Below are 71756 nucleotides of genomic sequence, written 5' to 3'. Positions count from 1 at the left end.
GGTTCTTTTGAAAAGAGGAAAAGGCCTGAGCTTTCAAGTATTTACAGCTTTCCCTAGAGATTTTTCATATGAATGCTAGCCTAGGATTCTAGGTGAGAAAACCTTTCAGGAAGGTCCTAACGACAGGGAGACAAAGACCTTAACTTTTTTTACCACAGGATAGAGGTTCCCAGAGCTAGAAGGGGCCTCAGAAGCTAGCTTCATCTTCATTTGACGAGGGGGAAACTGAGGCACAGGGAAGGGCAGGGCTTTTTGGCTTGCGCTCGATCTCTCCCGAGCCTCGATTGTTTTGAACTGTAAAAGGTCGGCTCCCACCTCCCAGGGTTGGTGTGAGGATCATAGGAAATCGCTGTGCAAAGGGAACACAGAGAAAGTAACTTGTTTAGCTGCTATCTGAGCTGAGGCGGTGGAGTGGAGAAAATGAATCCGCTTGATGCACAAATGGGACATAAAGAGGCAAAATTCTGATACGGGGCATCTGGATGTTTGTGCTCGGGAAGGCGGCGGCTGAGATTGGAGGGGAGGCAGCAGTGAGGGGCCCTGGGACTTGGTAACATGCTCTGATCTTCCCAAGCCCTGTGATACGCCAGGGGTGAATTGCAGAGATAATTGTTTCTTTCGGTAACGCTCGGGAACATGTTCTTGTTGCGTTCATTACCAAATTGGCTACAGATGGGCTCGAGAGTTACATTTCAGGATGTCTAAAGAGTCTGCTCTGCATCTTTGTACCTCGCTCTGGGAACAAGTGAGAGAGCCTGATGTGGAGATGGGGGGGCGGGACTGGCTAACCTCTGAGTCGGCTTGGCCTGGCTTTAAGCCTCGGGGGCGCACTGAACCGGGTACCCCAGGAGACTCCCCACAAGTCACACCCTCTGCGCCCCCCCCGAAACTTTCTGAAATGATAAATTGCACAATAGTGGAAGATTTGAGGGGGTACAAGTTTCCCATGTCAATCATATCATGGAAGAAGGAGAGAGAGGGGGGAGAGGAGAGGAAGGGAAGAAGGGAAGGAAGGAAGGATGAAAGGAAGGAAGGAAGGAAGGAAGGAAGGAAGGAAGGAAGGAAGGAAGGAAGGAAGGAAGGAAGGAAGGAAGGAAGGAAGGAAGGAAGGAGGGAGGGAGGTAAGGAAGGAAGGAAGGGAGGAAGGAAGGAAGGAAGGAAGAAAGGAAGGAAGGAAGGAAGGAAGGAAGGAAGGAAGAAGGAAGGAAGGAAGGAAGGAAGAGAAGGGAAAGAAGAGAAAAAGGGAAAGAAGAGAAGAAGGGAACAAAGGAAAGAAGGAAGAGAAGAAGGGAAGGAAGGAAAAAATTAAAAAGAAATAAACAAAAAAGAAGGGAAGGAAGGAAGGGAGGAAAAGAAGAAAGAAAGGAAAGAAGAGAAATAAATACATAAGAACAAAACAGGTTGGGGAAGTATTTATGGTAAATAGAATAGATAAAATACTTGACATTTAAAATATGAAGGGAACTGTTGAAAATGTATAGAAGATAATAACCAGGCCACAAAGAACAAATAGTATGGAAATTTTTCAGCAGAAGGAACACAAGTTCTTTGTAAGCACTGTTTAAAATAATGCGCATCCTCACTTATTAACATATTAACACAAATTAAGAGAACTTTAAGGTTCCAACTAAAGCTCATCAAATTGGCAAAAAAGAATGAAACAATGTGAGAAGGTTATGGAGAAATAGGAGTATTCATTGCTGGTGCAGTTGCCAACTTGTAGAAGTTTTTTGGAGAGGTTAGGTGGTATTCATTAAGAATTATAAAAAGAAACATAGCCTTGGACTTCATCATTCCATTATTAGGATGCCCTCGATATGCTATTAAAAACAAACCAAAAAGGGAGCCCTTTATTATATGATATGATGAAATTTGAAGCATTATTCATTTGGTCCTGTGATTTCATCAAGAAAGAAATGTCCTCCAGATTGGCACCTATCATTTCATAAAGTGTTGAAAATCAAATCCAAAAACCACACACGCTTTACAAATGTGAGATAGATTATGCAAGTTATTACTATAGAAAGTTCCAGTTCTGGAAGGAGCCTCAGAGGCCATCTTGTCTAATCTCTTCATTTTGCACATGTAGAACAAAAATTTCTTGAAGAAAAAGAGAAAAGAAAGAAGGAAGGAAGGAAAGAAGGAAAGGAAGGAAGGAAGGGAGGAAAGGAAGGAAGGAAGGAAGGAAGGAAGGAAGGAAGGAAGGAAGGAAGGAAGGAAGGAAGGAAGGAAGGAAGGAAGGAAGGAAGGAAGGAAGGAAGGAAAGAAGAAAATAAGGAGAAGGAAACAGGAAGGGAAGGAAAAGAGGATGGAAGGTAGAGAGGATCTCCCTTTTTCTTTTCCTACTCATAATATCCCTCTTACCATGGGCCAATACCCAGTTTGATCATAGGGATTCACATTCCTGGTTTTTCATTTGTTCCTTTCTTACCTCAACCTCCCTCATAAGAAAAAGCTGCTCTTCCATCTCCACATCAGCCCACCACTCTCCCCACTTCTGCTGGGCTGCTGATTGGCAAATGTTTCCAATGAGGTCAAGGCCACGAGTTAACCCTTCTTAGATTTGCTCTGTTCCTCAGCCAGTCCTCATGGGACCTTCACCCTGGTTAGCTATCTCTCTAACACATGACATCAGAGGGGAAACTAGGTGGATATAGGTGGACAATGGCTTACTGCAGGCCTAGCTAACTTAGTGCTAAAAAGCCCTTTTCTTAAAATCCAGGACTCACTGTGTATTAGATGACATTTTGCAGGCAGTAGGTGCTTTATAATTGGTTATTAAATGAATGGTTGTATAGCAGTAGCTTTGTATTTTTCCACACTCAGGGAGCCATCTTTGGGAATTTTCCTTCTCATTCAGCTGACCTGACCATACCTTCAGGAGCCCTTCCTCCAGAGCACTGGAGAGTCCACTATGCTTGTCTATTTAACCAGCCTGCCTCAACTTTGCCCGCTGGGTAGCTGAGAGCCAAAGTAGACGTGGCTTTTGCTTAGAAATGTTCTTGTGCCCACTGGTTCCTGACAGCCAGTGGTTCACATATTGATTTTGAGCAGGAAGCTTCCTAGTTCCCAGAACCCGTCAGGAAAATGCCCCCCAAAACTCAGGAGTCTGGGCTGTATACAAGGCCACATGACTTCAGCCACTATCCCTCAGCTGAGTGTTTTTCTTAGTGCTTAGTCTTGGCCAGGCTCTGCACAAGACTTTGAAGTTCCTGATCACAGTATAGCCTACTGACCTAATTTTTCCCATTCAGGGAAAGGACAGCAGCCAAGAAGTGTCTAGGGTGAGTTATTTTGCTTTGGGGACTTGTCTGTGTATCTTTTCTACCCCACCTTCAACTCACTTGAAGCCCTCAGTGAAGAGATTCCTTCTCATTTTGCAGATGAGCCCACTGAGACTCGGGATGCACCCTCCGACCCGGCAGTGATAGTGGGGGGTGTTGACCTTTCCCCGCTCCATACAAGCCATTTCTTTGGCCCATGAGCCAGACTCAAAGGTGCTCGTTTTGATCTCATGCCCGCCTGTGTTGGCAAGAGACCAAGGGTACTTCTCGTTCACAACTGACTTTCAGCCAATTGAATCAGCAAGACAGCTCCTAAGAATGGAAGGATGAGCTTCCTTGGCAGGGGAAGCACATGGCAGGACGGGATAAGCCTTTGAGAGAGGACGGCCTTGGACTGTTGGCCAGGGAACCCCTTCTTGCCCAGTACATACCGCTGACTCTTAAATAATTGCATTTGGGTTAAGTGTGGCAGACAAACAATTTTAGCCTGCCCTCCAGCAGGCTCTGGGCCACTTCTTTCTGCCCCATCAGTTAGAATCTGCTCAAGAAATGTCCCCTCATTGTGATAGTAATGGAAATAACACTATGTTGGTGTTTGGGAATGAGCCCCTGAGTTCAAATCCTGATTCTACTTCTTTCTACATGACCTTGGGCAAGTCCCTTTCCTCTCTGAACCTCAGTTTCCTCCTCTGTCGAGTGAGAGGATGGGACTAAATGAACCAGAGGGTCCTTTCCCGCTCTAGAACTAGGACCTTATGGGACAGCATCCCTGGACCTCAATTTCTTCAACTAGGAAATGTGGCAATTGGACTAAATAGCTTCTTGAATCTCTTCCAGCTCTAGATGTAAGATCCTTTGATCCTAATTAGAAAGGCAGATTTACTTAAGGCTAAGAGTGTAGGGAGGGGAAAGGACATCATATAATTTAATCCCTTTGGATTAATCTCAGTTTGGAACCATCTGCGCCATGGTTCCTTGTGAAACCACGGAGCAGAAAATTTACTCTTTGGAACCTTGTTTCCCATGAGTATTTTGTCTCTGACCCCTTCCACCCCCACCACGGCCAGCAGTATAAAAAGCCCATCTTTGCCCAACTTTCATCCAGTATCGAACACAGATCTGAGGCCTACTGACCACTTCCATATGTAAGCAGCCAGAGTAAAGGAAGTTAATAGTCAAAGAATGGCAGAAAGGAGCTTGTAGTGGCGGTGAACGTGCCGCTATTGCCCATTGCCAGGTTTTATGTTGGTACATATTCAGGACCTACCCTTGATTAGGGACATTGAGGACTCTCAAGGGTCCTCTTTCCAGCTGAGACTTTTCTGATGGCAGGGAGATTAGAAATGGCCAATCAAGGCAATCAGAGTAGCATCAGTCTGACATGTGAACTGCCCCCATCTCCCCTTTAGCCACAATTCTATCAACTCCCCAACTCCCCATACAGGGCCTGATTATCCTCCCCAACATCAAGGATACGAATAGGACTCTGAACTTGGAATAAAGAATATTTAGGTTCAAATTCCCCCAGAAGCATTTACTAGCTTTGTGTGTGTGATGGCTTAGTGCCTCAGTTTCCTGCTCTGTAAGATAAGGAAGTGGAAATAAATTTGATGGCCTCTGAGATCCCTTCCAGCCCTAGATCAAGGATTCAAGTAAAAAAATCTTCATTTCCCTTAATAGTTTATTATGGGCCTGGTACATTTGAACTCCTCCAAATCTTCCTTGGATTGCTTATATACTCAGTCTGTCTGGCCTCATGGGACATTGGGTTTTGCTGGGCTAAGTAGTACAGCAAGGCAACACCAGGGAACGATTCTCCTCCATGTAACTAGAGCTTGCCCCCTTTGATGTATTTTTTTTTACCTATTTGGGATTGATTAATCAATCAAAAAGCACTTATAATTACCTATTATGTGCCAGGCACTAAGTATACAAAAAAAAACATAAATTAGTACCTGCTCTCAAGGAGCTTACATTTGGAGAGGGGGAATGGAGAGTAGAAAACATGTATATACTCAGAACATTTATAAAAACTAGTGCAAGATAATTTGAGTGGGGGGAAGTATTGACTGTTGAAGGGAACAGGAAAGCCCCATGGAGAAAGTAGAATTGGAGCTGAGTTTGGCAGGAAATCAGGGATTGAGGCAGGATGAGAAAGGAGTATATTCTAGGCAGGTGGGGGGGGGCAGCCAGTCTTGGAAGCTTTTCTCAAATGGGCTATATACTCATTTCCTTTGATTTTTAAAACAGAATAAAGATGGATCTCCAATCTAGTGATTGGAGAGGCAAGCAAACCTGGAGTCCAGACACATGGTGGTCACTCCCACCAAATTAGTTGTTCATGTTGTAGGATCTGCTGACCACATTTGACTTCCTGTGCCAATCTGTGGGGAGAGTAGGAGGCCACAAAGGTGGTCATTTAAAAGTCACCTCTGCTCCCCTCAAATCAATTTAGAGTCACAGGAGCCAGACTCCAAACCATCTCTGACATTTAGTAGCTGTGAGATGTTGGGCAAATCAGTTTCCTCCTTTGAGTCTTGTTTTCCAATCTGTGGAAGGAGCGTGTTGGACTACATGGCCTCTAAGCTCTCTTTTAGCTCTAAATCTGTGGGTAATCTTCCCTCTTTTTTTAATTTTTAATTTTTTATTAAAGATTTTTATTTTCAAAACATATACATAAATGATTTTCAACTTTCACCCTTGCAAAAGCTTGTGTTCCAAATTTTTCTTCTTCCTTCCCCTAGATGGCAAGTAATCCAATATATGTTAAGCATGTGCAATTCTTCTATATGTATTTCCACAATTATCATGCTGCACAAGAAAAACCCAGTCAAAAATGACAAAATGAAAAATAAAATAAAAAGCAAGCAAACAACAACAAAAAAAGTAAAAATGCTATGTAGTGAGCCACATTCAGTGGATTCTGCTCTCTCTGGATGCAGATGGCTCTCTCCATCACAAATCCATTAGAATTGGCCTGAATCACAGTGTTGAAAAGAGCCAAGTCTGTCAGAGTTGATCATCCTGTAATCACTGCTGTGTACAATGATCTCTTGGTTCTGCTCACTTCACTCAGCATCAGTTCCTGTAAATCTCTCCAGGCCTTTCTGAAATCATCCTGCTGGTCATATCTTACCAAACAATAATATTCCATAGCATTCATATACCATAACTTATTTAGCCATTCTCCAACTGATGGGCAGTCACTCAGTTTCCAGTTTCTGCCACAACAAAAAGAGTTGCCACAAACATTTTTGCACACATGGGTCCCTTTCCCTCCTTTAAGATCTCTTTTGGATACAGGCCCAGTAGAAACACTGCTGGATCAAAGGATATGCACAGTTTGATAATTTTGGGGGCATAATTCCAGATTGCTCTCCAGAATGGTTGGATCAGTTCGTAACTCCACCAGCAATGTCTTAGTGACCCAGGATAATCTTTCCTCTTGTCAGAAATTCCCATCATTGCAGTTTGTCCTTCAGGTTAAGGCATATCATAAAACAACCCCTACCCTCCACCCCCCACCTCTACCATAGCACAGGGGACCATTAATATCTATTATCCAAGTTTGCATGGATGAGTTTCTAAGTTAGTTATAGCACTGAAGTGTGTTTGGGGCAGAAAGGGGTACAAATCATCAGATATTGCCAGCTAAGCTCCTAGTTAGGGTCCGGGTGAGAAGATGAGAGCCAAATGCTGTCTACTTTAACTGTTTTACCTGGTGTGGCTTCTATTGTGGAACTGGACTCCTAACTCTGCTGATTTCTTGTTATTTTTCTATTAATCTTGCCCTGATGGCAAATATTGAAACCCCAAACAGAAGGCCTGCTTATGAATTCCAGGCCCCAGCCTTCCTAATGGGAGAAAAACTCTACTACTCCCTGGCCCTATATTTGTTTCTCTTTCCCTTAACATAGCTCAGTCTTGAAGGCCTCACCCAGAAGTAAGAGCCCAGCGCCAAATATTGAAGACATTAGTCCTTGCCAATGGTCCCAATGGAGGGACCATCTCTACTAGCTGGGAGAAATGGGCCTGTAGTGCTCTGTAGGGGACGTACCCAGTCAGGGTGCCTGTTACTCAGAAGGACTCCACATATTTGCCCAGTCCTATATCTGATGTGTGTTTGAGAGACTTTCCAGTCATTAAAAAGAGTAGCTCAGAAAATGCTTAACACATACTTAAGGACCCACTGAGTCTTCACAACAGTCCTGTGCACCAAGGGGTAAAAGTATTATTCCTATTTTACAGGTGAAGAAAGAGGTTTGGGCCTTCCTAAGGTCACAGAGCTGATTTAAAAACCTAAATTTAGGAACAGGAAGAATAAGCAATTAGTTAGTGCCTAATATGTGCCACGTGTTTTACAATTATTCTTTTATTTGATACCCATAGTAATCCTGGGAGGGAAGTGCTATTATTCCCATTTTACTGTTGAGGAAACTGAGGCAAATAGAGGCAAATAGTGACTTGTCCAGGATCATACAGTTAGTAAATATTTGAGGTACTATTTCAACTCAGGTCTCTGGGACTCCAGGCCCAGTTCTTTATCCACTGTAGTACTTAGCGGTTTCTTTGGCCAGAAGGGACCTCAGACTTAGTCCAAACCCTTCATTTTGAGGGGAAAACAGACAGGGAAAGGGAAATGACTTTTCTAAGGTCACATAGATAATAAGCATCAGATGGAGGATTTGAATTCAGGTCCTCAGACCCCCAGAATCGGTGTTCTTCTCATCGTCCCAAACTTTTGGGTCATAGATTGAGTAAGAATCACCACCGGCCAGTCTTGGTTGGGTTTCTCCTTCACTCCTTTTCTCCATGGGACCGAGTGCTCACTTATTTCTTTGCACGATGATGGTGAGAGAATTTGCTGTGAACTGATAGCTCAGCACAGCTGAGATATGGTCCTACCTGTTCTGGAACAGGGAGCATAGAACCATATATAGTGAATTTCCTTAACACACAGCCTGGTTCCCTACATTAATGAAGATGGATGGGGCAACAGCAGCACAGATAAACCAAAGCAGCAAATGAGCTACAAATCAGAGAATTTTATTTTTTTCTCTTATTATTTTAATCATGCATTTTCAAGTAAATGTATTCCTGCTTCTCACTCTAATTAGAATTTCTGCTTCCAATTTGTTTTTTTTTTTTTCATAAAAGCTTTTTATTTTTCCCAATACAGGCAAAGATTTTTGTTTTCAACATTCACCCTGGCCAAACCTTGTGTTCCAAATTTTTCTCTCTCCCTCCCTCCCCACCGGCCCCCTCCCCTAGAAGGCAAGTGATCCAATATAAGTTAAACAAGTCATTTTAGAACCAAAGAAGAGCTTAGAGAGGGAAATCTCATTTTGCAGATGAGGAAATTGAAACTCAGGTCATATAGATTAGAACCAGAGTGGACCCAAAGCTCTCTCCACTAAGAAGCATCTTGGTAAACCGAACAGAACCTGGGACTTGGAATCACCCATTGGAACCCGGTTCTGACGAAACAATATCCAGTGCTAATCTGTGACCCTACAAACATTTTGATTTTTTTTTCAAGGAGTGAGAGAGAGGAGGAGGTAAAAAGCTGAATAAGCAACTATTTGCTTTTTCTCCCCTCAAGGTCTTTTCCATTTATACTTAGAAAACTTTATTGTCATTGTTAGTTTTTTTTTAAAGATAAAGTCATAATCGCAGAATATTTTGTTCTGTTTCTGCTGGTTTTGCTTGCGTTACTGTAGGTATCTTGACACATTTCTTAATTTTCCCATTTTGTCACTTTTTACTGCAGAAAAGTATCCTATCACATTATCTTGCCACAATTAACTTTTTTCCCTATGGTCTCAGAACAATGCCTGGAACATAGTAGGCATTTGATAAATGTTTTTCAACTTAATTTTGTGGCTTATTATAGATTATGTAATGCTCTGCTTTTTTTTTTCCCAGCAAATCCTGGCTACCTCTAGGTTTCTTATTTTTGACAACCTGATGGCTAGAAACTAGATTTAAGATGCTTTCATTTTGAATTGATCTGATTATTTGAAATTGAACAATTTTCAAGTTGTTATTGGCAATTTGGGTCTCCATCTTAGAAAATTGTTGGTTCATGTCTTTTGATCATTTCATCCATTGGGATAAATTGGTAGCCATTTCTTATAGATTCTAGATGTCAGGTTATGATTAAATATAAAATATGTCAGACATATTTACAGTATTTAAATTTATTTACAATAAATAGTCCCCCCCCCAAACCTTTCTTTTCCTTTTATTTTGGAAACTTTTCTTTTTTGTCCTACAGAATAATCTTATTTTTGTATAATCAAATCCATGGATTATGTTTCTGAAATTTGTTGAGCATATATAAAACATTCCTCCCACCTCATTACAATTGATATATATATATATATACTTATATATTCCTTTTTTCAATTTTTGACTTGTTTTTTAAGATTTAAATTAGGTTAAATTAAATCAGGTTGATTTGTGCCCTGCATTTTGGGGATATATATCTATATCTATATATCTCACTAGCAGATATGATAAACTCTGGAATATATATATATATATATATATATATATATATATATATATATATATATATATATATATATATATTATGTCTGAATGAATTTTTAGCCATTGTGATATCCAAATTTCTCAACTAGTTGTATTGAAGCTATAATTATTTGCACCAATATTTTGTAATCTCATTTTATCAAAAAATGATTTCACATATACGTAGATATAGATAAGATAGACAGACAGATAGATAGATAAATATACAGATAGATCGATAGCTATCAGCACCAGGTCCTAGATTTCCTATTCTGTTCCAGTGACCTAACTTTCTGCTTTATTTATTTAGTACCTAAGAATACTGGCTAGTTATCTATTACTATGATTTTTGGTCAAGTCTCCTGGATTTTTTTTTACCATATAAATGCTTGCACCTTTTCATTGCCATTACTTACCCCTATATTGTGTTGCTTGCTTCCTAGAGCCTTTCTAAAACTTTCTCCTCTGGCGATGGCGACCAGCCCCTGTGTAGTCTCAGACCTGAGACTGTTTTTAATGGAAATGGCCCCTGTTTCTTCCCTTATATTATATGTAATACATCAGCTCTTAGTTTCAAATAGAAATTTTGGATCATATTAAGGAAGAACTCTTCTTTTCTTGTACTTGTTTTGTGGGTTTTTTTTTTTTAACAAATCAAGGCTAGAGGCTATCAAAGGTTTTTCTGCAATTACTACTAGGGTCGTGTATTGTTTAAAAATCTGTCATCAACATGATTTATCATTTTGCAGACTTACTTTCCACATTAGGAGACCAAAGTCAGAGAAAACAAGTGATTTGACCTGTATTAGACAGCTTAGTGGGCACCAGAACTGGGACTGGAACTCAGATCTCCATTCTCCTGGCCTAGTGCTCCTTACAGAAGGCTAGATGTTGTTGAGTTGTTTCAGTCCTCTCATGACCACTCCATTTGGGGTTTTCTTTCTTTGTATCTTTGTGAAACAATTGGGTTCAGTGGCTTGCCTAGGATTATACAGCTAACAAGTTGTTAAGTGTCTGAGGCTAGATTCAGGTCCTGACTCAGGTCCTCCGGACTTCAGGGCTGGTGCTCTATACCCTGCACCCTTCTAGCTGCCCCCCATTTAGTGTTTTCTTGGATTGCTTTGCCATTTCCTTCTCCAGCTCATTTTACAGATGAGGAAACTGAGGCAAACAGGATTATGGTCACACAAAGTAAGTGTCTGAGGCTGGATTTGAATTCAGGAGGACTCATCATCTTGACTCCAGGCCGAACACTCTACCCATTGTTCCACCCAGCTGCTCCCAAATCAGATTTGGGTTTTTTTTTTAATTTTATAATAACTTTATATTGACAGAACCCATGCCAGGGTAATTTTTTTACAACATTATCCCTTGCACTCGTTTCTGTTCTGATTTTCCCCCTCCTTTCCTCCACCCCCTCCCCCAGATGGCAAGCAGTCCTATATATGTTGGATATGTTGTAGTATATCCTAGATACAATATATGTTTGCAGAACCGAACAGTTCTCTTGTTGCACAGGGAGAATTGGATTCAGAAAGTAGAAATAACCCGGGAAGAAAAACAAAAATGCAAATAGTTTACATTCATTTCCCAGTGTTCTTTCTTTGGGTGTAGCTGCTTCTGTCCATCATTTATCAATTGAAACTGAGTTAGGTCTCTTTGTTAAAGAAATCCACTTCCATCAGAATACATCCTCATACAATATCATTGTCGAAGTGTATAATGATCTCCTGGTTCTGCTCATTTCACTTAGCATCAGTTCCTGTAAGTCTCTCCAAGCCTCTCTGTGTTCATCCTGCTGGTCATTTCTTACAGAACAATAATATTCCATAACATTCATATACCACCATTTACCCAGCCATTCTCCAATGGATGGACAGCCATTCAATTTCCAGTTTCTAGACACTACAAACAGGGCTGCTACAAACATTTTGGCACATACAGGTCCCTTTCCCTTCTTTAGTATCTCTTTGGGATATAAGCCCAATAGAAACACTGCTGGATCAAAGGGTATGCACAGTTTGATAACTTTTTGGGCATAATTCCAGATTGCTCTCCAGAATGGTTGGGTTCATTCACAACTCCACCAACAATGCATCAGTGTCCCCGTTTTCCCGCATCCCCTCCAACATTCATCATTATTTTTTCCTGTCATCTTAGCCAATCTGACAGGTGTGTAGTGGTATCTCAGAGTTGTCTTAATTTGCATTTCTCTGATCAATAATGATTTGGAACACTCTTTCATATGAGTGGTAATAGTTTCAATTTCATCCTCTGAAAATTGTCTGTTCATATCCTTTGACCATTTATCAATTGGAGAATGGCTTGGTTTCTTATAAATTAGAGTCAGTTCTCTATATATTTTGGAAATGAGGCCTTTATCAGAACCTTTAACTGTGAAGATGTTTTCCCAGTTTGTTGCTTCCCTTCTAATCTTGTTTGCATTAGTTTTGTTTGTACAAAGGCTTTTTAATTTGATATAATCAAAATTTTCTATTTTGTGATCAGTAATGGTCTCTAGTTCATCTTTGGTCACAAATTTCTTTCTCCTCCACAAGCAGATTTGGTTTTTGAATGATGCTTGGTCAAGGGCAATATTAAACTTAGTTTACATTTCTAGAGGCAGCTAGTTGGATGATAAAAGCCTAAAACCATGTTAGGTAGCAGGAAAAGCTAGCCTCAGATTCAAATTTTGTTTTGGATAATTTAAAATTGACTGCTTCATCCTGAATTTCCAAAATAATAATAATTATTATTATTATTCAAATTTTTGTAGCACTTTCAGATTTCTAAATACTTTACGCAAATTGAACCTTATTGGCAGCTCTGATTAACAGCTACTACAGAGTTAATCCTCTCCCCACCCATCCCAAGGAGCATGCTTCATCCTGAATTTCTAAAATAATAATAATTATTATTATTTATTATATATAAAAAATATATAAATTATATATAAAATATATTATTATTATTGTTATTATTATTCAAATTTTGTAGCACATTCAGATTTCTAAATGTTTTATTCAAATTGAACCTTATTGGCAGCTCTGATTAACAGCTACTACAGGGTTAATCCTCTCCCCACCCATGCCAAGGAGCATCTCCCCTACCCTTTGCTCTTCCTCTTTGAGTATTCTTAGAGTATTCTCCTCCCCCGAGTCCCTTCCTTGTAACCCACTTTTCTGGGTTCCCCAAATCGCCCCAAAATGCAATCCCTTGGGAGGCAGAGACCTTTGAGACTTTACTTTTGTATCACCTCTCTTTGGCCCACCCCATTTAAAAAAGGAATTGCATGAAAGTGCCCAGAGCAGCAGCAGGACAAGGGGATAGAGGTGAGCGGCAGGTGGACACCCTTCAGCCCCTGGCTGGGCCAGGTGGATCTGGGCCCTGCACTTTGGGGTCACTCATACATCTGGCCTGGCGGAGCGTGTTCCCTCACCTTTGCGTTGCTTGGGGAGAAGGGCAGCTTTATTAGCCTCGTGACTGATCAGTCGGCCTCCAAGCCAAGCTTGGACAGCCCATCTTATTGCAATTGTAACTTTTGGATGGCAGAGGTCGGGGGTTGGGGTTTGTTCACATCCTCTGCTGATTGGCCAGTTTCCTTTCCTTACAGAAGCAGGGCTTGTTTGGGGTTCTGCTTTCCCATGCAGTCCTTTTCTGCCCTGCCCTGTCCCTCCCCCTCTCCCCAGCACAGTGCTGGGTATAATTAGGCCTCAGCCAAGATTTGAATGGAAACCCTTAAATGGATCTGCAGAGTTGCACACCCCGGATCCGTTCACCAGCACCCCACTTTGGGGAAGTCCGTTTTAGTAGCAGTCAACACAGTGCCTTGTTGAAATGTAGTCAAATGCCAGGTGCCATTATCAGATGTGCCCTGGGAGCCTCCATATATATAATCTTGTAACCGCAGCTCTGTATAGACTAGCAATTACAACAATAATAAAAACCACCATTTACATGTCAATCAATCGATATTTATTAAGGGCCTACTATGAGCCTGACTCTGCTAATCACTGGGGGTAGGAAAAAAGGGCAAAAGGCAGCAGCTGCCCTCGAGAAGCTCATCTTTTAATGGGGGAGAATACTGCAATCAACTGGTTAGATGGCAGCTACTATGTATCAAGCACTGAGCTTCTGGGGATACAAAATGAGGCAAAAGGAGGCACAGTAGAGCTTTAAATGGCCAGTTTCCTGGACCTGAAATCAGGGAGACCTGGGTTTAAACCCTGCTCATTTTAGCTGCGACCCACGAGGTAAGTCTCTTTAAACTCACTCACTCAGCCTTAGTTTCCTCAGCAGTAAAATGGGGAGCTCAGTGTAAAATGCTTTGAAATCCTAAAACAATATACAGATGTTAGCGGATATTTTTGCTGTTGCTGTTCTCTTCTGGATTTTATTTTTTTTTTAGGTCTGTAAGCAGTTGTTTAAGGCCTATTGTGTCACAAGGTGGTTTGAGGAATGAAAGAGAATCTTTTGCTGTCCTCATGGAGTTTAGTCAACTTGGAAAAGAGGGCAGTTGAATATGGCAGAACACTCAGAGAACAAATTCAAGGCAGTGTGTGTGTGTACATATGTATGTGTGTGTGTGTACGTGTGTACGTATGTGTGTGAAAGATTGAAAATTTACAATACTTACAAGAACACTGGGGGAATGGGAGGCTTCTGAGTTGATGGACTTTAGCAATTCCCACTGGCCTTAAGGAAAGTTCCTTTCAGTTTCCTCCATTGGTAGCAAATCAAACTATTTTGAATTTACTGTCTTGCTATAATAATGAGCCTCGGTGTCTTGCAGGATCACAGCTCTAAGGCTGGAAGGCTGTCTAATCCAAACTTTTCATTTTCCAGAGAAGGAAACTGAGGCGCACAGAGGCGCACATAAACTTAGGGATTCAAAACACCTATGTCCCACACAGCCATATTCATATTGAAAGAAAGAGACTAGATCCCTCTTTGAATAGGGGCAGCTAGGTGGTAGAGTGGTTAGACCTAAGTTCCAATCTCTATTTCCGACATTCACTAATTAGATGAACCTGGGCAAATCATTAAATCTTTGTCTACCTTAGTTTCTCAATTATAAAATGGTAATGACAGCACTTATTCCCTAGAATTGTTGTGAGGCTCCAATGTTTGAAGTGCTTAGCACGGCACTTGGTGTGTGGAATAGAGAGAAAAGGTGTAGAACACACAGAAATATATGAATTCTTTTTCTGTATTTTATTTTCCTTATCTCTGTGTTTCCCCTATGACCTGTTATAATATGTGCAGGCCCATATGTACTTCAGCCTTGGCTAGCTATATCTGAAGCCTGAAGGCCTGATTTTCTGTTTCCTAGAAATCAAGTGATTTCAGATAGCAACCACCAATTAGATGCCTCCCCCTCCCCTTCTCAGTGCTCTCTTATTTGTGATGTAATCTCTTGTATAAAAGCTGTGTGTCTTGACTATTTCTTTAGCCCTCCTACCTTGAGCTTTCTCCTTCCCTTATCTCGTGATGGAACAGCTCATCCTCTGGAGGTATAATAAATGACCTTTCTGCTTTCGATTTTGAATGGTCTCTGAGTAGTCATTTTGGGTAAGTATCTTCTACATCCCACACATTGGCAAACAGTAGGCATGTAATAAATGCTTGTTTTCATCTTTTCTTCCTTAGATAATAAATTCTAGGAGGACAGGAGTTGTGTTTTGGTATCCTCTGGAGTACAGCACATTTAGTGCTTAGTCAATGACTGAAATAGAGATTCAAATATAAGAAAAGACAAGTCCAAAGGAGAGCAAGAGAGGACCCCTTCCTTGGACATAAACCATCCTTTGGCTGGGAGTAGAAGATGTGGCCACATTTTGAGTGCCAGCTAGATGGGGGCTTGAAGGGCTACTTTACCTTGTCTTCCCATCCCTCTGCGGGACTACTTGATTCTATTATCTTGAAGTTGGGGTGCTATAAATGGCCAGAGGAGCATCCAGGCTTCTGTCCACACCCTAGGCCAGACCATCCAGAGTTCTATCTATGTCCTGGATTTCCTTTTTTTTCTTGAAAATTTTTATTTTCAAAATATATGCAAGGATAATTTTCTATCACTGACCCTTGCAAAACCTTTTGTTCCAATTTCCCTCCCCTTTTCCACCCCTCCCAGATGGCAAGCATTAAAATTATTAAAATTTTATTACATTATTAAATTATCATTATTTTATTAAAATATGGTAAAATATGTGTAAATCCAATATAATATATCCTGGATTTCTTTAAGTCCCAGCTAATAGTCTGTCTTTTACAGGAAGCCTTTTCCAACCTCCCCTAAAGTCATTCACTTCCTAGTTTTCCTATACATGGCTTCCTTTGAATATATCTGCATGTGGTGTCCACCATTAGATTGTGCTTATCTATATCTCGTTTGTACATAGTTGTTTACAGGTTTTTTGTTGGGTTTTTTGGTATCTTACTATGTGCCTGACACATAGTAAGTCCTTAATAAATGCTTGGTACCTCGTTTACTTGACTTGACGAGGGTTAAGGGACAGCCAAAGTCCTTTTTACACTGGATAACTAAAGTCATCAAGGTTTAGTGGCAAGGAGTGCACAGGGGTGGAATGAGGTATAATTTTGGACACGGCCGGGGCCAGAATTGATCAATTGATAAGCATTTATCGAGCTTCTACTTTGTGCCAGGTACTGGGACAAAAGATGGTCCCCAAACTCGAAATCTGATGGGAGTAACAACATGTAAATGAATGTATACAAGGCAAGCAATAGGCAGGAGAGAGAGGGGATACTTAACAGAGCGCTGGCACCAGAATTAAGAGGATTTGGGAAAGGCTTCCTGGAGAAGATGGGATTTTAGTTGGGCCTTAAAGGAAGCCAGAGAAGCCAGGAGGCAGAGATGAGCTGGGGGAGCATTCTGGGCATGGGGAATAGCCACAGAAAATGTTCAAAGTAAAAAGATGGAGCATCTTATTTGTGGACTGGCCAGGACCCAATGGGTCGAAGAGTACCTTTTTGAAGTAAGGGATAAGATTTCTAGAAAGACAGGATGGGGAGTTAGTTTCTGAAGCTCTTTGAATATCAATTAGACCATTTTGTATTTGATCCTGGACATGATAGGGAGCCGCTGGAATTTATTGAGATGACATGGATGAAACTGTACTTTGGGAAAATTACTTGGAAATTGTTTTGCATGAATCTACATATTTGAAACAGGAATTTTCTTTTTTTTTTCTCACTGGGGCCTCAAGGGGTTGGAAGGAGAACATTTGATTTTTTTTTAAATTTACATTAATGTTTCTTTTTAAAGACTATTGCATTGGGGATCAGAGATTGTGGGTTCAAATTTGGCTCTACTGTTGATTTAACAAATCACTTTGTGACTCCAAGCTAGGTTCTCCTTCTTTGATGTTGGGGGAGGTTGATGGAACTAGGGAGGTTTTAGCCTTGAAGAGAAAAGCCTGGCTGGGGTAGAAATATTAAGGGAGAAAACCCTTGTTATACTATGGTTATGAGTAGATGACCTTGAAGATCCTTCCTCACATGGAAATTCTGAGACTTTATTTCAGCTCTAAATCTTCTGTACTGCCCATAGTCATATCTGCCTCCCTCTCCCTTCCCCTCCTCCTAGCAATAACTGGCTTGGTCATGTAGAAGAATACCCAGGAAAAGCCTTTCCCATAGACATACACTTGGATCTCCTGGAGGAGGAAAGGAGGCTGACATTTCACAGAAGAAATGCATCTCTTTGCACTTGGAAGGCTAATCAGTCCTTAATCCCCTTTGAAAAAGTAAACTTCCTGGAGTGGAATAATTGATCCATAAATAAACACTTATGAAGTGCTTACTATGTATAGGACAGGTCAGCTAGTTGGTGCAAGGACATCTAGGTGAGGTTGCAGTGGATAGAGTGTTAGACCCAGAGTTGGGAAGATCTGAATTCATATATCTGGACATGGACATCTACTAGTTGTGTGACCCTGGGCAAGTCACTTAATTCTGTTTGCCTCAGTTTCTTTATATGCAAAGTGAACTGAAGAAGAAAATGGCAAACTACTCCAGTATATTTACCAAAAAAAAAAAAAAGAAAGAAAAAAAAAACAAATGGGGTGCTGGAGAGGTGGACATGACCAAAATATCCCAATGACAACAATTTAGGAACAGCAACAGCAGCAATAGTAATGTGCCTGACATTGTGTTAAGCACTGAGGGATACAAGAAGAGGTACAAGACAGTTCCCATCCTTAGTAAGCTTACACAATATCTTAGTAGAGCTTGGCATCTATTAAGAACAAGAGTTTTTGAACATGGAACATAGGGTGGGTGTCAGAAGGGGGAAGGATACCTTACCTCTGCTCCCTGACACTGGAGTGCCTTTAACCCAGTTAGAATGGATGCACTAAACATTTATTTATTTATTTATTTATTTGTCTGTCTTCTTGTTCGTTCATTTGTTTATTCATTTGTTTATTTATTTATTTTTGTTTATCTTTCTTTCTTTATTTTTGCTGAGGCAGTTGGGATTAAGTGATTTGCCCAGGGTCACACAGCTAGGAAGTGTTACATTTGAACTCAGACCCTCCTGACTTCAAGGCTGGTGCTCAAGGAATAAGCATTTTTTTTCACTACAACAATCATTTTTATTTATTAAAGAAACAAAAAATCATTTTTATAAAGTAGCTTTGATTTCATTCAAATATACATTCACAAGTGAAATGGATTAGATATTCAATGTTATAGATATGTGTGTCTGATAATACCAACTTAACCAAGAAATCATTCATTATGATGAAATTAGATTGATATCAAAAATGTTTGTTAGAAAGATGCTGAGGAACATATGATCTCCTCCTTTAGGGATTCACCTGGAGACTGTCTGTTTTTAGTCTCCTCAGGATTTGGAATCTGCTCTTTATCTGTATAGAAGCTGTCAAGGGTTAAAGTCTTTTTCAGTTTCTTGCTTATTCTGTCTAATAATCAAAGACAAACTATCAAAGAAACAGAAGAAAAAAAACCCTTGAATGGAGGCTGCTTTCTTTGGGGGAGGGGCAGGGTAGCCGTGAGGCACGGGTCCTACTGTGCTGAGGCGCCTGTGCTCTGAGATCCGAGAGCATGCTGAGACACTGTGGGGGAGGGGTGGCCAGGTCCCGAGAGACTCCAGCTGTTTGGGGTTGTATTCTTCACCGCCGGTGTTTTTAGCTTCTCTGCTGGGCTGCTGACTTGCTGCCGGAGCAAAGTATCTAATCCTGTAGCAAAGCTCTCCCCGCAGAGACGGCTGCGATCACGCCCCACCCCCTCTCCGCTCTGTTTGGCTCTGAGCCGCCTTCCGTGCTCTCGCTGTCATTGCTGCCCGCAGCCTGCTTCCGATCTAATAACTGTCCCTGCCCTCGCGCAAAAACAGACCTTTCTTGACGAGTCTCAAGGATGGTTTCTCTTGGTAACTAATTGTATGGTTTTTTTTTTTCAGTCGAGCATTAATTCAGAGGCATGAAATGAAATGGATAGTGAGAGAAAAATGCGGAGGTTACACAGTTGTGTGCCTCCTCTCCGCCATCTTGGCCGGAAGTCCCATCAGAAAGATGCAACATAAGGAAGTTAACATAATCATAATAAAAGCAAAAAATATATAAAATAAAGTTTTATCTGAATGGATGAAAAAAGAAGTTTGCACAAAATACGGCACTGCTTTGCCTGAAAACAATAACAACAACAACAATCTTACAAAATATAGACTTAGGGAAATCAATTTAATATCACAAAAATAATTGTTTTAAAAACAGTAAGCATACCATTCAATGTAAACACACAGGAAAAATTTCCCGTGAATATAAGCACTTTGATCATAAATTCAAGAAAACTAGATGTTAATTGACTAATTAGGAGAATATATATATAATATATATATATATATTATATATATATATAATTGCCATTATTCTTCTAATTCTGTTATTTATTTATTTATTTAATTACAAAACATATGCATGGGTGATTTTTCAACTTTGACCCTTGCAAAACCTTCTGTTCCAATTCTTCCCCTCCTTTCCCTCACCCCCTCCCCTAGATGGCAGATAGTCTAATATATGTTAAATATGTTGAAATATAGGTTAAATCTAATATATGTATACACATTTATACAGTTATCTTGCTGTGCAAGAAAAATCAGATCAAGAAGGAAGAAAAAAACTGAGAAAGGAAATAAAATGTTGTTGCAAGCAAACAACAGAGAGGGAGAATGCTATGTTGTGGTCCATGCTCTGTTCCCCGGGATTCTCTCTCTGGGTGTAGATGGAATAAGCATTTATTAAAAGCCTACTATATGCCAGGCTCTGTGCTAATCACTTTACAAATGTTAACTCATTTTTTTCTCCTTAATACCATAACTCCCATTTCTTTAGATCTTGCAAAGGGTTTTCTTCACAACCTCCCTGTGAAATAGGTAATGTAAATCTTACCCCCAGTTTATAGATGAGAAAACTGAGGCTTATTTAGATAATTAAATCATTTGTCCATCTTGAAGATGCTCAAAATTCATGTCTCCACAGCCCAGTTTCAAGGTTGACCCCATTTTCAGATCACATGACTGGCTCCTTGATCCATCAATGTCTTGAGCCATCTCTGGGCATGAGACTACGTAGGATGAGTCAAGGGAGGGGGCTGAGGGCAGTTTCTGGGCTTCCCGGGGAGCTGCCTCATTTCTCCCACCCAGCTATAATAAAAAGTAAATTGATATTACAAAAAAGTTATCAACAAAAGCTAGAAAGGAAGGGCCCAGAAATTTCTCCATTTTACAAATGGAGAAACTGAGAGTCTAGATTCTGGATTTCCTTTTGATATTAATCCAAGGGGAAGGTAGGAGTGAGAGAGACATGCTGCCTTGTCTCCTCAAGACAAGACTCCCAAAGAGCCATCTCTTCTCAAAGCATTGTCTCTGAAGCTCAGGAGTGCTAACAACAGGTGGTGGGAGACTGGTCCATGGGCGTGACCGAAACCTGGGAATGCTAGCTTTGCCCAGAATTCACTTGAGGTTGCCCCCATTTTCTTCCCCCAGAAACAATGATACAGGAAGTGGCTAGAGGTCAGAGGCCTGATTCCTCCAGAATGCATGGGCTGAATTCTAAGTCAGATCTGGGGTACAGTGGCAAAAATGGAGGAAAAATTTTCAATTTGGAAAAATAGAAAGAAAGTTTTCCTCCAGCATTTTCTTACCACCTTTCTCTTGCTTAATACAATTCTTCATGGCTGTATGAAAGACCCAGTACATAATCAGGATGACTTGAGTTCAAATCCTATCTGAGAAACTTTCTAATAATAGTAGCTATCCCAAAGTGCATCAGTCTCCCTTGGGGAAATTTCCCCTCACTGGTGGTCTTCAAGCACTTACTAAATATGTGACCCTGAGCAAGTCACTTAACCTTTGCATGCCTTAATTTCTTTATCTGTAAAATGAGGGCCATAATAGCCCCTGCTTACCAGGGTTGCAATGAGGCTATAATGAGAGGATATTTATATGGCATTTTCAAAATCTTAATATGTTATCTACAAGCTATTTTATGATGATAATGATTACACTTCTTTGTGCCTCAGTTTCCTCATCTACAAAATGAGAGAGGAGTTGGTCCCTTTTAGCTTTAAATCTATTATCCCATAATCCTTAAACCCTCACTTCAACAGCTCTCCCCTACCCAAGTGTTGCAAAAATTACACTCCTCTCCTCAGTCAAACTCCAATTCTCTATGTTAGGAAGATTGCACTGATTCACACTAATATGTGAATGGTTCACACCGAGGTATTTGCAGAGGAAGGGGGGACATTTGAAGATGGAAAGTCACGGTCTAGAATGGCCTTATCTCTCCAAAGATGCTCCTACTTACATAGCTCTATTTTGCTATGTAAATTATTTTTAATTTTTTTAAAATTAAATTAAAATTTAAAAAATATTTTTCTCTATTAACTCCTTAACCCACAGATTTTCTAAAAAGTCAAGGGCTGGTATGACAGAGTGGGTTCTTGGATGGTCCTTGAGGTAACATAAAAATTTCTCAGAGAGGGGAGAACTGGAGGCTTATTTTAAAATCAAAGAGAGTCTCTCTCGCCCACCTACTTGGCTCCATCCTTCATTCCACCGCCCATGGGACTAGTAGGAGACATCAAAAAAAAAAAAAAGTTCACTTTGTGGCTATCTCTTTGTGGCTTGCCAGGGCACGGCTTCGGGTCCCAAGTCCTTCTCTTTGTCCCTTAGCTCTGGGATAGAAGTGATTCTTAAGCAGAGGGACCCAGGGTTTCTCCAATCTCAGGTGAGATCCTTTCCCCCAGCAGTCTCCAGGGGCAGGCTGACCCAGCTTCCTCTGCTTCCTTCCTCAACTTAACCGGAGTTCCTCTGCAGTTGGAGAGTTATTGGTTACTTTTTAACATATTGCTTGTGCCAGTTCTATGAGAGAAACTAATTCTCTAACAGAATTTCAAGTGATAGTACCCAGAATTTCTCAGAGAACATTTTGAACATTTGAACAAACAAATTAGTTTTCTTTCTCACTGTCTGTACCTGTCCTTTTTCTCTTTGTCTGGGTCAGTGGTTTGCAAATGCTATGTACCAAAGCTTCCCCCGGTTTGTGTGGGGGGTGATAAGACTTCTCCTCCTGACCCACCTTTTACAGAATCTAAGCCAATATTTTAACAAGTTTGTATTTTAGTAAAAAAAAAAAAATTAAGAACTTACGATGGTCTTTAAAGAACAAACATCTTAAACAGACGATAAAATGCCCAAATGATTGCTATGCCACATTCACTGTCATGGGATCTGAAGAGACTCCAGAGGCCATCTAGTCCAATTATTTCATTTGACAGACGGGGAAACTGAGGCCCAGGGAAGGAAAGAGATTTGTCCAAAGTCAAATAGCTAGTGTCTCGAGCGTGATTCGAAAGTGTTCTATCCATTTCACCACGCTCATCTTACTGACCCTCAGTTTTCTCATTTGTTACATGAGAAAAAGATAGTGACAGAGGCTGAGAAATAGACTTGCAACAATTTAGTGAGGGAGGCTGAGAAATAGATTTTCAACAATTTAGTGATGGAGGCTGAGAAATAGAGTAGTTGAGTAGAATAGGTTAGGTTCATAAGACACAATAGTCAATGACTATAGTAATCTAGTGTCTGATAAACCCAAAGACTCCAGCTTCTGTGATAAGAACTCACTATTTGACAAAAATTGCTGAGAAAATTGGAAAATAGGATGGCAGAAACTAGTCACTGACCCACACCTAACACCTTATATCAAGATAAGGTCGAAATGGGTTCATGATTTAGTCATAAAGGGTGATACTATAAGCAGATTAAGAGAACAAAGTAAAGTCTACCTCCCAGATGAATTTATACCAAAGAAAAACATTATGAAATGAAAACTGGGTAATTTCGATTATATTTAATTAAAAAGGTTTAGTACAAACAAAACCAATACAGCTGAGGTCTGCAAGGAAGCAGAATACCGGAGAGGGGGAGGGGGAATTTTTATATCCAAGGGTTGTGATAAAGGCCTCATTTCTAAAATAGAGGGAATTGACTGATTTATAAGATTACAAGCCATTGTCCAGTTGATAAATGGTCAAAGGATATGACCATTTTCAGGTGAAGAAATATTTCCAGTCATATGAAAAAATGCTCTAAATCACTGTTGATCAGAGAAATGCAAATTAAGACAGCTCTGAGGTACCACTGCAAACCTCTAAGATTGGCTAAGATGACAGGAAAAGATAATGAGCAATGTTGGAGGGGATGAGGGAAAACTTGGGATACTAATGCATTGTTGATAGAATTATGAAATGACCCAACTATCTCAGAATAGTCCAGCAATTTGGAACTCTGCCCAAAGGGCTATAAAATTGTGCATACCCTTTGATACAGGAGTGTCTCTACTGGGCCTGTATCCCAAAGAGATCATAAAAGAGAGAAAAGGACTCACATATGCAAAAGTTTTTGTAGCAGCCCTTTTTGTAGTCGCAAAGAAAAGGAAACTGAGTGGATGTTCATCAGTTGGAGAATGGCTGAATAAGTTATGGTATATGAGTGTTATGGAATATTATTGTTCTATGAGACATGATGAACAGGCTGATTTCAAAAAAGTCTGGAAAGATTTACATGCTGATGCTAAATGAAGTGAGTAGAATCAAGAGAACATTGTACACGGCAACAAGATGATGTGATGATCAACTGTGATGGACTTGGCTCTTTTCAGTAATGAAGTGATTCAGGCCAGTTCCAATAGACTTGGGATGGAGAGAGCCTTCTGCATCCAGAGGGAACTGGGGGGACTGAATGTGGATCACAGCATAGTAATTTGCACCTTTTTGTTATTGTTTGCTTGGTGTTTTTAATTCTTGTGTTTTTTCCCTTTTGATCTGATTTTTCTTGTGCAACAAGATGAAAATGGAAATATGTTTAGAAGAATTGTAATGTTTAACCTATTTTGGACTGCTTGCTGTTTTGAGGAGGGGGGGAGAAGGGAGGAAAGAGGAAGACAAATTTGAAACACAAGGTTTTGCAGAGATGGATATTGATAACTATCTTTGTATGTATTTGGAAAAATAAAATACTGTTGGAAAAAATTAATAACAGAGGAAATAAGGACCTGTACTGTTACAGGGAATTGCTTGGGGATAGGGAGGAGGGAAGCTTCCTACATGGTTGTCTAGTTCTAAATTTTAGATGCATTTCTCTAATTTTGTTAGGTTTTTCTTTTTTGGTCAGTCAACAAACATCTATTAAGCTTGGTCTTATTATTCTTAGCTACTGTGGGTACTGGGAAAGGCAATATAATATAGAAATGCATTAGTATTATAGTATAATATAGTGAAATAGAGTAACATGGAATGCAGGACTTGGAGGAAGACCAGGGCTCAAATCCTACCTCTGAAATCTATTTCCTGAGAGGGACAAATCACTTAACTTCTCAACGCCTCTGGGACAGGCCCCACCCCACCCCTTCTCCAGTGAAGGAGTTGGGCAATGAAGCCTCAGTTTGGTCCACATGATTCCAAATAGTCCCAAGAGTCTCTGTAGACCCTGCATGTCTCCTCCTGCATTCATTTAGCATGGAAAATGGGCGTTGGCAGAAGGCTAATCTCAAAGGCAAACACATGTTCTCCTTTTTAGATCAAGTAGAAATATTAAATGGTCCATCAGAGTCATTCGGTCAACCAATAATCATTTATTAAGTCCTTACGGCACCGTACTAAATAATGAGATTACAAAAACAATTAAGTCCCTGTTCTCAAGGAACTTACAATCTAATGAGAAAAGATACCAGGAAGCATGAGGGGGTGGGGAGGAGAGTGGAAAAATAGAAAAAATAGCAAAAAACACCAAGCAGAAATGGAAGATTGGAAGAGTATGATTCTGCTCTCCAATCAGAGCAACAGGAAAGAAACGCTAATGACTCTGTCTTCCTATCAGAGAAACAAGGAAAATTAATAAAATGAAAGCTGATTGGGTCTTGTGGGAAGCAGTTTTCCTACGCTCAGGCTTCAAGAGCGCGCAGTCATGAGAAGGAAGTACTCCGCAAAAGGACCTGGCGGATGGTTCCGGCCTGCTCCTGTAATGCAGTTTTGGGTGTCGGTTCCCAGCTCTAATCGAAGGGCAGAGGTTACTGATAAGCTGTGAGTATAGTGGATGACTCTATCTTGAACAATGTTGATATTTCTAAATTTTGAAGTACCAAGTGAAATCAAAGAGGGTATCGTTGAAGGGTGAGTCGGGGGGTTGGGGCATCCGCAAATGGAGGTTCTGGAGCTTACTGGCTCCAAGGTTCAATGAGAGATTTCGGGCAGAAGGGAAGAGTTACCGCTGAGGTGTGAGCGCCTAGCCTCAGTGGATCTTGCGGGAGGATGCAATTTCCCAAAGATCCAGTTCCAAGGACTCATTGCTAGTAGAGTAAGATGTGCAGAAAAGCGCGAAAGCTGAAACCTTGGTGGGAAATGAGAACTGGGAAATCCACCCTCTCATTAATCCAACTACGGTGACGCACACTTCAGAGAAGGTCTGTTTCAGAAATGATAAGTTCTCACTTTTCTCTTTTCTCCGACCGAAACTAGCCTAGTCAGAGAAATCCTAATACTTATGCCTGCCTAATGGTATCTCTTTCTTCTTTTGTCCCAATGGCGATGTTTTAAGAATGAATGTGCAATGTTGTTCTGATCCTAAAAGAAACGATCTAGGAAAGAGATATGTTCTTCAAATCTAGAAATAATCCCCAATTGCCTGTAGTTTTAATTCAACCAAACCCAGAGCAGTTTTATTCTTTAATTATGATATAACCCAGAATCATAAAAACACATCTTTCTATATTCCACCATATCTCTTATTGTGCTGTAAATATTTTTTCAATTAAAATATAGGTCAAGGGAAAATAATCCTTAAGCTGGATCTTTTCTCTCTCAACACAAAAAAAATATTTATGAAGACTACAATTTGTGCTTGCAATCAATTTAGTATGATTCATAAAGAAACACTTTTAAAATAACTTCATAATAAAGACAGAAACCTGTTTTCTCACAGTTATGATTCATCATCATTATTTTTGAACACTGGGTAAATCCCATCTTAGTCAAACCTTTAGGAAAAATGCTAAGATCCTTAAGAACTTTCTCTAAAATCCTCTTCTGAGTTTTATAAGGACCTCTGCTCACAATAGGAAGTCATATGAATTTGTTCTAGGTCCTTTTCTTATCTTGCAAAGTGAAAAGTTTTACTGTGCAACTTGAAAAGATTTTGATTTAGTAGCATAGTGTTAGGGAGGGGGCCATTTTAGAGCAGGCTCTGGCAATCTTCCAAAAAAGACTTCCAACTCCTGAATGTAGATATTGATGTTGCTATGGGCTTTATCATCAGCAGAGAGGAAGTGAATCATTTACCATCTTTCCCACTGGTGTCACAGGTTGCCAAACTTTTGAGTGTAGGGTTAAAGATTGTGATTATTTTTGGATTTAGCAAGATGCCTTTCCAGGTTGTACATATGGCTGTGCATCTGCCATAGCCTTCATTTAAAAAAAAATTATCTGCCATCATTGAAGATTTCCCTGTCAGGAATGGGCTTTGGCACTAATTAGTATGAAACCAGAGTGTAAGATTTCACTTTTGGTCAAGAAACTGAAGATGAAAAAAGAAAACAAAACAAAAATTGAAGGTGGCCCTGGGGGGTGTTTCCATCGAGGCTACCTGTTGGCAGCAAGGGATTCCAAAGAAGAAAGCCATTTTTAGAATAGAAATCAGTGGTCCATTGTGGTATTAGTTGATCTTATGTTACATTAAGAGAGACATGAAGTAACACAGGGCTTAGGAAGTTAGCTTCTAAATGTACTCTGTCTCATCAGACTGTGTCTGCAGTATTATATTTTGTTCCAGGTGCAGTGATATATTTTGTTCCAGATGCAGTTCCAGGCTCTACCTTTTAGGAAGATCAGAGAAAAGTTGGATAGTGTACAGTGAAATGGTGAAGGGTACAAACCACTAGAGGACTGGTTGGAACAAGTAAGCCTGGAAAAAGGGACAATGGGCGACGAGGTGGACAGACGTGATAACTGTCTTCAGCTATTTGAAGCACCATTGTTTAGAGGAGGGATTGAGTAGATCCTGATTGGTCCCAGTGGGCAGAACTTGGAATCATGGGTGCAAGTTGCAAAGAGGCAAATGTAGGCTTGATAGCATGAAAACCGGCCCGATAGTGAATGACGTCCACATGGAAGATGGACTGCCTCAGAAGTTTAGTTGATAATTATTTATTGATCGAGAGCTTCAAACTGAGATTAGGTAGCTACTTGTATAGAGAAGGTTCTGGTTTAAGGATGGGAAAGGATTGATCTCTTTTGTTTTTACGGTCCCTTCATTTCTCAATGTATCTTTCCTTCCCCTATCTAACTAGCATTATGAGATGGCAACATTTAGAGCCATCTCCATGTCAAATATTCTTATGGACTATTAGTGTCCTTTTTGTACTAGAGCATTGTGAAGCTCACATTGGTGTGATAGACTATAGTTGAACACACTGTACCTTAGAATTGTAACATAGTGATCTTATTTTGGTCTTCTTGGAGCACAAAGAACAATGGCTAACTCAACAATCTAATCAACTTGTATAAAAGAGGTTTAAAAGAAAGAAAAAGACAACTCAGCCAAATGAACCAATGCATCCATTGAGACTATAACATAGGCCCTCCGCTTATTCAAAGAGGGTAAGAAAATGTACCTCCACTAGTCCCTCTCTTCTTCCCTTAGTGAATATGGTATCAGAGGTTTTTAACCTGGGCTTCAATGGCCCATAAAGGGATCATAGATTTTAGGAGTTGCCATGAACTTGGAGGAGAAGGAAATCAAATCTTCATCTTTTCTAACCTTTGATTTCCTTTGTAATCCTATGTGTGTTTATTATATTCATTTAAAAATATGATTCTGAGAAGGAATCTTTTGGCTTCCCCAACTTGTCAGTGGCATTCAGAACACAAAAAGTGTTGAGAATCCTTATATGAAATCTTTTTGAATGCTTCTACAGCTTCTTCAATAATAAACAGTGACTTGTTTAGAGCTTGAGTGAAAAATCGGAAGTATATCTTTAAGAGCCTCTACTTCTTTTGATTTAGCCTCACACTGTTGTTGTTGCTGCTGTTGAGTCATTTTTCAGTTGTGTACAACTCTTTGTGACCCCATTTGGGGTTTTTTGGGCAGATACTGGAGTAGTGTGCTGTTTTTTTCTTTAGTCCATTTTCACAGATAAGGAAACTGAGGCAAACAGGGTGAAGTGGCTTGCCTAGAGTCACACTTGATAGTAAATGTCTAAGGCCAGATTTAAACTCAGGAAGGTGAGCCTTCCTGACTATCCACTGTGCCACCTAACTGCCCTTCCTTATCTTCCTTACCCCCCAAATCCATTCGTATTTGAGTTCCCTCAGATTTCCCTGACTAGTGCCCTAATCCTTTTTACCTGATGTTTTCTGCTCCATTACTGTACAAGGTATGAGCCACTGAATTATCTCTTCCTTCCCACCATATGCATTTTCATGGAGGTTCTATGGTGGGGGTTCCGTAAGCCAAAGGAATAGCATATATAAATATTCTACTTATATACATTTATCCTATATTAGGTAGGAATAGGATATATAAATAAGATAGGATTTCCGGGTCTCATATGAGTTGGTGGTAGGGAGTAGGGAGCAGGGGTATCTTTAAAGCCCCTTAAATTTCACCCCACAGATCTCTGACCATCATTTCTTGATCTGCCTCGTCTCTCCCTTTACAAATGAAATCAATGTATTATAGGAAGAATGTCTTAGGTAAAAATCAATGAGCTTTCTATTGAGACAATTTCTGTAGAATAAAAATCTCTTGAACAAAGAGAAAGAGAAAGAGAGGGTGGAAGGAAGAGAAATAAAGAAATAAGAACAAAAACAGGTCAGGGAAGTATTTATTGTAAATAGGACAGATCAAATACTTGACAGCTAAAATATGAAAGGAATTGTTGAAAAAATATAAAAGATAATAACCAATGCATAAAGAACAAATAGTCCAAGAGTATGGAAATTTTTCAGCAGAAGGAACACAAATTTGTTTGTAATCACTATTTAAAATAGTCCTCATCCTCACTTATTAACATATTAACACAAATTAAGAGAACTTTAAAGTTCCAACTAAAGCTCATCAAATTGGCAAAAAAAGAATGAAACAAAATGTGAGAAGGTTATGGAGAAATAGGAGTATTCATTGCTGGTGCAGTTGCCAACTTGTAGAAGTTTTTTGGAGAGGTTAGGTGGTATTCATTAAGAATTATAAAAATAAACATAGCCTTGGACTTCATCATTCCATTATTAGGATTGCCCTCGATATGTTATTAAAAACAAACCAAAAAGGGAGCCCTTTATTAAATGATATAATGAAATTTAAAGCATTATTTATTTGATCCTATGATTTCATCAAGAAAGAAATGTCCTCCAGATTAGAGCCCTTTATTAAATGATATAATGAAATTTGAAGCATTATTTATCTGATCCTGTGATTTCATCAAGAAAGAAATGTCCTCCAGATTAGCACCTATCATTTTCATAAGTGTTAAAAATCAAATCCAAAAACCACACACACTTTACAATGTGAGCTAGATCATGCAAGTTGTTATTATACAAAGTTCCACCTCTGCAAGGAACCTCAGAGGTCACCTTGTCTAATCTCTACATTCACATATAGAACAAAAATTTCTTGAGGAAAAGGAAAATAAAAAGAAGAAGGAATGAAAGAAGGAAGGAGGGAAAGGAAGGAAGGAAAAGAAGGAAGGGAAGGGAAAGGAAGGAAGAAAGAAAAATAAAGAAACAAGAAGAAAGGTTGGGGGAAGTATTTGTGGTAAATATGACAGAAAAAAATGCTTGACATCTCAAATATTAAAGGAACTGAAGTCCTGAGTAATGTCATGATTTACCCAAGAGCACACAGCTGGAAAATAAGTATCTCAAGTAGGATTTTTAACCAGGTCTTCCTGACTCCACACCTAGTGCACTATTCACTACAGCATGCTGCCCTTCATAAGTCTGGGTAATATCCTTATGATCTTCCAGTTTCCTCCTTTATAAAAAAAGGAGGTGCACAAAATGAGTTTCAAGGTACTGGCTATAAAGTTGTATTATAGCTAATAGGAGATCTATTTGTAAGAGGATTTCCAATTGTTAATAAGGTCTTTATTTATCATATTTCCTCTAAGCTGATTTTTTCCCTCTCAAATGAACATTGGAAAACTGTGGAACAAAACAGTTAACTGATCTTACCCATAATTCTGTCCCTAATGAGAGGACTGGGGCTTAGTCCTCAAAGGCAAACTGACCTCTAAATACTGTGTTTTCACATCCTTAAGAACTATTGCTCAGTTCTCTTAAGGTACACATCAGTAAACCCTTTTTAAAAAAAATACTTATTTTTAACATTAAAAAAAACTGAGTTCTGAATTCTCTCCTTCCCTCCTCTCCATTCCCCACCCATTGTGAGAAAAGAAATGTGATATCAATTAAACATGTGAGATCATGCAAAATGTATTTCCATATTAGCCATGTTACAAAAAAGTCAGAAAAATGGAGAAAGTGAAAAAAAATATGCTTCAATCTGCATTCAGACTCCATCAATTCTTTCTCTAGAGGTGGATAACATTTTTCATCTTAAGTCCTTCAGAATTGTCTTAGATCGTGGTATTGATCAGAATAGTTCTCATTCACAGCTGATCATCATTACCATATTGCTGTTCTGGTTCTGCACATCTCACTCTGTATCAATTCATATAAGTCTTGCTAGGTTTTTCAGAAAGTATCCCGCTTGTCATTTGTTATAGCACAAGAGTATTCCATCACAATCCTATACCACAACTTGCTCAGCCACTCCCCAAAGATGGGCATTTCTCTCAGTTTCCAATTTTTCGCCACCACAGAAAAAGCTGCTCTAAATGTTATATATAATGTGTGTAGGTCTTTTTCCTTTTAAAAATCTCTTTGGAATATAGACCTTTGCTAAATCAAAGGTTTTGCACAATTTGATAGCCCTTTGGACATAGTTCCAAATTGTTCTCCAGAACAACTTCGCCAATAGGGCATCAGTGACCCAATTTTTCCACATCTCTTCTACAACATTTATCATTTTCCTTTGTTATAGTACTAACTAATCTAATAGGTGTGAGGTAGTACCTCAGAGTTGTTTTAATTTGCATTTCTTTAATCAATAGTGATTTAGAGTATGTTTTCATATGGCTATTAATAGTTTTGATTTCTTCACCCGAAAATTGTCTGTTCATATCCTCTGACTATCAATTGGAGAATAATTCATATTTTTATACATTTGACTCAGTTTTCTATATATTTGAAAAGTGAAGCCTTTATCAAAAAAATTGCCATAAAATTTTCCTCCTCAAATTTCCTTTCTTTCTAATCTTGGCTACATGGCTTTTGTTTGTACAAAACCTTTTTAACTTAATGTAATCAAAATTATCTATTTTATATCCACTAATGCTCTCTTTTTTTTTGTTTGGGCATAAATTCTTCCCTTGTCCATAGATCTGACAGGTGAAATTTTCACACTCCCCTACTTCCTGGTTGTGTGACTCTGGGCAAGTCACTTCACCCTTTTTGCCTCAGTTTCCTCATCTGTAAAATGAGCTGGAGAAGAAAATAGCAAATTACTCTAGCATCTCTGCCAAAAAAAAGAACAAATTGGGTCTCAAAGAGTCACACACAACTGGACAACAATACCAGAATGTTTTGATGATTATTTCTTTAGAAGAGTTTTAAGACCTAGTGCTGTTATGCTGCCTTCCTTCACATTTTTCCATTGATTCCCTCCCCAGATGAATGTTTAAATTATTGTTATTATGGTCTTTGGTAGCTTGATTGGTGTGGCACTGAATAAGTACATTAAGGTAAAATTGTCATTTTTATTACTTAATCAAAATAATATTTACTTCTCAAATTGTTTAGCTTTGTCTTTATTTGTGTGAAAAGTGTTTTGTAATTATGTTCGCATAGTTCCTGGCTTTGTCTTGGTTGGTAGATTCCCAAAGATTTTATATATTGTCTACAATATGATGATTTATGTGAGTTTATTTATAGTCTGAAACTTTGCTCAAATTAATTATTTCGACTATTTTGAATCAATTTTCCAGGCTTCTCTAGACATGTAATTGGAATGAGAGTTTTGTTTCCTCATTGCTTATTTTTATTCCTTCGATTCTTTGTCTTGTCTTGTTGCTAGAATTAGTATTTCTGAGACAGTATTGACTAACAGTGGTGATACTGTGCGTCATTGCTTCATTCTTGATCTTATTGGGAATGCCTCTAGCTTATATCTTTTACAGATAATGATTGCTTCTATGGAAATAATCATATGATTTCTGTTGGTTCTGTTATTGATGTGGTTAATCATGCTGGTAGCCTTGTAAATACTGAACTAGTCCTACATTCCTGGTGTAAATCGCACCTGGTTACAGTGAATGATGTTTGTGATATATTGTTGGATTCTTGTTGGTATTTTATTTAATAGTTTTGCATCAAGAGTCACGAGGTAAATTGATGTCAAGTTTTTTTTTTTTTTTTTTTGCTCTTTCTGGTTTAGGTATCAGCACCATATTTGTGTCATAAAAAGATTTCATAGACCTCCTTCTTTACCTATTTTTAAAAATATTTTATGTAGTATTGAAATTCATTGTTATTTAAGTGTTTGGTAGAAGTCACTTGTGAATTCATCTGATCCTAGTGATGGTTTGTTCAATCTCTTTTTCTAAGAAAGGATTACTGAAGTATTCTATTTCCTCTCATATTCACCTGAGCAATTTATATTTTTATAAATATTCGTGCATTACATTTAGATTGTCCTATCTGTTGGCATATAATTGGCAAGAGAGCGCCTAATAATTGCTTTAATTTCATCTGATTGATGGTGTACTTACCCTTTTCCATTTTTCATTTTCAGTTAACAATTTCTGTGTGATAGTGTACTTGGAGTGGAGGGAGGAAGGTGAAAGAATTAGGGACCATGATGAAGGGACTTTCAGCTTAGGTAAAGCCCCTTGAAAGGTCATGGGACCTTGAAAAACTAAAGAATATGTATGCTAATTACTTTTGAATATTGAACAGATTAAAGAGAGAAAAGAGAATCAGGGCTTCAGGAATGAGAGGCATCAGAGACAAAAGACAATGACTTGAAAATATTTACAAAGCCCTAGCTACAGTGGGAATGCAAATTAATTAAAAAAAAAAACTTCATCATGAAGATTAATTAAAATGATAAACATGCTGTAAAAAAACCAATATCAGCAAAGCATTCCAAAAGCCAAAGGAAAATTACTTTGGGACTAGCCTAGTGTTTGGAATTTCAGTGACTGGCACATTCTTGAACACTAGATTTTGTTTGAATTTTTTATTATTAAGAATTTGGAAGTTTTTTTTTTCATATGGTTCTCAGTAATTGACATTTCTTTTTTTTTTTTTTTGAAAACTGCATCTTCATACTCTGACTAATTATTGGGGGAATGGCTCTTGTTCTTATTTATAGCAATTCCACACATATATAATTCCATATGTAATATTATAAATAATATGTTCCATATATTACATATCAGGCATTTTATCAGAAGAATTTGTCATGAAGATATATAAATATATATTCTACATATAATTTCCCATGGTAAACATTTAATATGCATATGATATGTTGAACATTTATTAAAGAAATTTATCCCAAAGATTTCCCCCCCATTGCCCTGTCTGTCTTTTTAATTCTAGCTGCACTGATTTTGTGCAGAAGCTTTTCAACTGAATGTTAGACTTAAAGATGACCCACATAAAGATGAATTAGAGTCTATGGCTATGAGAACTGCCCTTTATTTCCTAGTTTTAGAATGTCTAAGAAGTGACCACCAGGCTCTCTGTAGATATAAAGATCTGGAGAATTCATCAGCTTCCTAAATTCCAAATAGCTACTTATCAATTTGTAAATTAATGGCTGCCTATATTTGCCCCATCATTAGCACTGATCATCTAGAGCTCAGTTCAAGAACAGACTATTGCTGAGCATCTCTCTCCCTCCATCTCCAGCCCTCCTCCCATAAGTTAGAATTCACTTTATAAACCACCCAACAAAAACTAAACCCCCCCAGGATGTGATGAATTCTTACTCATCTGCTGCACTAAAGATATAATTGTTTTAAGTAAATCGGTATATACGCAAAAGAAATCATCTACATAAAGATGATAATTGCATCCATGGGAGGCGATGAGATAGCCAAGTGAGAAAATAAAGAAGGAGAAGAGCAAAGGGCCTAGGGCAGAGCGTCAGGGCCCTTTCGTGATTACCGGCAGTGACTGAGAAGAATTAGTCAGACAGGTGGAGGAAGAATGAAGAGAGAGTATCCAAGAAGAGGTGATTAACAGGGGCAAAGGCTACAGAGTAATCTGAAAGGATGAGGACTGAGAAAAAGCCATTAGAATTGACAAGTTGAGATTGTTGGTAACTTTAGAAAAAGCACTTTCAGTTGAATGATGAAGTGGGAAGCTAAACCGGAAGAGAGTTTAGAAACAAAGTTGGGGAGAAGAAGTAGAGACTGAGGTAATAACTTTTTTCAGGGAATTTAGCCAAGAAAGAGAACTAGTAGGGATGGTTGGATTTGTATTTTATTTTATTTTTGTACGGAGATGGGAAGGTGTATGTTTGTATAGTGCAGGAAGGAGCCAATAGGGAGATATAGAAGGCGAGATAGAGATAGAAAGGCAGAGACAGAGATAAACAGACAGGGAGGTGGTGGAGAGGGAGAAATACTGAAAAAGATGAGGAATAGGATCAAGGATATTTGCAGAGTGGCTTCTCTTGGTTGAGAAGGACCTGCTCTTCTCAGAGACCAGAATGAAGGAGATAGTGAGGAATGATGTTAGAATCTGGATATGAGTTGAGAAGGGAAGAAGGAATAACCTTAGTTTTCTCAGCACAGGATGGACCCTAAATTGAGGGTGGAGAAAGAGGTGACATGGGTGACTTAAGGAGAGAAGAAATGAAGATTTGGAACCTTGTGGTGAACAGAATAGTGAAATCGGCCTCCTAATTGTTCCACTAACAAGACCCTTCATCCCTGGACTTTGGTCACTTTCACTGGCTACTCCTGGAGTTCTCTCCCTCCTCTTCTATATCTCCCAGCTTCCTTCAAGTTCCAGCTAAAATCCCAGGAAACCTTCCCCAATTCTCCCTTAATTCTAGAGCCTTCCTTCTATTGATTATCTCCATTTTACCATGTTTGAGCTTGTGCATCACTTGTTGGGCTGCACTTTGTCTTTCCCATTAGACTGTGAGAAGAGTCCGAGAACAGGGACTTATGGCCTTTCTCTGTATCCCCAGCTGTCAGCAAAGTGCCCAGCACATAGAGAGCACTTAAAAATACTTTTTGCCTGCCTGACTTCTCCCATCTTGGTTCAGCAGTGTGTGGACAGGGGCTGAGGAGGGAGGTTGTGGTCCCGTTACTGATATTTAGCAAGGCTGGCTCATCCCTGGGCTCAGGAATTGAAAAGTGAAAATTGTGCAGAATTCAGCTGGTTCACCAAAGGGTCAGGGGAGGGGAGGGACATCAATGTATCCAAGATATGGGTACAGTATATAAAGGTCAGGGAGAGAACAAAGATACAGGAAGAGTCTTAAGTGACAAAGGATTGTGATCAGAGAGGAGTTTGAGACTCAGTGGTTGGGAAAGTGGATCGCTTAGAGTGTGGTTGGTGAGAGCAGAGGAGTGTGACTGCCCCTGAGCTTAGCCAAGGGAAGTAGAAGAACAGGACCCAAAGCTGGAGATTTCTTCAAGACTAACTTGAGGAGGTAATGATTCCCTTTCGGGCTTTTGGAATAATGCTTTGCCTGATACTGGTTTTTTTTTTTTGTTTTTTTTTTTTTTTTTTACAGCATGTTTATTATTTTAATTAATCTTCATGATGAAGTTTTAAAAAAATTAAATGATTCTAAGATACATAAATGTCTCTAGACAGATGTGTCAGATTATAGACTCCTTGAAGCAGGACGCTTGTCTCTTTATATCCCTGGCACCTGCTCCAGCACAAATCCTTGCACACACATAGTATTAAGTAGACTTAGTATTTCTCTGTCACTGCTTCTAGGCTCTACATGTGTTCATTTTTTTTTGTGGGGGGAGAATCAGAAACGTCTTCCCTTTGGCTTTCTTGGCCACAAAACTAACAACAGACCATCTTTCCTTCTTTGTAGAAGTGAGGGATGGTGGGTATGTATGTATTCTTGAAAGCTCTTGGTAGGGGAGAGATATATTTGGAAATGAAAGTGATATAGTGATAAAAATGTTAAATAATAAAATCAATTAAATGAATTTATTTTAAAAAATACTAAAACCAAGATTTAAAAATACCTGAGTTAGCTTAGAACTGGTTTCTTCAAATATATCTTTTGTGATTACCTATTCCCCCCCCATCCCACCTCCACTCCAGGCTACTAGAGAACTCCACTGGGTTGCCTCTCAACTCAGAATTAAATAATCTTGGAATTAGTATAATTATTTATTGTAAATGAATACCATCCCATTGATTATATTTGTACCCCTTTCTCTTTTCCTTGTGGGATATGTCTCTGGCCCAGAAATTGTTGAGTCACTTGGAGTCATTGTCCAGTTGGAGATCCTGCTTCTCAACCCTCCTAACCGGTTGCTAAAACACACCCAGACTTTTGGGGGCCCATTTAAGTGCAATTCCTGTGGGACTGGGAGAGGGGAAGAGCAGGCAATGGGAGGGAGCAAGTTTAGGAGATCACAAGACTGTGAGAGTGGAGATTGGGGAGGTGGGAGAGGAGGGAGCCGGTCGGTGGGGAGTGTGTGGAGCCCGAAATCTCAGACTGCCCCCAGTTGCACACCAGCCTCTACACATGTCAGTTTCAGTCAGGGATATAGCTTCCCCTTCGCCGCCTTGTCTATAGACTTCCCTCAAAATCGAGTCCAGATTTGGCTGGACCCTTCTTTGCTGAAGGTGGAGGAGAGTTTCAGCTACTGCCCACGCACCCCCTCCCATGGCTCGGTGGTCACTTTTAAGACTGGGCAGCCGGATCCCAGGAGGTCAGAGGTGGTGGTGGAAGCTGACAGTTCATTTGGTCAGATTCTGTTTGATTGAAGAGGAAATGGGCTGTCTATGGCCGAGGGCTAGCTAGGGCAGGGGCCGTTGAAGGACCCGTTTAGATTCGTGAATGCAGAACGTTTGTTGGGGGCTTCAGCTTGGTATATCTGTATTTTCTGGCCTTTTTCTCTAACCAGTCGTGATCTCCTAGAAGAAGCCTGTTATCTGTGATTCAGGAGGAATTCTAAGCTCTGGACTGTTGACTCGCCAATTCCCTATCGGTTCCCCCCCCCCCCACTTAGAGGGACCCCAGGCCCTGGGCCTACAAGGCTTCCAGACTCCTTGAGGGCCCTTTTCAAATCCTGTCCGTTTCCCCACACAAGAGCGAACTGGGACCCCCTCCTCTCCTTCCCGTCTCCTTCCTCCCGAAGCAGACATCGCAATAAAACATTGGGCGTGTGCGCGGGGGACAGGTCAACGCCATTCGGTAGATTACTGTCTGCAGACCGCCGCCCCTCAATCGTCCACCCGCCAGGGATGTCGCAGGGGAACCATCGTCCGGCCGTGTTGGCACCGGAGATGGGCGAGGGAGCTGTGTGTGCAAAAAGGTGGGGGGGTGACGGGGGGAGCATTTGCAGCCCGCTGCGGGGCCGGGATGGCGTTTGCTGCAAAAGCAGACATGGTGAATTTGGCTTTTGCCGAAGATTTGCCGGTAAGGCGGGTGTAAACAACAACATCCAAAAGGCACAGGCGCACAGCACACCCAGGCGAGAGCGCGCGCGCACAGACACCTCCATCCACATCATCCTAAAATGCATATAGCCAGCGGAGCCATCCACATATACTACGCCATACACACTCACGCCACACATACCCCCCCTCAGCACACAAACGCACTCACATCCACACCGAAAAAAAAAAAATAAAAAGCGGAGCCTTAAGCAGAGGCGAGCTCACAACTGTTACAAAACCCTTTCGTCAGGTTTTGTAACAGTTCTGTCGCCTCCAGCCAATGAGAGGCCGCTCGATTGTCACGTGGCTGGGGTTTATATAAGACGTAGCCCAGGCGAGCCAGTCTGTAGGAGCCGCGGGGAGCGCGGGTAGTAAGTGGTTCTCTGCGGAGAACTGGAAAACCCTGTTCGTCATCGTCAGTAGCTGGAGTCGCCGGAGACGCCGCCGCCTTAACAGCATCAGCCCCGTTCGTTTCGATCGCGGCTGCCGCTTCGGCCCCTCGGGCGATCGCCGCGGCCGCGGCCGCCGAGGCCGATCGGGTCTCGGCCCTTTCGGGCCAGCTCTCCCGACCGCTGTTTCAGCGGCGCCTCCGGCTCATCCACCATGAGCTCCGACAATCCCCGCAAGGGCCCGCCGCCCCGCCAGGCGGCCGGCCGAGACGCAGAGCCTCCTGCGGTGCCGTCCACATCGGGCACGCAGGGGCGTCCCGCCTCGCAGGAGGCGACCCTGCCGAGGCTGCCGGTGGTTCTTAGCCCCGAGAGCCTGAGGCTCCTCCAGCAGGCGGATTCCCTGGCTGTCAGCAGGCGCTTCCACGAAGCCTTCGATCTGTACCAGGCTCTGTACCAAGATCGCCAGCTGAACCCCGACCATCTCGACTGTCTGGTGCGCAGCATCGCCGAGAGCATCCGCACCCGAGACGATCTCCGAGAGGGAATCCGAGAGATCTCCGACATGCCCGGGATGGCGAACGACCAGAACGGAGACGGGTCGCAGATCCGGGTCGAGTTGCCCCAGCTGATATGGGATGGCTTCCGATGCCGGAGATGCCAAGGTTTCCTGTGCGAGCCGGTGTCCCTGAGCTGCGGACACACCTTCTGCAAAGCGTGCCTGGAGAACGAGCGCCGCTGCTTCCAGTGCAACAGACCTCTTAGGCCCGGCTTCTACTGCAGCAGCGAGGTCTCGTCAGACGGCCAGGAGGTGCTGCCGCCCCTTCCCAATCTGCGGGTCAACGTGCTGCTCAACAACTTGCTGGCCAAGTGGTTCCCGAACTCGACCAAGGGATCGCGCCTCCGTCACCAGGGCGGCCGCCTGTTCCGGCGGGGCAGGCTGAAGCAGGCTTTGATCAAATACACCCGAGCTCTCGACTTGTGTAAGGAACGGGGGCCCGGGGGGGGGGCGGGTCTGTCCGAGCGGGGGGGGGGAGGGGAAACGGGACCGACCCCTAGGCGCGTCTTTCCCTAGCCCTTCCTTTCTCGCTCGTTTTGGGGGCCAACTTCTCCCCGAGGAGGGTCTGACATCGTGATCCCATCCCCAACCCCCGATCCCCTGGGGATCCCGCGGGGAGGGCGGCGATCGTGGGCCTCAGGTGCTCACGGAGGGCTGTGTGTGGCGCTGGCTGGGCGGCGGGTGGGTGTGCGTTCACGTGCGTCAATCTGGCTACCTCAGGGTCAGGGCCTGAGATTTTTCTGCCTCATTCTCTATATGGTTAGGGTCCCGAGGGGGCGCAGAGCTCTGTGAGGATTGGTAACTTTTGGGGGTCTGAATGCCCATCCACGCGCGAGTTGCGAGTGGGAACAGGCCAGGAGTGCCTCGCGTTGCATAAGCCCTTTTTGAGCTCGGCCACTCGGGCCAGGCCCGGCTGTCGGCCCCTCCTCTCGGTTGGGCCGGATTGTATAACGGGTGAGGTAACTGAAGTGTGCCGGGGTTTCGGAAAGCATCCCCGGGATCGAGGAAAGAGAGGTGGGAGTGGGAGCTGATCACCCAACTGGTTTCCGAGTCAGGATTACTGTTGACGATCACAGATTCCCCCAGGCTGAAAGAACTGCTTTGCCTCCCCCCCACCCCCACCCCGGACCCCCTTGCCAGGCCCGATTGATTCTCCCTTGCCGTCGATCGCCTGGGTCTGCTGGCCTCCCTGTTGTCAAGCCCACGGCAGCCAGTTTGTGGTAGTAGCTTCGGAGTTGTGTGTTTGCTTGCAGGAGGGGGGGTCAAGATGGGCTCCCGAGGTGAGCCTCTGAAACCCCCCCTCCTTGGTCGTTTTGGAGGGTGCTTTGCTTTCTGCCTGCTGCTGCCTCGTTTCTCCCTCTTTCCTCATCCCCCCTCCCCATCTTTCCTGTACTGCGTTGCAGGGGTGGTGATGGCGGCCTGGCCCAGGGCTGGAGTGTGGCAATTTTGGGGCGAGAAATAAGCTGAAAAGCATCTCCAGTGATTGGCAGTGGGCAAAAAACACCCCCCCCTCAATGGTTGTGTCGTCTGGAATACGGGAACTCAAGGGACTATGGGGTTGATACCAATAAATGAAAATGGGAAAGATTGGAACTGCTACTTGTTGACTGCCATCATAGGCCTGCAACAGGTATAAGCAGGGGGATGGCATCCAATTTACAAAGCAAGATTATAAGATCTAGGGAAAATGTCGATGGGAGGGCAAGGAAAAATCTAGATGGGAGAGCAAGGAAAAATGGAGATGGGAGGGCAAAGAAAAACGGGGATGGGAGGGAAAAGAGCAGGCACCAGCATTGCTGGAGAAAAGACAAAATTGGAGGGTGCTCCCCCCTTCCTCCCTCCTCATAACATCCCCCATGCAGAGGACTTTCTGTGCCAGTCTCGCCTGTTGTACTCAAGGGAGATTGCTGATTAAGGTACAGGGAAACTCCCTTTGGACCCATTGTCCACATTCTTTGATTCACTCCAGCAAAAAAAAAAAAAAAAAAAAAAGCAAAGCAAAAAAATGCGCAAAAAAAAAAAAAAAAAAAAAAAGCAAAGATCTTCATCCATCTTTAGTGGATGCTTTATTAGCAAATTATTCTGAGCTCTAAAAAGATCTTGAAATTCGGAGGATTTTAAATCCTTGGGGTAGACTTTTAAAAAAACAACCCCGACACTGGCAAGACAAAGATGTGGACAAAATCCCACACTGGCCCTTGAGTTCCCTTTTCGCTCTAGCTCTGTGATTATATGAACCCCCAGCTGCTGCCACATCCAGAAATGCCCTCCCCATCTTTGAGTAAAATCAGAGAAGGGCTATCAGACCTTATGAAAAAAAAAGACCCTCAGGAAAAAAAATCATCATCCCATCCTTTTTCATTTACCCAGACAGTTTAGGAGTAGCTAATCCTAGCCCCCACCTATGTGGCTGTGGGCAAGACCCTTTCTCTGGGTCCATTTTCCTCATCTGCTGTAGGTTGGGTTGATTGCGCACTTAGAGCAATGAGATGATCTACGTAAAGCACTAAGTAAATGTTTGCTATTAGTTATTAATAATTATTAATAATGGGGAGAAATTGCACAGAGACAGATTTTGGTTCAGTAATAGCAAAAATTCATTAAGCACCTACGTGGCCGTCACTGTGCTAAGTGTTGTGGATACAAAGAATGGCAAAAGCCAGTCGCAGCTCTTGAGAGCCTCACAATTAAGGGGCTAGAACATGCAAAACACTATGTGCCAACAGGCAAATTGGAGCTCATCAACAGAGGGAAGGTACTAGAATTAAGGGGGAATCAGGAAACATTTCCCGCAGAAGATGGGATTTTAGCTAAGGCTTAAAAGAGCCACGAGGAGGCAGAGGTGGAGCATCTTGTGTGAGGAACAGTAAAGCCTTTAGCGCCACTGGTTTGCAGAGTGGGGAGGGGGGAGGGAATGTAATGTTCCAGAACACTGGTGGGAGGCAGGTTATGAAGGACTTTGAACACTGGAGAATCTGAGATTTTCTATTTGATCCTCGAGTTGATTCCTAGAATTGATTGAAGGCGAGGTCAGACCTGTATTTTTAAGGGATGTCATTTTGGAATGGAAAATTACAAGAGAAATTGAGTTCCCAATCATTAGGGGGTCTTTAAGCCAAAGGCAGATACCCTCTTATTGGATGTAGGCGAGCTCTGATTTAGTTTAGAGAGCTTCCACCTCTGAGATTTTATCATCTCCAGAGGCCCTGGCAACTCCCGAATTTCAGCACTTTGGGTAGTTCCTAGTCAGTCATTGGAGAGCTGTGTGGCAGTAGATGAGAGTCTGGGTCTGGAATCAGGAAAACCTGAGTTCAAATCCAATCTCAGACTTGGGCTGTGTGACTCTGGGCGAGTTACTTTACTCTGCCTCAGTTTCCCCATTTTGTAAAATCCAAAGGAAATGGCTAGTCACCAGTATCTTTGCCAAGAAAATCTCAGATTTCTCAACAGCAACACAATCAGAGCCATTCTGATCTCATGTTGCTTGCTTCATTTCTCCATTTTCCCCCAAGCACTTCTATTTTTCATGCCTTGGTGGGGAGATTAGTGCAGTTCCAAATGAATCTCACCTTTGCCTACTAATGTCTATGGAGATGCTGCTGGTCACCTGCCTCTTTTTAACTGGACAAGTGCTTGACATTATCTGTCCAGTAGCGGGGGATGGCTCTATGTTAAATCATTCACATACTCTTAATGTTTTAATAAAAGCAGCTAACATTTACATAGTGCTTTTAAGGTTTGCCAAGTGCTTTACAAATATTATCTCTTTTCATTCTCAAATATCTCATTGTAGCACTTGCCCAGCCTCTGGTTAAGATACATTTATTAAGAGGTGTGCAGTCTTTAGCCAGGAAACATTTTGTCTGTGTGATGCTAACTGGATTGTAAAAGGATTCAATTTTCACACCTGGCTCTCCCCTTTCCCCTCACTCTGGGGGGTCTGGACAGTTAAATGCAATCGGATAGCCAGACTTATTTCTTGGCTTATTTTCTGCTGGTAAAATTTCAAATGCAGATGGGTTAAAGTAAATGGAGGAAAGCCATTTGTTACGGCTGAAAATAGAGTTACCAAAATTAAAATCTAAAAAGTAAACCCCCCAAAAAATACCCCAGCCAAAAAAAAATGACTTGCTATATATATGTGGTGATCAGCTTCAGGGATTACCTCCCAGATAACCAGATCCAGTCTGAACCAGTCGTCAACTAGTTCTGGGAGTGGGACTCAGACCTCCAACTCCAGTCTAGAGAGCTAGCCCTGAGTGTCTCTCCTTTATTAAGCCCCTGACAAAACTGGGGCCCTGTGCTGATGGTAATTGATGAGATTGTATGCTGTTGTGTGTTTCAATCAACAGCTCCAAATGACTTCTTGCTCTTTAACAAGCGATCTCAGGTCTATTTTGTCTTGAAACTTCCTGAACCTGCATTGCATGATGCTGAATTGGTCTGCAGACTCCAGCCATATTGGCTGAAGGTGCGTGTTCTCATCGGGTGATGGGTTTGTTCCAGGCGGAAACAAGTAGGGAAGATTCCTTTTTCATGCGGCGCCCCCCTACCCTTATCCTTTATCAGCTCTTACAAGTGTTTGTTTGGGGGGAGGGTGTTAAGAAAATGTTTGAAGGGCGGCCCAAAAAGGGGAGATAGGGCACTGGGGTGTCAGAGAAAGCAACAAATAATTTGTCCCTGTTCTGAAGGAGTCTATATCCTGCCAGTTGTCCCTTTGTCCTTTAGCAACTCAAAGATGGCTGCCACAGGCAGAAGGTCCCCAAGCACTGGTTTTGGCTTTCCCAGCCCGCAGATTTCCTTCTCTGATAAAATATCAGTGCAAGATGATCAGTGCAGTACCCCTCCCTTCCTAGGTATTTCCTATTCACATTTTTAAAATAAAGACTCGATTTAACCCAAACAATCAATAATGGTGAACTTTCAGACACCATTACAGAAAAAACTGGGAGAGCCTTTTGGGAAGGGTAAAAAGGGGCTTCTGGTGCCTTTTCCCTACAAGGGAAAGCAATTGATTTTAGAGCAGCTCTGTGGAGATGGAAAATTTTCCAGAATTCAAACTGACCAGTTTTTTCCCCTCTTAAACTTGAATATTTTAAATGTAAATTTCTATGTTAAATTCAATGCAGCTTCTCTGCTAGCAGGCTCTGAAATACAAGAAGCCTCACTTTCTGTATTTGGAGCCTGAAGCCCCTCTTTTCTCAGTAACTTTCAATGCTCTAATATAAATCCAGTATCTAAATTGTGCCCAGGACACAGAGTGGCTGTGTTTCCTCTCTCCCCAATTTCAGCTCTCAGTTGCCTATGAAACTGAAGAAAAGCAGCAGAAAAAATGCTGTCTTTCATTGGGAGGAGTCCCCTCCACTCTTTATCCAGGTCTCCACATAAATCTGTCAAGAAAAAGACTGAGATGGGGGCACCTAGGTAGCAGAGTGCATGCAGCACTGGCCACAGAGTCAGGAGGCTCTGAGTTCAAATGTGACCTTGTCACATTTGTCATTTAACCCTGATTGCCTCAAAAAATAAAATACAATAAAGGAAAGAAAAAAAAAGAAAAAAACTGCCATAGTTCTCTATGTAACAAGTGCTCGGCATCAAAAGCCCTATTTGCCCCTAAATCTTTTCCCACTGGCTTGCCATCATGCCCCAAATCGCACTGGCACATCGTCTCTAGGTCTGTTAAAATTCACAATATGTTATCTGGGACAAGTAACACTTATTAACAGAGAGCATGGGCCAGAGGCTCACGGGATATATGTCAAGTCCCTGCCTGTTGAAACGGCCAGTTCCTTTTCCCTCTTTTGCCCTTAGTTTCCTCATCTGTAAAATAAGATTGTTAAACTAAATGTCAGAACCTGCAAGGGCCATTTTAGAACTCTTAACCCTCTAAACCACTCCTATTTCTGTGTGATAGAATAATTTCTGGAATAAGATCCAAGGTTCCTAAATCTGAACTCTTGCTCAAGGTAGAGTTTTGCTGAAGTGGGGCTTGAATAAGGGGGCCTGTCTCTTTGTAGGGTCACTTTTGCAAAGCCCAAGTCTTAGCCTTCCTGGGGAGAACAGAAGAAGCCCTCAGGGAGTTCCTGTACTGTGTGGCTTTGGATGAGGGGCACAGGATGGCCAGGTGTGAAGCTGCCAAGGTGAGTCAAGCCAGCTCTCTTAAATAACTCTGGTGAACTGACTTCCCTCAGGAAGTGAGGGGCTGGCCTCTTGTCCTCTTGTTTGAGAGGGACCTAAAGAGGAAAGAGACTGAGGTAGACAGAGGAAAGAAAGCGTGAGAGAGGAAAAAAAAACAAAGAAAGGCTAGATGAGAATCGAGACAGATAGCCAGCCAGCAACAGATCTCTTTGGGCCAAATGGACTCGCCATCCTTTCCGAGGCCTCTCTGTTGGGGCCTCTGGGAAAGGACCACCACCTACTCCTTACTTCCTGAGTGAAGCCCTTCTCTTCAGCATTTCCAGGATATCAGATGTCATGATTTGGTGGACATCTGTAGAGTCCTCTGGGGGAAGGGTGAGTTTAGGCCTTTTAACCTTAAAGGTTTTTTTTTTTTTAATCATTGGCTATTGAGGTCTGCTCGAAGGCCTCCTGGCTTCCCAAGGAGAGAAAGCAATTATCGAGCCTGCCTACCTGCTGTTTCTAGACTGCTGCTTCCAGTGATGAGAAGACATATTGCCTTATCCCACAGACTAGCACACAGGAAAGGGAGGGAAGGAAAGAGGGAGGGAGGGAACCCGAAGAGGGGTTGGGGTCAGTCTGAAGAGAGATAAGAAGTTGACCCAAAGAATAAAGGTCCTTGTTGGATTTTTGGTCCATGTGTATAAGTCAAAGAGCATTTACCGTGTGCCAGATCTTAGTGGGAAACTCATATCTTGGTTCTAGCACATGCCCTCTTCCCAAAGGCTGGATCTCCCCCTTGATTAGGGAATGAGTTTTGTTTTACCTTCTCACCCTTCTTTCTGGGGTCCTCCATCCACACTGGGACTTCCCCCCCTCCTTTTTTCCTCCCAACCCCTTTCATTACCACCCTGAACTTGAAGATTTTGTCCCTTCCAAGGGCCTCTAGGCCGGCACGCAGTGGAAACAGGGCTGGGTGGAGCTGACAATATGTTTGTCAGATTTGGAAAATGTATGTACAAAGACTCAAGTAAATGAAGGAAAAGGAGTTAAAACGCAGATGTTTCTGTGGCTGGCTGCAATTTCCTTCCACAGAATGGATAATGGAAAGAATGCTGATCTGGAGTCCGACTACCTGAGTTAGAAACTGCGCTCTCTCTCCTTGATTTGGGGCAGGTCCCGTCCCCTCCGTAAGCCTCAGTTTCCTTCTCTGTACACCGAAGGGATTGGATTAGATGGCCTCTAAAGTCTCTCGTAGGGAGTGATCGGTGTGATCACCATGTTTGGGGGGGCGTTTGCCTCTTTTATTGACTCATTAGAGTATCTTCTTTTGAAAGCTGAGACTGGAATGGAATTAGCTTTGCTTTTGCATTGTGAATTGGTCTTTTCTACTGGGAGATAAACCCGCCTTTGGATTAGACCTTGTATTTCTCAAACTAACCAACAGTTCTCTCGCTTATACCCGAGTGGAGTTGATGGTCCCATTGTCTATACTTTTTCCTCCCTTTACCTCCACTCCCCTTTTCTTTTTTCTCTTTAGAAAGGAAGCTCTTTGGGCTTTCTAATATGGTTGCATTGGAAGGTCATGGCCTTTTCTCCCAGTTCTCACTTTGGAATTGCACGGCCCAGTTGGGCCGTTCAGGAAACAGAGTCCCCAGGCCTCTGTCATTCTCTTCACTCTTGGGTTCTGGTTACTGGCCAACCACTGAGTGGGTTTCTGCCTGTAGCTTGCGTTTCTGCCAATTCTGGGCCTTGGGAATCCAGGCACCTTTCATGCCTCTAAAACTAAAGAGGGTTGAAATTGAACATAATGTAAAAAGCAGGAGAGAACATGGACCCTGACCCCAACTGCTCAGTCTGGCTAGGGAAGCTGAAACACAGACACGACACCCTTCTGAAGGGAGGAAATCAGGGTCTGGGTCATTGGCAGAGGAGGTGAGGACTTCCTGGAGGAGGGAGCCATCAATCAGACTAAATCAAGTTTCCACAGGAAAAGTGAGCAGAGGACCCCCTCCCTATGACTTTAGGCCACCCAGTGGTAGTAGTGGCCCACATTCCCTGCTAGGACTTTCCCGGGCTTCCTGTGTCTGCTTCTTTACTCCCTCCTTCCTTGCCAAATAAATGGATCCGAAACATATTTGTGTGCAGACTTGCCTTGCCACAGTCACTATCAGGAACTGTGTAGACAACTCTCCCCCTCCCCGATACCAGGCAGTGATTTGGATCAGTTCTACCATGTCCAATGTTGGGACAGTTCTCAATTGGAAAAGTCACTTTTGCCCACCCTCTTTTTTTTTTTTTTTTTTTTACAAAAGAGAGAGTAGTTTCTCTGTCTTCTGGGCCTTCAGAGCCTTGAAGGAACTGCCTAAGTAGTGAGATATTCTGCTTTCTGTCTCAGCTCCTGTTTAGCTTGTTCTCGCACATCCCTGGGAATACCCAGGAGCGCTTAGCAAGCTGCCTACTACTGGAGACCTGCAGCTCTGTACCAGGAAGCAGTGCCATGGCTTCCCAGGCCTGTGGAGCTAGCTGCAGCAGTGACCCTCAGCTGCCAGGATTGGTCCAGGTAAGGCATTCAGGTGTCCCTGGCTGCTTCTTTGGGCATACTTGGGGCAGGAGACAGTTCAAGAGGAGGGAGTGATAGCCCCTTTCTCCTGCTGAGACCAAGTCTTCCATGGAACTTTCGGTGTCAAACAAACTGGGGGTCACGATCCCACATGGGACTGTAACTGAATGTGGAATTCACAAATTTACAATTTATCATCAAGAAGTGATTTGTCTACAGCTTTTATACGCTTGAATAAAAGGGTCACAGAACAATTTCTTGGGCAAAAAGGGCTTATGAGTAGGAAAAGTTTGAAGAAACCCTAATGTAAAAGATCCGGGGAGAGATTCATTAGAAAAGCAGGGTCAGCCATCGGGTAAAACTTAAAATGGCTCTTCTTACACCCAAGGCTGGAAATATGGCCTCTGATGGAGGGGTGATGGCTTGGCCAATCCATCTTCCCACCAAAGCCTCTCCCTTGTAACAAGCTGAGAAACCAGTTGTCCTGAAGCGTACCAGGTATATTGTAGTCTATAAGTGAAATTTACCCATAAGGACTGGGTGGATGCTGGGCCACAGCAGGACTGCCTCTGATAATAATGTTTCTCTGGGGAGAGGTAGAGGTGGCTTCTCAGAGACTCGGGACTTGGCATCAGGATGGGGCAGGAGTTTTCCTGGCAGCCCATTTAGATAGCTTCTGAGAATCTGGCATGGGGAATCAGTGGGAAGGCCCGGATAAAGTTCCAGGAGCTCGTAAAGCATGTTTTACCAGAGTGCCAAATACTTGAAAATCTTGGGAAAGGATGGGGTTCTCATTCTAAGAACTTCAATCCTTATGTCATTATGTCCCGAAATTTGAAAATCACAGACTATGGGAGGGGAGAATACGGCTCCCTTCCCAAGTCCCCTCAAATCTTGCTCCCACTAATTCACTTATTACGGAGCCTGCACCCTGAGCGGAGAAGTCTGGCAAACTTTGACCTGTGGATTAAGATTAGAGAGGGATTTCCCTCAGGTCAATCACCCCAAGTTGGCATTGGATTGATTCCCTGGGGAAAGAAAAGTTCTTCCTGCTTTGAATAGTCCCCATGCAGCTAGCCAAGCTTTTGAGAAACTGGTTATCTAACCAGCTGACCTATTGGCCCAGTAACCTGCTTCTTAGGAATGCCATTCACAGGCTGCCCAGTGAATTCCTGGCCTGTCACAGTGTGGGAGCGGAGACCTTGGGCAGATTGGGTTAAAAGTCTGGTTGCTGTCTCAATTTTCAAGCATTCGGACTAGACATTTTAAAAATAAAAACAAAATAGATTTTTTTCTCCTAAATCATTTTGGACTCTTAAAAAAAAACAATTTCTAAAACGAATTAAACTTTGCCCAATTCAGCCCAATTTAGACTGTTTAACCCGGCAGTAGCAAAACTTTGTCTTGTAGCCCTTCTCAAGAGCTTGCCTATTTATGTTAACTGATGCTTATATAGCTCTTTACAAATATACATTTGTCTTATTTGAATCCCATGAAGAAGGTGTTTACAAGTATTATCTCCATTATAAAAGTGTATAAAAAAAAATTGAGGTGACCTTGGAGTCCCTCCGTTCCCTCTCTCCCCCACCCCAGCCATTGCTGGGAATCAGAGGAAGACTCAGATTACGAGTAGTTACTCATTTTGCCCAATCTTCCTGTCTCACAGGAGATAGAGAAAATCCCTCTTGCTGTGGAGAGGCCAAACCCTCCTGGCTGCGTTGTCATGGCTTGTATGGGAGCGAGGAGAGAAAGGGAGTCCCAGGACGGAGAGGGACAGATTCCAGTAGATGGACCCATAGAAGAGAACCAGGCTGAAGTGGTCCAGGCCCAGGAGGAGGAGGAAGCACAGGCTTCAGAAATGTTCCAGGCCCAGGAGGAAGCACAGGCTTCAGAAATGTTCCAGGCCCAGGAGGAAGCACAGGCTTCAGAAATGTTCCAGGCCCAGGAGGAAGCACAGGCTTCAGACATTTTCCAGGCCCAGGAGGAAGCACAGGCTTCAGACATTTTCCAGGCCCAGGAGGAGGAGGAAGCACAGGCTTCAGAAATGTTCCAGGCTCAGGAGGAAGCACGGGCTTCAGAAATGTTCCAGGCCCAGGAGGAGGAGGAAGCACAGGCTTCAGAAATATTCCAGGCTCAGGAGGAAGCACAGGCTTCAGAAATGTTCCAGGCCCAGGAGGAAGCACAGGCTTCAGAAATGTTCCAGGCCCAGGAGGAGGAGGAGGAGGAGGAGGAGGCACAGGCTTCAGAAGTGTTCCAGGCTCAGGAGGAGAGACAGGTTGCAGAAGTGTTCCAGGCTCAGGATGAGGAGACACAGTCTTCAGATATGTTCCAGGTTCAGGAAGCCGAGAGACAGGCTCTGGAAGCCTTGTCCAGAGAGACCAGACAGGCTGCAATATTCCAGCTCCGGGAGGCAGAGTTACAGATTTTGATGTGCCAGACTGAGGGGAGAGAGAATCTGCTGCTCCAGCCCGAGGAGGAAGAGGAGGAGATCCAGGCTGTGTTGGTCCAGGCAGGGGAGGAGATTCGAGCCGTGATGGTCCCGGAAGAGGAGATTCGAGCCGTGATGGTCCCGGAAGAGGAGATTCGAGCCGTGGTGGTCCCGGAAGAGGAGATTCGAGCCGTGGTGGTCCAGGGAGAGGAGGAGGACATAAGAGCCGTGGTGATCCAGGATGGAGAAGAGGTGGGAGAGGAGGAGATACAGGCTGTAGTAGTCCCACCCGTGGAGGAGATGCAGAACATGCTGGTCCAGATCAAGGAGGAAGAAGTACAGGTCCCCGTGTACCAGCCCAAGGAGGCGAGTGTAATGGTTCAGCCTAAGGAGGAGGAGATCGAGATTCCTGTATTCCAGCCCAAGGAAGAAGAGATCAACCTTCTGGATTTCCAAATTAAAGAGGAGCCGATAGATCTTGCAGATTTTGATCTTAAAGAGGAGCCGATAGATATTCCCGACTTCGACTTCAAGCAGGAACAGGAAGAGCTAGACTTCTCCGATTTCCAGCTCAAGGAGGAGGTGGAGGAGATTGACTTTCCTGATTTCCAGTTCAAGGAGGAAGTGCAGGAGCTAGACTTTTCTGATTTCCAGTTCAAGGAGGAAGTGGAGGAGATAAACTTTCCTGTGTTCCACCTCAAGGAGGAAGATGATGATATACAGTTTCCCGAGTTCCACCTCAAGGAAGAGGATGACTTCAGCTTTCCTGACTTCCAGCCCAAGGAAGAAAATGACGATTTAGGCTTTCCAGACTTTCAGCCAAAAGAAGAGCCGTTAGACATTCCAGATTTCCAGATTAAGGAAGAGCCTCTAGACCTCCCAGATCTTCCAGACTTCCACATTAAGGAGGAGGAAGATGACGAGATCCCGATTCTGGTCCCGCCGGATATGGAAACTTTGGCTCTAATGGCCCAGCCTGATGAGGAGGAAACATTGGCTCTGATGGCCCAGGCTTTGGAGGGGAAGAGGCAGACTTCCTCCGTGTGCCAGCCCGAAGACCCCGAGGTTTTCGTGTTCCAGCCCACCGAGGACCAGGCTTTCATGTCCCAGGCCCAAGATATACAGGCTTTCGTGTTCCAGCCCAGCGAGGGCGAGGCTTTCATGTCCCAGACTCAAGATTTGCAGGGCTTCTTGTCCCAGCCTGAAGAGACACCAGTTTCCGTGTCCTATCCTGAAGAAACCCCGGCTTCCTTGCCCCAGGCCAACGAGGGCCAGGCTTTTATGCCCCACTTCGAAGAGGGCCAGGCTTTCGTGTCCCAGTCCGGCCAAGACCAGGCTTTTATGCCCCACTTCGAAGAGGGCCAGGCTTTCGTGTCCCAGTCCGGCCAAGACCAGGCTTTTATGCCCCACTTCGAGGAGGGCCAGGCTTTCGTGTCCCAGTCCGGCCAAGACCAGGCTTTTATGCCCCACTTTGAGGAGGGCCAGGCTTTCGTGTCCCAATCCGGCCAAGGCCAGGCTTTTATGCCCCACTTCGAGGAGGGCCAGGCTTTCGTGTCCCAATCCGGCCAAGGCCAGGCTTTTATGCCCCACTTCGAGGAGGGCCAGGCTTTCGTGTCCCAGTCCGGCCAAGGCCAGGCCTTTATGCCCAGCTTTGATGACAACCAGGATTTCGTGCCCAGCTTTGATGACAACCAGGCTTTTACGCCCCACTTTGAAGAAGGCCAGGCTTTCATGTTGCAGCCTGAATTGACACAGAATTTCCCGTTGGAGCCTGAAGGGGAAACGGTTTCCGTGGCCCAGTGCGAACAGGCACAGGCTTCCGTGGCCCACTTCGAAGAGGCTTTTATGTTCCAGGATGACGAGGAACAGCCCTCCACATCCCAGGCTGGGGGAACACAGGCTTCGACATCCCAGGCCGCAAACGAACAAACTTATTCAGGCAAAGGCAAGAAGCCCAAAAAGAATCAGGCTTCAGGATCCCAGACCGGGAAGAAACAGGCTTCTGCAACCCTGGCCGGAAAGGAGCAGGTAGCCCAGCTCAAGGAGGACAAGAAACAGATGCAAATGGACCAGTCCAGGAAGAGAAAGGCTCCAACATTCTTGCTGCAGGATAGAAAGAAACGGCTTTCACTGACCCAGAACAAGAAAAAGAAGCTGAGCCCAGTGACCCAGAACAAGGGGAAGGGACAGGTTTCCTCAGTAACCCAGAGCAAGATACTAGGCCATGTGATCCACGCCAAGAAGAGAGCACATGTGCTCCTCCAAGTCAGTAAGAAACGGGTTCTGAATGCCATGGCCAAGAAGTATTGGGCCAGAATGGAGCTGATCAGGAAACAGATCCTAGTGGCGCAGGGCAAGGGCAAGGGCAAGAACAAAGATTCCAATAAACGCCAGCTGGCGAAAGAGAAAAGTGGCTCGTCACAGTCCTTGGATGTCGAAATCCCGTGCAAGGTTCTCAAGAAAGGTAATAGTCCCTCCTGATGAGATTCCATGGGGCCCCCAGAATCATTAAGTCTGTAAAATGGATGAAAGATGGCCTGAGCTTCATTTTATACCTGAGGCTCAGGCCGAGGAAGTGGAGAATCCTAGATATGGGCCTGAGAGAAGCCACTTAAGGCTTCTTTTTCTGGAGGAGGTAGCCCAGAAAGGTGAAAGCATTTCCTGGAAAGTATACTTCAGTGGCGAGAGGGCCTTTCCCCGAACCTGGGCTTCCCTCGTCTGCCCCAGACGTGCTGTCTGATATACATGTCCCATTCCTCCCTGCTCCATAGAAGCGTGGCCATTCCTCTTTAACTGGGGTGGGGCTCCAAGGGGGAGGGCCTTCCCAAAGGCTAAGGGTAGGAACACTGGGCAAGATATCAGCTCTCTGATGTTTTAAAAAGCATCAAGTCAGGCCCTCTTGGGCCAGGGATAGTAGTTCGCTCCTGATTTGATTGACCGTTTCACATTTCAGATTCGGGTGGCTCTTCCCGGGCTAGGAATTATTCCCGTAAGGTTCCCTTCCAGTCTTTCGATCCATCTGACTTGGATTGCCCACTCTGCATGAGGTAGGTATGCGACGCTGTCGATCCCCTGCTCCTTGATGGGCCACTTTCCTGATGTCTTATGGCATCAGCAGTCTAGATGCTGAGCTTTATTACGAGGCAGCAGACTAGGGGTCCAAGGTTTATCTGAATAGCCTCAGACACGTGATCCACGGCCAAGTCACATCACTTTTCAGTTCCTCAGACCACTCTCTAGAAATGAAAGTTTCAGTTGGCATCACTTTGCACGGTGGGAGCAGCTAGCTTCCAGGGGCCACTTCCAATCACAGACTAACTGGTTCCAACTAGTGGCTCTTTGCTTTTCTCAACCCCAGTCCTTAGCTTGTCTAGTAGAATCAACCTTAGGGTTTTCGGCATGAAATGGTCTCAGGGTGAAGGGAGTGGAAGGAGGAGTTCTCCTCACCCCCACAAAAAGCCCCAAGCCTCCAGCTGACCCAGTCCCCGTCCTGGTAAGCTGGGCGAGACTTCATTCTGAATGTGCCCAAGCACTTCAGCTGCGTAAAGAATAGCATGGCGTGAGACAAAGGGCCTTTTCCTATAAGTTGGTGATTAGAGCACTGTGGGGGCCAAAAAGGATCAGGCTTCCTGGATGGGTTAGTTCCAGGCCCCGTGGGCCCTGCCTAGAATGTACCGGGGAAGCTGAGCAGTTAGGGCTGCAGATGCAGTTACCAGCCACTGGAGGGTGCTTAACAGTCAGTTGCCTCTCCAGGTCACTGGATTGGGTTGTTCCATCCTGGCCTGTGTTTCTGCCCTCCTCGGCACACCATTTCTAGTAGCAATGGTTCCCGAGTGGCAGGGGCCTCCCCACTCAGAACCGAGGTGATTATTGTTCCCTGAGTGACAGAGGGCAAGCAGGGCGGCTACTGTTGAGATATTGTGAGTGGTGTTGAATGATGGGGCTAAACGTGGGATGGCGAGACACCCGTTTCTGGGGTTCCCGAGGGCAGGGCTGATCCCGAAGCAGCTCTGGCAGTGGCCAGCTTCTGCCGGGTAGATTGGGAGAGTTCTGATCTCAGATATGCCAGAAACCCTAACACAGTGCTTCCAGGGAAGTCTAGCTTAGAAGAAAAGCCTCCTTAGGGTTCCAGACCCCCTCGTTTGCCAGGGCTACCACAGAAAGCTTAAAAGAGAGTCCACTTCTGAGTCTGGGTTTTTTATGGCTTGATTTCAGGCTGTTCTATGAGCCTGTCACCACTCCCTGTGGACATACCTTCTGCATGAAGTGTCTTGAAAGAAGCTTGGATCACAGTGCCACATGCCCCCTGTGCAAAGAAGTCCTCGAAGAGGTAATTCAAGAAAAATGGATTAAGCATTAAGTGAGGAAGTAAGGGCAGGCCCTTTAGACCCTTTTCATGTGAGCCAAATCTGACTGGCCAGAACCAGTCCAGTCAAAATAGGAGACCCCCATTACTTTTCAGGAAAGTTATCCAAGAGCTAACTCCAATCTGGTCCCTGGGCCTTTCCCAAGCCTAGATTTCCCTATTTTAGACATCCTATTTACATCCCACTGTCTCTCTGGGCTTAAGTCTGCCCATCAATTCAGCAGAATTCTTGGTCCCCTGTTTGAGCCTGGGCTCTCAGCCTCGGTTTCCCCAACTGCCAGATGGTGATTTAAAAAATAGAATAATCCCTAACTCCCAGGGTTGTAAGGTTCAAATGAGCTATTGGTCAAAAGGACCAGTCCGTGGGTGCTATAGAAATGTTTTATCCCTCTCCCCTTCCCCTCCCTCTTGAGACACTGAACAAACTGCCTTAGAAAGAAAGTTAGTCTTAGAAAGAAAGTTAGTTAGAAAGAAAGTCTTATGTGAGAGGACAGCCTTAAGAGAGGACTCGTCTGATCGCTGGCCTTCCTGGCAACTGCGCAGTCCTAAATAACAGTTGCTTTATTTCCTTCTCGAAGCAATGTATGAGGAAATGCAACAAAAATTTACTGATGGAGGCATTGATTGCCAAATATATGCCTGAAGATCTCGATGCGCGCCGAAGGATTTTCGAGGAGGAAATGGCAGAACTCTCCAAGTATGTAGACCTGTGTATGTCATTCTGTGTCTCAGCATGTGAGGGGAAACAGTGAAATGTAAGTCAAGAAGGAAAGTATCCTTAAGGTGCTCAAACACCGCGAGGCACCTACCCTCATCGGACCAGATGATCTCTTTAGGCCCCTACAGAACCAACATAAATGTGATAAAAAGACTTGTCTAACTTGTGATTATTGGTACTGAGTTTCTGCCGTCTTATTATCTGTGTAATCTTGTATAAGTCCTTTCCCCCTTCTATGGCATTTCATTTCCTTGGGTGCATAATGAGATGATTGGACTAGATGGCTTTTTCTAACTCTAGGTCTTGGATCCCATCATCCTTCTGGCTCAGAAACTTTTCCTGATTCACTGGGTCAGTGGTGTGGAACAGTATGTGCTTGGGACGCAAAATGTCACAAGTGGAACTCAAGCGATATCCCCAGTTCATTCTGTTGGGAAGGGTAATAAAATGTCTTTGAGTTCTAAGAATTTGTCCAGTCCTGTTCCTAGGGCCATCTGCTTCTGGGCATTCACTGCTCGGGCTGCGGTTCGCGAAAGGCTGGACTTCTGAAAAGTTTTGATTGGATAAAGAATAAAAGTAACTACATTCTCAATTCGAGTTATTTTTTTTTTTGCATCTGAGTCCATTTCTAGGCACACTGGCCCTCTCATGCCCCGTTCTCATGGCTATAGGGAATTTGCGGCTTCCTGATGCTAGTTGGTTGGCCGTATCCCCTGGAAATGAGCTTTCTTCAGCTGGTGTGGTAACACCGGGGGATTCGACTTGGAGATGACTCCTTTTGGAATTTGGCTAAGCCCTCAGAAACTCAGCATTATTTAAAAGAGATGTCTTCCCCCGAGTCCTCACTATGGGGGTGGGGGTGGGGGTGAGTCCGAGTCCGGTGCCGGGGCTCCGTAGTTCGCCTGATTTCCTTCCTCCCCGTTTGCTTTGGTGTTTCTCCGGAGGCAGATCCGACAGGCGGGAGGCTGGGGGAGCGGGGCACGGGCAGGGCCGGGGCGATGGTGTCCGATGAGGCCTCCTGGGGGAACCGGGGGCCCTCTTGGCTCCTCCTGGACAGAAGCTACCGAGCATCCGACGGCCCTTGTTTATTAGCAAAGCGGCAAAATCGGAAGCAGGGCAAGACGTTCGTCCACAGTGTTAACAGCGCTCAGGACGGCCTGTCTCTGGTGGGGACGTGGGAGAAACTCTGCTGTCAAAATTATATTTCCCTTCTGCAGCAGCCTGAATAAGAATGTGCCTATATTTGTGTGCACCATGGCCTATCCCACTGTGCCATGCCCCCTCCACATTTTCGAGCCCTGCTACCGCCTTATGATTCGAAGATGCATGGAGACTGGCAGCAACCATTTCGGCATGTGCATTGGTGACGCCAACAGAGGGTGAGTGTGTGATAGAGCGCCAGAAGGACGGACCGGCGAAAAGGGATCCCGATTCGTCTAGGGTGTTTGTTGGGTGTGGGAGTAAAGGAGAATCTCAGACGACATGGACAGACCGTCAAAGCTGGAGGGGCCTACGAACATGTCGAGCTCAAGCCCCACAGTCATGGACGGGCAGACTTAAGCCCAGAGAGACAGTGGGATATAAACAACGTGAGCCTTTTTTTCTGAACTCGGGCAACACTAGAATGTGAACTTGCCTCGAGGAAGGCGTTGTGTCTAGCCTTCCCCTAATGCTACAGCAATGCGGCCCGCGAATCCCCGGCCGTTAGTACTCCTTTCGACCACGTACCACTTTGCTGAGCAGCACGGAGTTCAGAAGGCACACTGGGGAAGAGAAGGAAAGTTGGATCACGGTGGTGGCGGGGAATAGGAAGAAGAATGGGGGAGGAATGTCTTACTATGAGAGAATGTACTTTAGGCAGTGGCAGCCAGGCGCCTTAACTTGTTCAAGGCCACAGAGCAGCTGAGCCAAGATTGGAACCTGGGACTTCTGACTCTAAAATCAAGTCTCTTCTTTCCTGTTGCAGCAGATATCCTTCTCGTTTCTCTTACTCTTCCCCTTTTCTGTTTTCCGATGCTTTCTGGCTTATCTCTCTCTTTTTGTTTTTTATCCTTAAGCCTCCACTGGCATCAGACCAGTGAACTGTGGTCCAAGGGGCCATTCCCGACAAGAGACTCTTGGCTTACCTGGTGGGGACTCCCGAGGACTCGGTCTTTGGGGTTAGCCATATTATATTTTAGAATCATTTAGAATCAAGTCCATTTCCATTGACAAGAACGATTGTTTTACTTACTCCTACCCCAATATCTAGGTTTGCAGAATATGGTTGCTTGCTGGAGATAAGAAATGTTGAGTTCTTTCCTGATGGTCGCTCTGTGGTGGACAGCATTGGTAAGAGGAGGTTTAAGGTGCTCCGGCAGAGCCAGAGGGATGGCTACAACACAGCTGACATCGAATATGTTGAGGATTATAAGGTGGGTCTGGTCCGGGGGCTGAGAATCGGGAAGCCGGCAGATTACAGGAACTTGGAATGCCAACAAGCTTCATGAGCATTTTGCTGGGGTTTCACTTCAGGCCGCTGGTGTGGTACCTGAAGAGAAGCCAGAAAGCTAGGGTAGAGCGTTGGCCCCATTCCCTCAGCTCAGTACCTGAGCGGCCGAAGGCACTGGGAAGTTCACTTCCTTTAATTTGACTTGGGAGACAGAGCCTCTCCAAATCCGGATCTTCCCGTTAATGCAGCATCCCATAGAAAAAGCGGGCCCAGTAATGGCAAGCGCAGTCAGTCAGTCAGTGCGGTTTTTTACTTTGCCTGTGGTGGGAAGAAGAGGTGACCGGCCTAGCAGCCATTTCTCTTCATGCATGTACCAGCCCTTCAGATAGCTGGGAAATGAATGAAATTTCGCTTTGGAATGCCAAGTTAGAACGGTAGTCCCTCGCATGCTCTTCCTGACGCTGACCGATTTATTCTAAGAGTTCCGAGACGGGTTGAAGGGGATAGGAGTCCGCTCCCCTTTTTAATATCTCCGATGAGGCAGATGTTTTGCCGGAAAAACTAGTTTAAACAGCCTCTCCCCTCCCCCACGCATGTAATTGCTTACATCTGGACATGTAAGTTGAGACACATGTACATAGACAGAAGCAGGGTTCCCAAATCTCTCTACAAATGGGCCCTCATCTAGCTAGAGGATTCAGCTGGGCTTGCGAGAGCAGACTCAGACAGGTCTCGCTAAAGATTTTGCTAGGGGGACCAGGTACCCGTGGGGCGGCCAGTGGCCCCCTGCTCATACGGCTTCTCTTTGGCTGCTTACAGGTCGAAGGGGAAGAGTATGAACGTTTGCTAAGGCTGCACAACTCTGTATACGATCAGTCACTTGCCTGGTTCTATTCACTCAAACAACCGCTCCGGAACCGCATCCTGAGCCACTTCGGACCCATGCCGCCAAAAGATCTGGATCCACAGGTATAATCGAAGTGTCCCTGTACATGGAGGGCCCCGGGGCTCAGTGACCGGATGAGGATGATGGGTAGCAGACAAAGAACCGGTAGAAATTAATTGCTTATGCTTTTGCTGCTTCGAGACCATGCAACTAGGACTGTAAATCAAAGTTGGGAGGGTCAAGTCAGACAGACCTTTTAGCCTCTGGGGTAGCAGAGTCAAGGCTGACGCCCACTATCTGAATCAGAGACAGTTTTCCTGCGATGAGAACTTCATGGTCATGGTTTCCACCATCGGGTTCTATGTCCCAAGGTCCCATTCAGCTCTGTACTAAGGACCCCTGTCCCTTTCAGTGTTCTGAAACATTCACCTCCTGGCCCTAGTGTATACTTAGGTGATCTCGTGTACTATCTCTTCCCAGAGAGGGAAGGAAGGGGTCCCCCTTCTCCCCTTGCTCGGGATTCGGGCTCCCTCATGCAGAAGCATCTCCCTGGAGAGGGAAATCTCCCAGTGACCCTGTTGCTCAGCCTGAGCCGCTAAGCTGTCCTACAGTTCCTCTGAGCTGTTTTCTAAGAGAACCACACAGTGATTCAGAAGGATTTGGTGACTCTCTTAGTAGAAGTTATCACCGTCGCTTTGGAAATACCAGCCCAGAGTACCAGCCCAGTCCTGGTGGGAATGGCCAAGAGATAAGAACACTTATTCAGAGTAACGATGAGAATCGGGAATGTTAGTGGCAGTGGTGGGTGGGTATAGAGATCACTGTAGAGGAAATAGGCCAAGAGGAAAAATGTCTGTGAGCAGCCTAGGGACAGGACAGAGAAGTTGAAGCTGAAGAGCCAAATCAAGGGAGAGCCTTAGGAAACCTACCATTCCTTCTGAAAGTGACCAGTCCTCCTTTGTCTTTCTACTCTAGGTCAATCCCAATGGCCCCTCCTGGTGCTGGTGGATCTTGGCAGTCCTTCCACTTGAAAGTAGAGCTCAGCTTCCTTTCCTGTCCATGAAGTCCCTGAGGCGCCGCTTGAATGTCATTCGGTATGTCCTGTCGCACTTGTCCTACAACCAAAACTCAAACCAAAGCCAGGCCCCTATGCAAAGTGTGCTAGAAAATGCAATTCCAAACCAAGACCGAATGGAACGTAGAAGCCAAAGACTAATAATGCGAGGTCCAAGCCAAGGATCAGTGCTAGATCCAAGCCAAGACCCAATGGAAGGTACAAGCCAAGGAACACTGCGAGGTTCAAGCCGAGGATCAGTGCTAGATCTAAGCCAAGACCCAATGGAAGGAACGAGCCAAGGAACACTGCGAGGTTCAAGCCGAGGATCAGTGCTAGATCTAAGCCAAGACCCAATGGAAGGAACAAGCCAAGGAACACTGCGAAGTCTAAGCCGAGGATCAATGCTAGATCCAAGCCAAGACCCAATGGAAGGCACAAGCCAAGGACCAATGCGAGGTCCAATCGTATACCCGATGCGAGGTCCAATCGTATACCCGATGCGAGGTCCAATCGTATACTCGATGCAAGGTCCAATCCTATACTCGATGCAAGGTCCAATCCTATACTCGATGGAAGGTCAAATCCAAGGACTGATACAGGATCCAAGGCAAGGCCCAATGGCCAATGACCCAATGGAAGGTACAAGCCACGACCCAATGGAAGGTACAAGCTATGACCCAATGGAAGATACAAGCTATGACCCAATGGAAGATACAAGCTATGACCTAATGGAAGATACAAGCTATGACCCAATGGAAGATACAAGCTACGACCCAATGGAAGGTCCAAGCTACGACCCAATGGAAGGTCCCAACCAGGATCCAATGGAAGGTCCCAACCAGGATCCAATGGAAGGTCCCAACCAGGATCCAATGGAAGGTCCCAACCAGGATCCAATGGAAGGTGCCAACCAGGATCCAATGGAAGGTGCCAACCAGGATCCAATGGAAGGTCCCAACCAGGATCCAATGGAAGGTCCCAACCAGGATCCAATGGAAGGTCCCAACCAGGGCCAGTAAAATCCAAGAGATGAAGAGAAAGGAAGGGGCTCTGCTTTTCCTTCCAAGGTGGGGGGGTGGGGAGGGAAGGGGACTTCTTGTCACTGTCTTTAATCACAATACTGTCTTAATGGGTGATCATTATTAACCTCAGGGGGAGTGTTCAGCAGGATGTCCTAAATAACACCTGCTTAGGGGTTTACTCCATTTGGAAAACCCTCATTTCTGTCTCTCCCCCCTCCATCTTCTCTCTTCTCTCTTTCTATCTGCAATTGTTGACATGCTGCATTGCTAAATGAATGGCCTAGGTGTTGTTCTAGAGCACAGTGATATTGTTTGCCTTCAAAAGTTCAGAAAATAACATTTACATTTCAAAAAGAATGTTTGGTCTTACTGTGAAACAATTGATGTTGATGAATTTATTTTGTTGACGCTTGTTTAGTCTTATTCTAAATGCTTCTGGTTGGATTCAGCTAATGTTCACTTCATTCTGGTCGAATAATTTATTTTCGCACAATCGTGTCCTGTGTGGTATTTTGTTAACATTGCGTCAGAAATTTCCCTTTGGGTTCTTAGACATATACATCCTGTACTCTTCCCCTAGATTCCCCTTCCAGGGCTAGGTCTGCCTAGCTCATGTTCCATTCCCCTTGGCTTCCATTTCCTCCCTCAGTTGGGTTACCCCACCCAGTTGGATCTTCTAGTCCAATGGCTCAGGATTATTTTTCCTTTCTACCCTCCCAAGTGCTTAAGTTTCCCCTTTGCACCTTTGGGTCCGTGGGTTTTCGGGAAGAAACAAGGTCTACAGACACATGGTCTGGCTCAGCTTACAGTAGGAGGGACAAAAGGGGACAGTGAACCAAGCTATCTGTCCTGGGTCATCACAAACCTGGGCAGCCCTTCATGGAAGAGCTCTGTAGGCAGTGACTGGGATACCCTTTATTGCAGCCTGTTCTGTTATCAGAGAAGAGAAACATATTAAGTCTTTTGTAAAGGCAGCAAGCCTTTGGCCTTTAAAACAAATCCATTTTATCAGGAAGTCTTGGGATCAGCCACAAGGGAGGATGATAATTCAAGGAAGGAGGGTGGTCAAGCTCAATCAATGCCCATGCCATTCTTTAATCAGCTCTGTGGTCCAGGACCAAGAGAAAAAGAATTAATTGGTTTTAAAAAGAACGATTCATTTTGGCCCGTTAGGAAAAAATACATATCATTTGATACCCCAACCTTTCTCCCTCCCATTTCCTTGTTGATTAAGGCCCAAGAACCAATAGTGTAAGTGAAGAATAATCTTGGCCCAAGAACACCACAAAAGGGGGTTGGGTCTTGATGCAAAGGACTGGAAAGGGACTGAAAACTTGGTAAATGGTACCTGTGGGAGGGAGCAGGGGCTAGAGGGCCAGGCCTGGAGGCAAGAAGAACCGAGTTCAGTTGTGACCAGATATTTTACTAGCTGTGTGTCCCTGGGCAAGTCACTTCACCCAGCTTGCCTCCGTTTCCTCATCTGTAAAATAAGCTGGAGAAGGAAACAGCAGATCTCTACAGTATCTTTGCCAAGAATGCTCCAAATGGGATCAGGCGTTGGATATGACTACCTAACAAGAGTGGTCAGCTTTCTCTGGTCAGTTCTTCCTAGATACAGTCACATACATATATAGCCTTCCCTCGGTGGTACCTCTCACTCACACCCCGCTACTGGACCGAGAATGCATTTATCCCCAACTCTCACTACTGAAATATTCCATTTTAGCCCTTCTGCTAGCACAGGCCGATCCATTTGGCCAAGATTAAATCCAGCCCTTTCATTTAATAAAGGAAGAAGTGAACCCAGAGAAAGGAAGAACTTTGCCAAGGTGCCCATTGGACCGTGTCCTGGTCCCCCTACTTCCCCATTTGGTTTTTTTGAACTCCCACTGGCAGCCACAGCAAATGAGTGAAATAACTCACTATGTGACAGGCAGTGTTCTTGTGGCAAGTATTAGGTGGGCACTGCTGTTCATAATTTGGCTGAGTCAATGAAGGGTGAAAACTGTCAGCCTTAAGTGACATAACGGGAGACTGCCCGGTCCCTTGTCTACTGATGAAATCACAAAGTAGACTGAAGAGTTGCCACAAAACCCTGCTTCAATCTATCACCAAGCATTTCTAGAGCCCCTTCAAGGTGCCCCGCCCTGAAGATGCAAACAAAGAATCAAACATTTTCAGTATGGAGTAGAACTCTACTGGAGTTCAAACAGAACCCACTTACTTGCAGGTGGTACCATGGCATAGAGTGGAAAGTCCCCCCAACTCTGCTATATACCTGTGGCACCTTTGATAATACATCTCAATTCTCTGGGCCTCAGCTTCTTCTGGGAAATGAGTTTAGACCAGATGACACACCCCAAAGATATTTGAGGATCCAGTGATCACCAGGACAGGGATTTGCTACAAGTTAAATGCTGAAGAGGCCCTTTGTGGTTCAGTTGGGTCTGACTGTCTGTTACAAAGGCCCTCCTATCCACTATCTCCCCAAAGTCTGTCCAAGCTCATGTTCATTGCTCCCGTGACACTCTCCACCTCAGGCTCTGCTGTCCCTTTCTGTTGCCTTCAATCTTTCCCAATATCAGTCTTTTCCCATGAGCCCCGTCTTCTCTATATAAGGGCAGATGGCCATGCATAGCAATCGAGAGCACAAGCACACTAGCAATCTCCTCCTAACCCTAACCCTTTTAGGATTAGGAGTCAGAGTGTCTGGCTATATGCAGTATACAAAAGCCCTACATTTCCACTCCACTGGAAAGCTCAACTATCCCATGCTTCTCAGCATATAGCCCAAATTAAAATTGGACCAACAAAAGTAGCTTTCGGGACTTAATAGTTCAGCTCATTTGGTGAGATTTTCTTAAGTCACAAAGAACATCTTTCCACAATCAATGATGTGTATTTGGGGCTCAGGTATATTCTACAAAGGTTGATGTATTCAAAATGGAGCTAGACACTCCCAGGACCGCTTTTGTTCTCATACAGGAGTTTGACCATAAAGTGCCACCCCTTGCGACTGATGCAATTAAAAGCCCCCAGGAGACCAAATCTCTCATCATTCTCAAGCTATATGGCTGGTGCTGTTGTAACTGCTGAGGGTACAAAGAAAGGCAGGTACATGTAGGGTGTTTGCCCTCAGAGAACTCACTTTTTAACAGGGGAGAAAATGGGCAAGACACTAGGTGCATAAAAAATATACCCAGCCCCAATGGAAGGTCATCTCAAAGGAAAGACCCTGGGAGTGGGAGAAGGGGGAAGGAAGCTGGGAAAGTAGATGGGATTTGACCTGAATCTTGAAGGAAGGAGAAGATGGAGATGAAGAACATCCCAATGGCAAACCACTTGAGAAGATGCTCGGATGAAGTTTCTCATGCAAGGAACAACAGGAGGCTAGTGTTGCCAGATCACAGAGGATGTGGAAAGGATGAAACATAACACTGGAGAAGTAGTGAGGGCCCAGACCGTGAAGGGCTTTAGAAGCTAGGGGATGATATATTTGGTCCTGGAGGTAACAGGGAGCCGCTAGAGTTGAGGGTGTGCAAGCATCTGTGTGTGTGTGCACATATGTGCATGTGTATGTATGCTATTCAGACTAAAGACTTAGGAAATAAGACCAAGAAACCAAATTGCTTGTGGGTCAATGCTAGAAACCCAACTTAGGGAGAGGCTGGTGTTTGGGGCCCATGGATTGGGCCCAGAAGATCCCTCCTGGAGAATGTGTGTGTTTGTGTGTTACAGCAGAGATAGGAAGAAGCATCAGGATGAATCCAAGATAGACAGAACCTACCCACCCCCACTCTTGGCTTATGTAGTTTGCCTGGCTTGTTTTTCCTCTGAGTTGGGCTTTTTCCATCTTTCACTAAACAAGATGGTCCCTGCTCATCGATGACTCAGTGCCTTTCTGCTCAGTCCCAATTATTGCTGCTTAGCTAGGTAGGTACTAATAAGCAGTGCTGCAGATGAAAAAAAAAGGTCTTTTGTGGACAGCTTCGCTTTTATAGATTACAGGTCACTGGTGGAGGTGGAATGCATTGACTTCCTCCCAGCTCCTAAATGAGGGATTGTGATGGGAATTTTATATAGAGGAGCTCAAGTCATGAGGTTTGATGAACTTAAAATTCAGCTCAAATTATTATGGAAATGTTCCTGTGTATAAAGAAGCACAAGGAAACTGAAAATGGCAAAGAGAATGGCTTTATTCTCGGTCAGAGAAATGGAGTTCCAATTTATGGATGCAAAGAGCTGAATGGGTTGTTAAAATATAGACCAGGATGTTAAAATATAGACCAGGAATGGGAGAGCCATTAGAAAGGGGCATGTCAGAGCTGAGAAGAATATTAAAACATGGACTGCCAGAGCTGGGAGGGACTGAGAACATTAAATGGCAGCACTGAGAGAGCCCTGAGAACAGACAATGTTGGAGCAGGGTGAGACATTGAAATAATTTCAGAGATAGAAGAGATCTTAGTATATAAAATGGCAGAGCTAGGAGGGTTCTTAGAACACAGAAAGTCAAGAGTTGGGAGCAATCTAAGAACAGGCTGATAATTCAACTCCTCCCTCATATACACTCAACATGGGACATAAGCATATATACTGTGCCTAGAATGTGCCAGGTGATTTACAAACCTTATCTCATTTGAGCCTCACAGCAACCCTTGAAGGTAGATGTTTTTTTTAATTATTTATATTTTCCAGTTGAGGATACCGAGGCAAATAGAAATTAAATAGCTTGCCTAAGGTCATATTGACATTATTTTTGTTCATCCTTTCTTTTTCAAAGAGGACCAATGACATTCTGGGGGTACATCTTGACTCTGGGGGAATTGGATTTAAGTGAGGCAGGATTGTACAGAGTCATCAGCCTCACTCTCTCTTCCAGAGTCATCCAAGTCCATTGGCAAGACAAAAGTCAGCACAGCTGGCAATGGCATGGGATGAAGTGGATGACCTTGGCGTCTCTGGTGTCTGCTGAGCTCTGAGTGTTCCACATGCTTTAGCTGACTTGATGGCTGTTGGAACAAATTGTTCTCATCTACCCATTCCTTAGGGGGGTTCTTGGGACCATATGTTGGGTGAATTGGGTGGATACCAAAGGTGGATGTCTGAAAAGCAGCTCTGGCAAGCTCTCACACCACGAGTGCTAGTTTTCCATGAATACCCCATACAAACAACTACATACCCACATACTATTTACAGGACAAATTGGAGATGATCAACAGAGAGAGGGTGTACCACTAAGGGGAAAACAAGAAAGACTTCTTGCAGAAGGTGGGGTTTGACTTGAGGGAAGTCAGGAAGTGGCATTGAGAAGGGAGGGAATCACAACGATGAAAGACAGTAGTGAAAAGCTTCAGAGCCCAGAAACAGGACGTCTTGTTTGAGGAACAGCAAGAAGGCCCCAGTGTCACTGGATCAAAGAGCACATGCTGAAGAATAAGGTATAAGGAGATAGGAAAGGGAGAAGCTAGGTGGCACAGTGAATAGAGTAATAGGATCTGAGTTCAAATCCAGCCTCACTTACTACTTATATGACCTTCATTCAACCCCAATTGCCTCCAAAAAATTAGGAAAGATCCCCTCTCCAAGGGGGATCGGTTCTGAAGATCACTGGATGCCAAATGGGATTTTGTATTAGAACTTGGAGGTAATTACTTGTAAGGGGAGGAGAATGACATGATAAGATCTTCACTTAGGGAAAATCATTTGGTGAGTAAATAGATCAAAGTGGAGAAGGATTTGCAGCAGATAGACCAACCAGTAGTCTAATTCTTTTTTTAATTAAAAAATGTAATTCAAAGAGAGTTCTCAACATTCACCTTTGCAAAACGTTGTGTTCCATATTTTTTCTCTCCCTCTTCCCTTCCCCCCTCATACACAGCAAGCAATCCAATATAAGTTAAACATGTGAAATTCTTTTAAACATATTTCCATATTCATCATGCTGTATAAGAATAATCTGATAAAAAGGGTTTGAAAAAAAACATGAAGAAAAAACCAAGCAAACAACAAAAAGGTGAAAATCCTATGCTTTGATCCACATTCAGTCTCCATAGCTCTCTCTCTGGATGCAGATGGCTCTTTGCATCACGAGCCTGTTGGAATTGCTTTGAGTCACCCCTTTGTTGAAAAGAGCCAAGTCCATCACAGTTGATCAGCACATAATCTTGTTCCAACCGGATATGTCAATAGCCTAGGACTGAGCTCATATGGTTCCATATGTTAGAAGGAGGAAATTAAAGGATGAGAAGAGAGAAGGGGGCATATTGAAGAGATGCTGAGAAGATGTGATTGATAGGCCTTTCTTGGCAACAGATTGGATATGAGAGTTAAGAGACAGTGAGGAGCCCAGGATGATACACAGAATGAGAACCCAGAGGACTGGGAGGTGGGTGACGCCCTTGACGATAGTATACAAGTTTGAAGAGAGGGAGGGTTTTGGGAGGAAAGATACTGAATTCACTTTTGGACATGTCATATTTAAGATGTCTATAGGATATCAAATTTGGAATGCTTAATAGGCAGTTGGAGATGAGAAAAGAAGTAAGCAGAGAGGTTGGGCAGGATAGAGAGATCTGAGAATCATCAGCATGGAGAGGTAATTAAATCCATGGGAGCTAATGAGATCATCAAGTAAAGTAGTATGGAGGGAGAAGAAAAGAGGATCCACTACAGAAGCCTATGGGACACCTCCAGTTAGATGATATGATCTACAGGAGGATCCATCGAAGGACACTGAGAAGGAGCAGTCCAGAGAGGTAGAAGGAGAGCTGGGAGGGAGCAGTGTCCTAAAAAACCTAGAGAGAAGAAAGTATCAAGGAGAAAAGAGTGACTGACAGTGTCAATGGCTGCAGAGAGGTTAAAGAGAATGAGGATAGACAAAAGGTCATAGAATTTAGAGGTCAATAGAAACTTTGGAGAGAGCATTTTCTTTTTTATTGAATTTTTTTAATTTTCAAAACAAATTCAAGGATAATATTTTCAACATTGATCCTTGAAAAATTTTGGTTTCCAATTTTCCCTATCTTCCCCCCAGATGGCATGTAATCTAATATATGTTAAACATGGTAAAAATATATGTTAACTCCAATATAGGCATACATAGTTATATAATATTCTGCACAAGAAAAAGCAGACCTAAAAGTAAAAAAAAAAATTAGAAAGAAAATAAAATTCAAGCAAACAACAACAAAAAGAGTTGAAATGCTATGTTGTGATCCACTCTCAGTTACTCCAGTCCTCTCTCTGGGTCTAGATGGCTCTTACCATCACAAAATCATTGGAACTGGCCTCAATCATCTCACTGTTGAAAAGAATCACATCCATCACAATTGATCATCACATAATCTTGTTATTCCTCTACAATGATCTCCTGGTTCTGCTCATTTCATTCAGCAACAGTTCATGTAAGTCTCCCTAAGCCTCTCTGAAAGCATCCTACTGATAGTTTCTTATAGACAATTAATATTCCATTACATTCATGTACCATAATTTATTCAGCCATTCTCCAGTTGATGGGCATTCATTCAGTTTCCACTTTCTTGCCACTACAAAAAGGATGGCTACAAACATTTTAGTACTTGTGGGTAGTCCCTATCTCTTTTTTATGATTTCTTTGGGATACAGGCCCAGTAGAGAAACTGCTGGATCAAAGGGTATGCACTGTTTGATAACTTTTTGAGCATAGTTCCAAATCTCTCTCCAGCATGGTTGGATTTGTTCACAATTCCATCAACAATGTATCAGTGTCCCAGTTTCCCACATCCCCTCCAACATTCGTCATTGTCTTTTCCTGTCATCTTAGCCAACCTGAGAGGTGTGTAGTGGTATCTCAGAGCTGTCTTAATTTGCATTTCTCTGATCAACAGTGATACAGAATACCTTTTCATATGACTAGAAATAGTTTCAATTTCTTCATCTGGAAATTGTTCATACCATTTGACCATTGATCAGTTGGAGAATGGCTTAAATAATTATAAATTTGAGTCAGTTCTCTATATATTTTAGAAATGAGGATTTATCAGAACCCTTGAATGTAAAAATGTTTTCCCACTTTATTGCTTCCCTTGTTTTGTCTGCATTGGTTTTGTTTGGACAAAAACTTCTAAACTTAATATAATCAAAATTATTTATTTTTTATTCATTAATGAGCTCCAGGACTTCTTTGGTCATAAATTCCTTCTTTCTCCATAGATCAGAGAGGTAAACCATCCTATATTCTCCTAATTTGCTTAGAATATCACTCTTTACATCTAAATCATGAACCCACTTCAACCTCATATTGATATATGGTGTTAGGTGTGGGTCACAGCCTAGTTTCTGCCATACTAGTTTCCAATTTTCCCAGCAGTTTTTGTCAAATAGTGAATTCTTAACCCAAAAGCTGAGGTCTCCTTTTCAGATCACAATGTAATAAAAATTATGTTCAATAAAAAGCCAGGGGAAAATAGACCAAAAAGTAATTGGAAACTAAATAATCTCATCCTAAAGAATGATCGGGTAAAACAGCAAATCATAGACACAATTAATAATTTTACTCAAGAGAAGAGCAATAATGAGACAACATACCAAAATGTGTGGGATGCAGCCAAAGGGGTAATAGGAGGAAATTTTATATCATTAGAGGCCTACTTGCATAAAATAGAGGAAGAAAATATCAATGAATTAGAGTTGCAACTAAAAAAGCTAGAAAAAAAGCAAATTAAAAACTCCCAAACACCAAACTTGAAATTCTAAAAATAAAAGGAGAAATTCATAATATTGAAAGTAGAAAAACTTTTGAATTAATAAATAAAACTAAGAGTTGGTTTTATGAAAAAAAAACAACAAAATAGATAAAAATTAAATTTGATTAGAAAAAGGAAAGAGGAAAATCAAATTGTTAGTCTTAAAAATGAAAAAGGAGAACTTTCCACTAATGAAGAAGAAATTAGAGCAACAATTATGAGTTATTTTGCCCAACTTTATGCCAATAAATTTGATAACTTAAATGAAATGGATAAATACCTTCAAAAATATAGCTTGCCCAGATTAACAGAGGAAGAATTAAATTGGTTAAACAGTCTCATCTTAGAAAAAGTAATAGAACAAGCAATTAATTAATTCCCTAAGAAAAAATACCCAAGACCAGATGGATGTACATGTGACCTCTACCAAACATTTAAAGAACAATTAACCCCAATGCTATATAAACTATTTGAAAAAATAGGGATGGAAGAAGTATTAGCAAATACCTTTTATGACACAGACATGGTACTAATAACTAAACCAGGTAGGATGAAAACAAGTGAAACAAGGTTGCCCACTATCACCATTACAATTGAATATTTTATTAGAAATGCTAGCCTTGGCAATAAGAGTTGAGAAAGAGATTAAAGGAATTAGAGTAGGTGATGAGGAAACCAAATGATTACTCTTTGCAGATGATATGATAGTATACTTAGAGAATCCCAGAGATTCTACTAAAAAGCTATTAACTTTAGCAAAGTTGCAGGATACAAAATAACTCTACATAAATCATCAGCATTTTTATACATCACTAACAAAATCCAACAGCAAGAGCTACAAAGAGAAATTCCATTTAAAATAACTGCCAATAGTATAAAATATTTGGGAATCTCTCCACCAAGGGAAGGTCAGGAACTATACGAGCAAAAGTATAAAACGTTTTCCACACAAATAAAGTCAAATCTAAACAACTGGAAAAATATTAAGTATTCTCGAATAGGTCGAGTGAATATAATAAAGATGACAATACTACCTAACTAATCTATGTATTTAGTGCTATACCAATCAGACTCCCAAGAAACTATTTTAATGACCTAGAAAAAATAACAAGAAAATTCATCTGGAAGAACAAAAGGTCAAGAATTTCAAGGGAACTAATGAAAAAAAAATCAAATGAAGGCAGCCTAGCTGTACCTAATCTAAAACTATATTTTAAAGCAGTGGTTGCCAAAACCATTTGGTACTGGCTAAGAAATAGACTAGTTGATCAGTGGAATAGGTTAGGTTCAAAGGACAAAATAGTCAATAACTTTAATAAACTAATGTTTGACAAGCCAAAACACCCCAACTTTTTGGAAAAGAATTCATTATTTGACAAAAATTACTGGGAAAATTGGAAATTAGTATGGCAGAAACTAGGGATTGACCTACACTTAACACTGTACACCAAGATAAGATCAAAATGGGTTCATGATTTAGGCATAAAGAAAGAAATTATAAATAAATTAGAGGAAAATAAGATAGTTTACCTCTCAGACCTGTGGAGAAGGAAGGAATTTGAATTTGCGACCAAGAAGAACTAGAGATCATTATTGATCACAAAATAGAAAATTTTGATTATATCAAGTTAAAAAGCTTTTGTACAAAGAAAACTAATGCAGACAAGATTAGAAGGGAAGCAACAAACTGAGAAAACATTTTTACAGCTAAAGACCCTAAAAAAGGCCTCATTTCTAAAATATATAGAGAACTGACTCTAATTTATAAGAAATCAAGCCATTCTCCAATTGATAAATGATCAAAGGATATGAACAGACAATTTTCAGATGATGAAATTGAAACCATTTCTACTCATATGAGTGTTCCAAATTACTATTGATCAGAGAAATGCAAATTAAGATAACTCTGAGTGGTAACTACACACCTGTCAGATGGGCTAAGATGACAGGAAAAGATAATGACTGGAGGGGATGTGGGAAAACTGGGACACTGATATATTGTTGTTGGAACTGTGAATGAATCCAACCACTGTGGAGAGTGATTTGGAACTATGCTCAAAAAGTTATTAAACTGTGCATACCCTTTGACCCAGCAATGTTTTTAATGGGCTTATATGCCAAAGAGATCTTAAAGAAGGGAAAGGGACCCATGTGTGCAAAAACATCTGTGGCGGCACTTTTTGCAGTAACAAGAAACTGGAAACTGAGTGGATGCCCATCAATTGGAGAATGGCTGAATAAGTTGTGGAGTATTATTGTTCTGTAAGAAATGACCAACAGGGTGAATACAGAGAGGCCTGGAGAGACTTACATGAACTGATGCTAAGTGAAATGAGCAGTACCAGGAGATCATTATACACTT

The 71756-nt window shown here is 42.9% G+C and overlaps 1 protein-coding gene across 8 annotated transcripts; it reads left to right on the top strand.

The window, feature by feature from the left end:
- The first annotated feature begins 38477 nt into the window (after nucleotides 1–38477).
- On the top strand, nucleotides 38478–61161 carry LONRF3 (LON peptidase N-terminal domain and ring finger 3). Of its 8 annotated transcripts, none has more exons than XM_051967969.1 (14): nucleotides 38478–39504; nucleotides 43433–43551; nucleotides 45098–45220; nucleotides 47596–47760; nucleotides 49427–52652; nucleotides 53142–53235; nucleotides 54404–54518; nucleotides 55133–55251; nucleotides 56490–56651; nucleotides 57330–57431; nucleotides 57524–57686; nucleotides 58523–58672; nucleotides 59565–60525; nucleotides 60646–61161. In XM_051967969.1, the coding sequence occupies exons 1-14, from the start codon at nucleotides 38739–38741 to the stop codon at nucleotides 60663–60665; spliced, it is 6285 nt and encodes a 2094-aa protein (XP_051823929.1). In that variant the 5' UTR covers nucleotides 38478–38738; the 3' UTR covers nucleotides 60666–61161. The 8 variants fall into 8 exon arrangements, with proteins under 8 accessions (XP_051823929.1, XP_051823925.1, XP_051823928.1 ...); XM_051967965.1 differs by having other exon boundaries at nucleotides 60574–61161; XM_051967968.1 differs by having other exon boundaries at nucleotides 59565–60549.
- Nucleotides 61162–71756: the final 10595 nt, after the last annotated feature.

The sequence above is a fragment of the Antechinus flavipes genome, chromosome X (genome assembly GCF_016432865.1).
Source record: "Antechinus flavipes isolate AdamAnt ecotype Samford, QLD, Australia chromosome X, AdamAnt_v2, whole genome shotgun sequence".
In the NCBI taxonomy this organism is placed as follows: Eukaryota; Metazoa; Chordata; class Mammalia; order Dasyuromorphia; family Dasyuridae; genus Antechinus; species Antechinus flavipes.
The sequence above is the reverse complement of the archived record's forward strand: the minus strand, read 5'-3'. Positions and strand labels throughout refer to the sequence as shown.

Coding starts and splice junctions, on each gene's coding strand:
- LONRF3 (XM_051967965.1), top strand. CDS start 38,739: ATGAGCTCCGACAATCCCCGCAAGGGCCCGCCGCCCCGCCAGGCGGCC. Junction 45,221..47,595: donor CCAGGTGTGAAGCTGCCAAG/GTGAGTCAAGCC, acceptor TTTCTGTCTCAG/CTCCTGTTTAGCTTGTTCTC. Junction 56,652..57,329: donor ATTGGTGACGCCAACAGAGG/GTGAGTGTGTGA, acceptor TTTATCCTTAAG/CCTCCACTGGCATCAGACCA.